The following is a 72,089-nucleotide window of genomic DNA, read 5'->3' as shown; positions in this document are numbered from 1 at the left end:
TATTCAGTAATAGATGAATCTCCTTTTCTAACATGTTGAATTTGATATCTTAGAGTTGTAATCCTAGATTCATACTCTTCAACAAAGGATGAAGAAAGAAAATTCCAAATCTCATGAGCAGTGTTTAATCCAAGAACATCAGCAGATATAGATCGACTGAAAGTAGATTTAAGACAAGATTTGACATAACTATCAGTCTTTCGCCATAAGAAAAACTTAGGATTAGGTATCTCTCTTCCTCCTTCAACTATAGTTGGAGATGGAGCAGTAATAGAACCATCAACATAGCCAAATAGATCCGCTCCTATCAAAATCGAAACAAATTGATCTTTCCAAATCAAATAATTCGTGCTATCTAGTTTTTCAGATACATAATTTGATAGATGAGAGATCGATGAACTCGAATTTGATGGAATAAGAGGTGTTGAAGAAGATGAAGCCATGATTGAGTTTTAGAGAGAGAAAATTACAGTAGAGAGAGAGAGAAGAGAGATGAAGAAGAAAGCTAATTTGATTCCCGCTCTGATACCATGAAAGATGAAGAAAAGAGAATTTCTCATTAGGTTTAAAAGATACAAGTGTTTGAGTATTTATAATCTCTTAACCTATGAAAGAGAAAACTAAACAGAAATTAACAAACTTTAACTACTTCTTAACAAACTATTATTTCATAACTATTTGTTTAACAGAATTCTTCTATCAGCACCCACCACTTCTATCAATACCACCATACTTAGCTTTTGTAATCTTTAGAAGTTAACACCTTGAATACACCACCATCTCATAATCTAACACACCATAATGAACTTGAACAAGGATAACTTACAATGAGTTTAATATGATTTCATTATCCATTAAACAAGAGGATTTTCAAAAAAAAAATATTACAGAAAGAAAAAGAGGTTTTGGAGAATATACAAAGACAAACTCTAAAAACATTAAGAAGAAGGGTAACAATTGAAGAGAGTAACTACAAAAATAAAGAGAGGGAGCTAAAGAGAGAGAATGAGAAAAACGAAGAGGGCAATTGGTGAAAACCGTCATTAACTTATAGTTGTTTCTTTTCTACCACACTCACTTAGGCTATTGTACCGAACACATCCCATTATGGCGGCCTCGTCAAGAATTCCGTCTAACGAGGCGATCTTGGTGGAGGGGCAAAAGTAGTAGAGTGCAAAAAGACACATCATTAACATCCGACAAAGTCACCACTTGGTTGTCTAATTGGTTGATAGTGTTGACATAAACTCCAAAATCTTAGAGGTCTCATGTTCGATCCACGAAGTTTTGACATAGTCTTTAAACTCTTATCACATTTTGATGATGTATCAATGCCTTGTAACGACTAAAATAAATCGTAGTCGATTTCTCAAAAAAAAGAAAGAAGGTGAAAAAATGAGTGTCGGAAGTTGATTATCTTTTAAGGGTCAAAATAAAAGGGCGGAGCTTTGGGAAATAGAATTATTTTCATGAATAGAAAATTTTGAAGACAATATGTGAATTTTGACGAATTTCCTGGGGTGCAAAATTTGAAAAAGAAACAAGTCATCATCTTCATCTCTTACCACCAACTTCGGCTACCACTATTTTTTTTTTTCTTATTTCCTTCCACAACCTCCATTTTATACTTTTGAGGTGGAGAGAGATACGAGGTTGAGGTGGAGAAAGATGTGAGATGGAGGTGAAATGGGTGAGATGAGGTGGCTTAATATTTTTTAATTAATTTTATTATGCAAATATATTTATAAGAAGGGTAGTTATAACATCTTTATTAAAGTCAATTGACAAAGTTGAAAAAATGTAGCCAAATTTGAATTTACGAAAAATAGGGGGCAAAAAAGGAAGCTGATCACAAAGTAATGGGCCAAAAAGAAATAACTATCTTTTCATTCTCTCTACTCCTCCTCTTCTTCTCTTCTCTATCTACTACTCTTTTCTCTTATCTCTCTATCTAATCCGACGAAGGAGAGGGTCCCCCGAACAAGTTCATTACACTTCGTCTGAAAAACTAGAGAGAAAAAGAGGGAGGAAAAGAGATAAATAATGGTGGTGGAAGATGACAGACACAAATTATATCTCCTTAAAAACTAGAAAATAAATTTGCTAAAATATTCTTATTTTTCCAAAGATATGCCTAAATAAAATTAACAAAAAAAAAATCTCCTAAAATATTGAATTTTTACAAGAATACCCTTAAGTTAATGTCCATATAGTAAAAATTAACTTCCACATAACAAACTTATAGATATGCAGTAAACAAGGCAGGTCTTTGGGGAGAGCCGATAAGACCGCAAGTTCAACCGTGAACCCTAGTTTTTAACCGCATCCTTCTCTTTGTTTATAAATCCACAAAAAAGGGCGCCACAAACTTCTATCGGATTCTGAAACGTACGAAAAAAAAAACCCTAGCTATCTCCTTCTCTCTTTAGCAACTTAAAGGTACACTTTCCAAAACCCTAGTTCTCAAACTCTCTCTCTCTCTACCGATTTTCGCCTCTTTCTGTTCTGTTTTCTTGATTCTCTGTTTTCCGTACTTTAAGTACGTAAGATCTGTTCTCGTTCCAGGTTTTAGGTTTAAGGTTTATCTGTTTTGGTTAAGTTTTATGCGGATTTTGATTGTTTTTGCTTGATATTTGTTAGGGTTTTGATGTTTGGTTTGTTGATTTTCAGATGGACAGGTACCAGAGAGTTGAGAAACCTAGACCTGATACACCAATTAATGTGAATGAGATTAGAATAACTACTCAAGGAAGAATGAGGAATTACATTACTTATGCTACTACTCTTCTGCAGGTTTGCTTCGATATCCGATTCCGATTTTGCCTTCTTACGCTTATTGACCTAATATACTTATACATGTGTGTGTGTGTATTGAGTTATTGATAAGTGGATACACATTAAACCACATACCCTTTGTTAAATTTGTGGTAGTCGATCTCAAAACGAATTGACAATGAGGGAAGAAGACCTAGACTTCTTATTCTTGATTACTAGATCGCCCTTTTCTCATGTGGGACTATAATTTATATCTGATGTCGTAATGGTGGAAGAGACTTCCCCAAGAGTTTCTGGAGTAGATTAAGTTGATTGCAATAAGAGATATAATTTGACAAGGTGTTATAGGTCATATCGTGTAAGGTTCCTAGTAAATATTGTGCTATTGTACCCAATATTCTTTTTATAGCAAAAAATGGCGAACTTTTATTTTCTTCACAATATTGTAGTTTATCTTCTAGCAATAAATTTGCAAGATAATTATGGAGTGATGGAATAGTTTTTCCCCATCACTCACTCGCTATCCGTTGGTTAGTTTAATTGAATAATCAATTCCGAAATCTCTCTCAATTTTTCTAGTTGTGTTTAGGATTATAGAAGAAATTAAACGGCGAGTGTTTTCTACCTCTCCTTTATGCGAACAATTCCATGATCACCACCAACTTATAGTCAGTAACCATTGTCACAGCAATATCAATACATTGGATCATGACAGATAATATCACTACAATAACACTGCTACCAAGTAATTTCTTATCGATAAATTGTCTTTATGTTTCACTTGGACCAAAATTACGGATGCCAGGGCCACTATATTTATTACACGTTCATTATGTTTGCACCGCCATCCCATTACTGTGTAATCTTTAGAAGCTTCTAGAAAATAAGATCCCACAAAATCATTCTACATACCTCCTTGAAGCAAGTTTTTATCCTATGGTTATTGTTTGTTGGTTAGTTTGAGTTTTACTGCTTGGTGTTTTTTTGTCATTTTTTTTGTTTAATTTGCCTAATTTCTAACTTACTGTGTAGGAGAAAGAATCAAATGAAATTGTTCTTAAAGCCATGGGAAGAGCCATCAACAAGACTGTGATGATTGCTGAATTAATTAAGGTGATTTTCTAGAGAACTATGTTCATGATTAGTGATTACTAATCTAGGCTTTCTTTTGGTTGTTTGACATTTTCTTTTTGTTTTTTTATTAATTTATTGTAATCTGAGTAGCTGTATCTCATCTTTATATTTATATATGGGTGCGTTTATTATATTTCAGAGAAGGATTGCTGATCTTCATCAGAACACCGAAATTGGATCTACAGATATTACTGATATGTGGGAGCCACTAGAAGAAGGCCTTCTTCCGTAAGAATCAGAAATGATTTGTCTTCACTACTTGTGTGTTATTGAATATTGGTAAATATATAGTGGACTAACAACATTTGTCTTGTTGCAGCCTTGAAACTACCCGTCATGTCTCAATGATCACAATTACATTGTCCAAGAAGGAGCTGGATACATCCTCCACAGGGTAAATAAGAATTTGACCTTCCATTCAATGTGCATCTGGTCACCTTGCTTCAGTAAAAGTTTATTGGGAAAATCAAGTTAGTAATAATGATCATGATAAGAGTTGGTGTTAGGTTAACACCCTGAAAAATGTTTTAGTTTCATATTGCCTTAGGTAAATGACTCGGTACTCGTTCATAGTGACATGTTTTTTTAGTTAAGGGCTTCTTCATGTCATAAATTGTTTGAGGTTGCAGGGACTAGAGTTACAGCAAAAAAAGTGACTCCTTGTTCCCCCATCACGCAATTAAAAATTGATTTCAGAATTTGTACAAGCTGTAGTTTTATTTTTGCAGTATATTTCTGTATGCTAGCTTCAGAATCTTTCACCGTTAAAGATTCTTACGTTGCCCCATCAAGAAATTAAAATTTGATTTTTTAGAATTTGTACAAGTTGTAGTGCTGTACTTTTTTTTTTGCAGTATATTTCTGTGTGCTAGCTTCAGAACTTTCACCGTTAAAGATTCTTGGGTTGCAATAATAGTTTCAATGGTTCATATCTAAATATGGACGTAATTAGTAACTTGTAATTGCTTTGGATAATTTACTTCTGGCAATGCAGATATCAGGCACCTATTCCAGCTGATCAAGTGAAGCCCTGGACTGAATTTGATTATGATGGAGGTAAGGAGACAGTGTTAGGCTGATTTTTCACAAACTTACATTATTTCTACTTGTATTAGTCCCTTCACATCTGTATTTTTGTGAAATTCAGAGGGATCTCCTGGAATGCGAGGTGGTAGAGGACGTGGTGGTCGAGGAAGGGGCAGAGGACGAGGTAGTACTATATACTTCTTTGTATTTGCAGACGTTGATTAAATTTCCTTAATTAAAAGAGTACACATCTCAATTGATGGATAAGCAAAACAAGAAACTTCGAAACTATTTTTGTAATTACTTTCAGTGAACTTTCTCTCTTTTGAGTAGCTCAAAGTTTCCTTGATTAATCTGTATGTTAAAACCAATCAAACTACTGTTGTAAACGAAATCCTCATGTTATACTATCTTGCTTTCAATAACTAGTAAGTTATAAGCTTGTTGAAAGTTTGGTGCGGTTAGTATTCATCGAAAGTAGTCATTTTATTGGGCCCCCTACCTGACAAGAGCAATAAATTTTTAACTGGAGTCTTCTTTTTATGTACCATTGATGTTTTTTTGTTGAAACGTAGCATAGATCTGAATGGCATGCTAATATTTCTTTCGTAGTAATATAATGTTCCGCAAATAATCATTTGGACTCTATTTCTCTCCTAGTTAAGTATGTTTGTGCCCGTCAGGACTCTTTCTAGTCTCCCAATCTTACCTCATGTATTTGCATGCAGGAAATTTCAATGGAGGTAATTTCAATGGAGGTGGTGAGTTTAATGGTGATGGAGGTTGGGATGGTGGCCGTGGTTTTGGTGGCAGAGGTAGAGGCCGTGGAAGGGGCCGCAATTTCCGTGGACGAGGAAGAGGATATGGTGGTGGAGATGTGCAACAGGATTTCGTTACATACAATGACTATGGTGATGCACCTCCTCCCCAAGCGCGTGGTGAGCTCACTATTCCCATAGATTTACTATTTAAATAAAATTCTTCTCTTTGCTTGTCAACAATTTTAAGAAATAATAATGCTTAATTTACTTTGTTTGGCAGGGCGTGGACGTGGTAGGGGACGAGGACGTGGTCGTGGTCGGGACTTTAGGTCAGACGGCCCACAGGTTCAGCCAGCAGCCGCTGCTTGAGGGCTGCCTCTATGGAGGTTGTCTTAAGGTACAAAATAGTCTGGCTGAGGAAACAAATTTTAGATGCCTGCTCTTCTCTGCTTTGCTTTGCTTTGCTTGTTATCTTTCTTACGAAAGAATTGAACTTAACTTATACATCTCCTATGGCATCTTAAGTTGGTTTTTAGGGTTGAGTAAGGCCGCATCGTTCATGCGCAGAAACTGTCTTATTCATTATTAGATTAGGGTAGTATAGGTCAAATTGTTTCAGTTTTTGTTTGGGGAAAAATATATATATGGTTTTCTTAAATACCCGGCAAAATTGTACAATTCAGCCGATATGTTTTTTTTTTTGTTGGAGTAATAGAGCAGTACATTCTTTTGTTATTCTGATCCTAGTTTTTTTTTTTTTTGCTTAAAATGCCCTAATTGATGATTATGTGAAATTGTTTAATTATGTTCTTGGCTGCCGTAGGAAATTTTATAAATTTTGATTGTCTTGACTTGGTCAGTGACTAACCCTAGTCTTCCAATGACTATTTCATGCCTTGACCTTAAGTTGGGAAATGTTTCAATTCAACATTGTTACAACCTAATACAAAAAAGACATAATCACATGTGACCAAGTTTCTTTTGCCCTATGAGTTTCAGAATATGGCCTGACTTTGGTTGATCCTGGTCAGGGCACCCCATCAAATTCATATCTGGTGCCAATTCTTTATAAGGCCGCTGATCCACCGAAATAAGTTCGTGGTGAATATTTTTGAAGCGAAGATGTGAAATTTAGAAAATTATCCGGATAAATTTTAAAGAGAAATTTTCTTTTTCTTTAACTCCGTCTGCCATCACCATTTTTCTCTTATCTCTTTCTTCCTCCTCTTTTCTCTCTCTCTTTTACAAATTCTCTCTCTTAGTAACTTTCTCCTCTTGTCTCACACACAAACACTCTCTCTCTCTTTAATTGTCTATATATCTGAGGGTTTTGTGGCTGGGGCGACAACAAAATGATTCGTGGTCGGTCCCAAAGACTTTTCCTCACTGACACTTCCGCGAATTGTTTCGTGGTCAGGACGACCACAAAGCATTTCGTGGAAGTGTCGGCCCCGAAGATTGAGAGTCTCAGCGAGACAGAGAGGGAGCGAGATACAGTGAGAATGAGAGTGAGAGAACAAGAGAGGGGCAATTAGAGCGAGAGAGAAAGGGTAATGAGGGAGACACAACGAGGGAAAGAGAGAGAGAGATGGTTAGTGGTGGCCAGCGGGCCGTGTCGTGGCGGCACGGCCCGTTTGACAGCCGTGGCGTGTTAGACACGCCACAGCCAGGCACGACTTTGAGTCGTGCCGTGCCGTGTCGTGCCTAGACGACAAAGTCTTGGCACAGAAACGCCCCATGGCAACGACCCAACCGTTGCCGTTTCGTTTCCGTGGCGGTCCCAGTTGTTTCCGTGCCGGGTTGTGGCCAATGGGCCAGTTGTTGCCAAACTTAACAAAAGAAAACACTAAATAATTTTCAAGTCAAACGTTGTGATCTTTGTCTAAACTTTAGAATCTATGTTTATTTTATTACTTTATAATTTTATTAACTATTAATTTTATCAATTGACAACTACTTTCAACAAAATAATAGTAATATTTTGTAAATTAAGTACCTGTTTCTAATGGGTTAGCGTGTCGTAGCGGGTTAGGAACGTCACGGGCCGTGGTGTGTCGTGTTTCCGTTCATAACGTGCCGTGGTTGACGGGTCTAGGAGCTTAAAATCCCAGACCCGCCACGGCCCGCTTGACACGTGACGGGTCGGCACGACACGGCACGCGACGTTCCGTGTCGTGTCGTGTTGCCTTATAAACGGGTTGTGCTGGTCCGTTTCCGTACCAACACGACCCGTTGGCCACCACTAGAGATGGTGGCCGGATTTGGTGATAGGAAAAAGAGAGATGAGAGGGAAGGATTTGAAAAAACTTAGACTGGCATGACAGTTTACTGACAACCCTTGCCGGTATGGAGAAGAAATGGAGAACAAAATTTTATTCCCCATAATTAGAAAATATATTGATCAACTAAAAATGACTAATTTTTTTATAAAGTCTTTGCACTCTGGATAATTTTCTTATTTTTCAATATCTGCGGCCCTTAATAAAAGGGCCTAATTATTTTAACAATATTTAATTTCATGTAAACAATAATATAAAATAAAAACAACAATAATAATTCATTTACGGTGCGTTTGGTTGCAGGATTCCTATTAAAAGTGGGATTTGGTAGGAATCATGAATCCTTGGTCAATTTGGCTACCAAGAATCATAGGATTCTTGAATCCTTGGTCAATTTGACTACCAAGAATCATAGGATTCTTGAATCCTAAGGATTCCTAATCCCTAAATTTGTATTGGACCAAAATCCCACCCTACCCCCTGGAATTTGTTAGGATTTTGGATTAATTTATCCAAATTTCAATCAACAAAAAAATATTTCCTTCAACAAAATAATTATTTTAAAAATATATTTTTTTTTCAAAAATAATTTTTTTTTCCAAAAAATAATTTTTTCTCTAAATAATTTTTTTTTCCGGAAATCATTTTTTTTTTCCAAAAATCAGATTTTCTCCCGAAAATCATTTTTCTTCTAAATATTATTTTTTTCCCAAAAATCAGTTTTCCCCGAATTTTTTTTCTTCAAAAAATTGTTTTTCTCTTAAATCCGTTTTCAAAATTTGATATTTTCTCGAATGAAACGATATTTGAAAAAACGAGTTTCGAGAACAAAGTTTATTCAAATTTTTTTCTAAAGAAGCGTTTAAAAATACTCAAATAATAATAAATCATAGGAATCTTATTAGTTGCCAAACAAACCAAAAAATATTAATTGGAGTCATGAATCCGTGGAATCATAAATTCCAAGGACTCATGAATCAGCAGATTCATGATTCCGTCATCCAAACACACCATTAGGGTTTTTATAAAGACGATAATTTGATGAAACAATTTTTTTCCAAATGACAATTTTACTAAAATTGTGGATTTTGTTAAATTTTGTGGTTCTTCCTCATCATCTATTATCTCCGAATACTAATTCCGAGTTTCAAACTACTACTAACATTATTTTTCTCTTTTTCGGATTTCCACCTCTCAGATCTCTCTCCCCGTCTGTTGTAAACCTTGGTTTTAGCCAAGAGAGAGTGGTTGAAGATGGTGGTCGGACGAGAGAAGTTGGAAGGATAAGGAAGAAAATTCGTCCAAAATTGTTCACCCAAATCAGTATCCAAGAAAATTTTCTTGTTCCCCCAAATGGTGGCCTTCTGTAAGCCTTCGGATCGCACAAAGTGAATTGGTAAAAATTGAAGGGGACTGCTGCGAAGCATACCTGATTACAACAGAAGCTGCGAGTTCATTCGGGTTGTTTGTTTAAAATCCTACTTTAACGGGCGCAGAAGTTTATAACATAAGAAGATTATGGCCAAAAGGGTCAACTTTCTATGAAGAGGTAAACACAAGTATAGAACAAGAAAAAAGAACACCTTCACAAATGTATAGAAAAATAGCAAAGGAAAATGTTACCTACATATAGTGATAATATATCACATCCTCTTTTAATCTTCTCATGAATCTTATATTATATGAAAGAAATATAAACACATATAATTTACTGCCATAACAACACGATAACGCTCGTCAAAATCGTTCCTAGGAACAACTGCGTCTTATATAGCCTTCCGCTCGAGGAAGCATTGCTTGGATCTATTTTTCTACCTGGTGATGGTAATGGAGATTTCTTAGGAACTGGAATCGGGTCACAGGTTCCAAAACTCGCATTTGCCTGTTCATAACAAACGAATGATCATTTTTTACATATTAATCGAAATTAGATTTCAAAATAAGGCTGAAACTACTATTATACCCCTAACCGAAACAAGTAAAACTCAGAGATTTAGGTTCAGACTAGTCAGACTCAAACGAGTCAGACAAAAAATGAGCCCCATTTGAGATACGAAGATGCAATTTTATACGTCTAGATCCCCATCCTGAGTCCCGACCCTCTTTTAATTTTTACCCCACCCTATTTAATACCTCATATAGTTTGGTAGAATGGAGCTTAATTTGTATGGTTTTCTCTAAAAAACTTAAACTAAAGAAAGATTTCGTAGCTTACCTTGCAATAGGCAATGTTGCTGCAGCCACAAATTGGCCCATTTGCTACATCTACAGCTTCTGAAGCTCCTCCGCCGTCACTTCTCTGTAATCCACGACATAATTAAGTGTTTCACTATTGTTCTTTGATTCAATCTGATCTTTTATTCTTCGATAAATAGAGTTTCGGAATAGTAGTAGGACGAAAATACCTTATAAAAATCAACAGCAATGAAGTTTGGCCACCTTTTACCAGCAGCTTCATAACATGTTTTCGTCATGCTAATCAATGGAGCTGAATTATTAGCACAGGATTGCTCTAGAGATGGGTTATCAGGGAAAAAGTTCTCTAGGACAAGTGAAACTGTCTTTGTATTCATGGGTGGTGATTCGGCCCGATTAGGACAGGAGCCCTCTTTCAGCCCACCATCTCCATCTGCAATTTCAAAATCCACCATTAAAACTCAGTGACTCGACCTATATGATATTCTAATTATTTTCCTATAGAATTTCTAAATAAAGAGGAAATCAAACTCACATTGATTTTCCGCTACGTATGTCCACTCGTATGCTATTCCCTCGGAAGCCTCTTTTGCGGATTTAGATGTAAAGACTAATAAACGTTGATTCTTCTCAACCATATCATCTATTGTCGGCCAATCTCCGCCATTCTTAGGCATGCGAGACAGTGGAAACCAGTATTTCCTAAGACCAGCAGCATTGAAGACATTAGTTAGGCCTTGAGGTGATGAAACATAATCTTCAATGAAGATGGTTATAATCTCTGATGGATTAGCATCAAGAAATACTTGAATCTCTTTAAGCACATTTATAGCTGGTTGCTGCAAGTTGATAAAGTAAATGAATGTTTATCTATTAGTTAAGAGACAAGATCAAATAGGAAGTAAAATCGACGTGAAGTGCTAATAATAATCATATTTGGCATAGAAGAACTTACAAATGCAGTGAAGTTGTAGCATTTTCCTCCAAAGGAGTGACATAACCAGATATCATTGTTGAAGTCATACATATCAAGCATTAGACCTCTAACACCATTCTGCAACACAAACAGAGCTACTTAAATGAAAGATCATTTTGACTTCTCTCTTACGAGATTCTTAATTCAGTTTTTTTCTTTTCCTTTTGCTAGACCTGTGTGGAAATGTTCTTTTTACGAGGATATTTTCAGAAAATGCTGACCAAATCAGTGATTAAATCATTTCCATGTCTGCCTTATAGGCTAATGTAAGCGCAAACAGTAGGATATTTCTGTAGTACATGTTTTTAGACTCTCATAGAGATCATCTAAGACATTAATAAGTTATTTTTCTTTAAATATGTTTTCGAAAACTTTATGCTCATTATTAATTGTTAGTAAAGACGAAGGGAAACATAAAAGGTTCATAACCTAAAGCTTGCTTAAAAGAACATGACATCAGAAAGAAGACGTCCTTGTAGAAACATTAGCACATAGATCGTCTCGAACTAGAGGTGTAAGAAGAGTGTTCAAAAGAACCAATGTCTGCAATTGTTGAAGTTTCTCAATAAGGAAAACAATTTACATGTTACGCCACTTGATTCCTCTTAGGGAGAGAGCCTGCCAGTCTTTACCACAGCCCCACCAAAAAGTGTAAACTAGTCCCTAGTTTGGCACAACAAACATTCAATCATTTTGGTAGGTAAGAAGAACCACCTTCATTACAAGCTAAGCTTTCTTTCTATACTGTGACCAATCTAATCCTACCATTTCTAAAAATTGTGCAGTCATAAGTATTCTATAGATGTACTTCGAGATCCACACAAAAAATTTCAAATTAGTCAACTAGAAAAAACGTGAGTGACAGACATTGCGACGCATATGCCATCTTTGACACAATTTTTCTCGATATACAAGCGAGCGAAAAGACATCAAACTAAAGCTTTCAATGTTTTGGAGAACGGGTGATTAGTAAGGCCAATGATGCTAGATCAACTCTAACAATCTCATCATTTCCTCCACATGCGTGCTTAATCTCAAGAAAATTTGAATTCTCCAAATTATCAGCCAGCTAGGAAGTCTAAGTGGGAGTTGATCTAGATCCATTGTTAGTAAATTGTGATTAATTACTGATTAAATGATTTGCTTTTATTAGGGTGTCAAGAAAATTGGGTTAACTTTCAATACCATTCTCTTTAGCTCTTACCCAAAATGAACCAAAGTTTAATGGCTCTGTTTCTTTTCCAAGAAAGGCAAATTGAACTCCCCATTTCACCTTTTAAAGACAAAAGTGTCCTTGTTCCTTTTCCAACAAAGGCAACAAAAAGTAGAAATTACATGTTTCTAAACCAAAGGATATAATCGTCTTTTCAATTAAAAGACGGTTAGAATCCAGAAATCACCGGCTCTCTTCACAGTTCCGATCAAAACTAACAATTTTCCGGTCAAATCACGGTTTAGAGAGAGAAATAGAGAATCAAAACTTACATTGAGTTGATCAGTAATTGTATCTTGTTGATTTGACGGAGCAATAATCGCAGATCCAGTCGCTGATTTTTGCCCCAAAAGAGCAAACGAATTGTGAGTCGTCAGCCATGAATACCGATTGAATGGCAATCCTTTCGCCTAAATCAGAAATCAGAAAGTCAAACCTAGAAATTCTTCACAAATCACAATCTCTGTTTTAAATCTCAAGTTTTCTATACCTTAGATGAAGGATTTGTAGGTTGGATTCGAGTACATCTTGATCCAGAATTTCCATTTGAAGCACAAGAATCACAATGTAATCCTTGATCGCAGTTATTATCTGAAGAACAAGTTTCTCCAACCTAATAAATAGATTCAGAGAGATTTATTTCATTTTAGAGAGAGAAAACGCATGATAGATAGAGAAATAAATAGAGAGAGAAAGAGAGAGAAAGAAACCTTGAGAGCGGAAGAAGAGATGAAGAAATGAGATTCAAATAACAGAACCGCAATGGCTAAATACCAGATGAAATTTGTTTTTTGTACCTGAAAAATGAATAATATCAAATAATAATCATAATCAAAAACTTGAAACGGAAACATTTAAGAAGTAATCAAAGAAGAAAGTTGTTATTCATGCCTTCATCTCGATAGGGTTTTGATTTAGAGAGAGAAAGAAGAAATTCAAAGAGAGAGAGGTTTTTGAGTTGTTTTTTCTGACTTTCTATCTCTAGGGTTCTATTGGTTTTGAAAATTAAATGTTTCTCTCTCGCTAACTAAAGCTTTTGAACAAGGAATATAAAAGGAGGCAGGTAAAATAGAGGAAGACGACGACGACGACTGGTTCTTTAAAAACCGATACATGAATTAGGTAAGGAATATAACGGCATCTAGTTTTCGCGCCCCCCGTTACTTTATGTTGCTAATTTAGAAAATCACGGGCTACTATTTTCCTATTTCAAATAATTTTTTAGAACAACACCAAAATAGATACTAAGAAAAAACTATTTTTTTTCGGAGAAAGTGAATATTTTCAAATGGATTGTTTTAATCTAGTAATTGTATCTTAAAATTACCAAAGACGTAAGAACCAATGGTATTGTATTAGAAATATCAATCTATAAGCATATATTTATGTATTTAAAAAAACTGCGATCGTTTCTACTGTTTTGTAAATTGTTTGGATTTTACGTCTTGTTTTGCATTAAAAAGATGAGGTTCAATTATTTGGTGGGTAACATGGCATTTATTATCTGTTTAGTTTAGGAATTTTAGAATATTACAGAAAAAAGTTACTCCAGTATAATAAGATTACTTGATCAATTAATATCTTATAAATTTAACTCTGCAAAAATCCGTTCCCCATTGTAAATATTATAATCTTTAAATATTTTCGGTGTGAAACTTTTTTTTTTCTTATTGACAAAGTTGTTGACAAATAGTTTTTTTTGGTATTCTAAGATATCTTTATGTGTCTGTTGAGAAAAAAGAACAATTCATAATTGTTTTCAAACTATATACATCTAGATACAATCTTCAAATAGAACCAACTTGATTCCAATGACTATTCTACAGTTGAACTTTACCACGAAAGTATGAACCGTTTTTGACGTCTCATTCAAACAATCTCATTCAGACAAAGATTTCTCATCTTACCCAACTATATTCAAAAAGTTATTGAGGTTTTTCAGTTTAAAGAGTTATTTAACCTTTTTTTTTTCGAGAAATCGACTACGATATATGTTAGTCATTACAAGGTATTGATACATCTTCGAGATGTGATAAGCAACATAACCGCCCAAGTAAAGTCAATAATTAAAGCGGCCTAGAGCCCAACAAAAAAGAGTCTAAAGCCCGAAAAACTTATTTTTATTTATACCTTTAATAATCCATATTCAACAATTCCACTTTCTCTAAAAATCCAACGTGAGACCTCTAAGATTTTGGAATTTATGTCAACAATTTCAACCACTTGGACAACCAAGTGTTGACTGAAAGTTAACTGAATTAATGACATCCATAGCCTACCTATAGAAAAGACGGTAGGCATTCGTCTGACGCACCTTTAAAAGTTCCTTTAGGGGATTCTTAGTAGGGAAGTATTAGAGGCACAACCAGTTTTACGATTGGCCCATATGGTAAGAAGCACAACAGGCAAAATTATATTCTTACAAAAAAAAAAGGTGGCCAATAAGCGGACAGCCTTTTTTCTTATATGGACAACTATTTTCGGGTCCGTTGCGAGTAAACTATGTTTGACTTAGTTGACTTTGATTTAATAAGGGAACAACTCCATAAAAATACTAATAATTAGTAACTTGTGGACTACTAACAAAAATAATAGTTAAAGATTGAAAACCTAAACTGTCTTCTTCTTCATCTTCTCCCTTCTTCTTAGTCTTATTCTTCTTTCTTCACTTCTACTAAAAGTAAACTGTAGTTTCTACCATTTTTTTATCAAACCCTAGATAGATGAAGAAGACAAAATCTCTTCTTAGTCTTAATCTTCTTTCTTCACTTCTACTAAAAGTAAACTGTAGTTTCTACCATTTTTTTTATCAAACCCTAGATGGATGAAGAAGACAAAATCCCTCAATCTGCACCTGAAGAAGTTTTTCCGGGCGTTTCTATAATAGGCATTAATGACATTGATGAGGTAAAACAAAACATAACTTGCGACGAAAATCTGGCAAAATCGGACAATTTTCCAGATTTTCGTAGCAACTTAGCTTCTGTTATGCCATATTTTCGCAGAAAACCGACGAAAATATTGCACAACAGAAGCTAAGTTGCGACGAAAATCTGGCAAGTTTTCTGATTATGCCAGATTTTCGTCGCAAGTGATGTTCTGTTATGCCATATTTTTGCACAACCCGAATTACCAGATTCATCTTCTTCTTCACCATCGTTTTCAGAGTCGGACCCAACAGATCCATCTTCGTCTTCCACATCTTCTCTGATTTTCTCTGCCATCAGTACCATCTTCTTCTTCATGGTTGGTTTTAGAGTTTTAGGGTTCTAACCTTTGTCTTTGGGAAGATTCACAACAACTCCCCTGCCTTTGTTTGATGCCATAACCACCAATGCTTCTCCAAGGAAATGCTTCTCCAAGGAATTTCTTTCTCTAGAAATTTGGGTGATGATGAAGAACAAGTAATTGAAGAGATGAAGACTAAACTAACTTAGGTTTCATGGAGAAAGAGGGAGGTCATCAAATAATACATCTGATTCTAAGAGGACTTGAGTGAAAATAATAGAGAGTTGTCCCCTTAGAAACTGATGTCCATATAAAAATTTAATTTTTTTGCGTTTCCACACAAGATAGTTGTCCATATAAGAAAAACGAATGTCCGCGTATTGGCTACCAAAAAAAAATGTGCATCATTTGTAAACAAGCCTCCTCTCCTCCAAAATTTGGTCAACCTCACAACCTCACAACCTCACAACCAACCAACCTCACAACCTCACAACCTCACAACCAACCTCAACAAAAAAAAAACCAACCTCACAACCAAACCTTCAATTTTTGGCAGATAACCACGGTGACCACCACCCTCTTCTTCCTCTCTCTCGTATCTTCTTGTGTGGGCTTAAGACTTGATCGAATACTTTGGACCAACACATTTCTTCTTCTGTGGGCTTCACCAAAGTGTTGGTAAAAAACTTTGGACCAAGTCAAAGATGATTGGTGTGTGTCAATCATAGGGCGCAACTCTCTCTCATTTCTTCTTATGTGGGCTTAACAAAAGATTTGGTCAAACTCTTGGGACCAAGTCAAAGAGGATTGGGGTGTGTCAATAGTATAGTCCATTGTGCCCCTAACACTTAGCTTGCCTGGGAAACCTAGCTTCCCACCCTTTGAAGTGCATTTATAAGCTCCCCCACTCACTAGAAAGAGGGTGAAAGGCCCACTACTTTTTCATCCCTTTTTTTGAGCATCATAGGAAATTTAGTAGGGTGTTCCTTAAGGACACCACCCATTTTGTCCAACTTTCTATTTCTATTCTTAAAAGACATTTTTACATAGTAATTTTTACTATTTGTTCTTCTCATATCTCTTTCTCTCTTCCATTTCATTCTCTTCTTTCAACTTTCAACCTTCTTAGGTTGAAAAAAGAACAAAAAGTACGATAGAGGAGAGGAAAATTAGTGGGGGAGAAAAAGTTACATGAGATGAACAAATAAAATTTGTGGTCAAATCGATCAGTTGAACACAATTGGGAGCCAAATCATATTGTCGAGCACTTATGAAGACTTGATTACCAGTTGATCACAAATTGGAAGTCAATACATAATTAAACTTTAAATTTAAGAGGTAACATGAGAGAGATTTGTTACGGCACTCTAGATTCTTTGGACAAAACTCATGTGACAAAAATGAACATCCTCACCCACATTGCGGTAGAAAATAGAGATAAAGGAGGTCACGTGACTTCTAGAGTTGCTCAAGTTCAATAGAATATAATCTCAACCCGAGGGATTTTTTTCTCTCTTTATGTGGAAGTTGACAATTCTATTTAGACATGTGCATTTTTTCATCTACAAACTACCCCGTGTCTGCCTTAATGGTCTAAATCTAGAGAATAGGCTATAATCTTGTTTTAACTAAATTGTATGAATAATTTTTCTTCGGTTATAATGTTCTTTTTTTTTGTAAATGTTAGCATACTCTAAAGGGTGTGACTCTGTGTCTCAAACCTTTGATTTATTGGGTGAGAACCAACTTGATAACCACTCCAACCAGAAGTTGTTGACGATTTTGATTATAATTAGACATAATTTTAAATTGTTTTATCTTAATTATTAAAAGTCTGTAACCGGTCAATAAATAATATAAACTTGTATTTTCTTATATTATTTGTTTTTTTAGTTGAAATTAGTAATATTTAGACTATATTTATCACTCTACAAATTCTATAAAAGTTAAGTTGGATATTATAAAACAAGTGTAATTGAATTAGATTCACAAACATGATTGAAAATAGAAGGTAAAGAGATGAAGTCAAAAAATTCGAAGACAACTATCCTTGAAACTTTAGGGTCTAGTTATTGACACCCATGAGCTCAATGGTTCAAAGATTAAGTACACTCATGGGACCTCAAATGTCTAGCTAAACCCCTCTAGGAAGGGATCGAAATTTGTTTAAGTGACAACCCTCACTCCTTTCGTTTACCTAGACCGGTGCGAGCAATGACATTATGACACTAGTAACTGCCGAATGATACTCCTCAAGCTAAAGATTTGAAATTCAAAATGTTTATTTTCTGAGCAATGGAGCACATCATCAACACCCAGACCAGTAAAGGAGCAACCGAAAAAAAATGATAGTACCCATTTTATTTTACTCTTATATAAAGTAAATCAAATTTATGTAAAATTAACCCAAAAGAGAAAAAAATGTTAACATCATTAGGAATCATAAACACCCACTACTAGTAGTATACCACTTAAATGAAGTAAATGCGATGACCTGAAAGATTTTTTTTTTTAAACAGTAAGATTCGAATTGTAGTCCGTATTTTGATTCATCTGCGGCAACGGGTGATTTTGGAGCAGCCTCTAGAGTAAGGTTGAGCTGGACCTTCAGATCTGAAACAATTATTTGTATAATAAGATCTTCCTGATCTTGGTGGACATGGTACTCTATTTGCTGATAATGCTCCATATGATATGTAATAATGCATTGTATTCCATACCAGCTTCCTCCTCCTCCCACCACCACTACTACTAAACCCTTCTTCTGCTGCCTCCACCCCTATCTCGCCGTCGTCTAACGGAAGATATGACATATTTGGCGTTGGCCATTCGATAACGGAGCTCATTAGCTGCTGGGTCGGCCTCGTGTTCTCGTCGGCACCAATGGTGGTGGTGGTGCAACCCAAGATGGAGAAGAGAGAGAAGAAGGAGAGGTAAAGAAGCTTTAATGAAGATGATGACATACTAGTATATTTAGACAAATTATAGTGTTTGGGTTTTTTTGTTTTGACTTGAAAATGAGAAGAGACAAGCTAGTATAGATGTCTTAAAAAGGAAAGATGCATTTGTTTCTCTGTTTTAATGGAATTTCAGAGAGAAAAGATAGAGAGAGAAATGAGAGAGAGTGAGGAGAGGAAAGTGAATCTAGAGTGGATGGAAGAGAGAAAATCAATCACATGGGGGGATGGTCGGTAGATTTGGGGTAGGGATTACTCAAATTAATTGGCTTAGCTGGTCACTGGCTAGTGTGGTTTATAATAAAGAAAGAATGGCGTCGATCGGCGTGATTCAAATGAGTTTCATTGATTGCTGTGATCTTTGGAGGTTCCATTCCATGAACTAACACCATTACCCTCCTCCTCCTCCTCTCCCGTGACCCACCTCCCTTGTCCCAACTCACTTCCCCCACTCTTTAAATAAAGAGAGAGGTTTAATCATCCCCATTGGCCCTCATAACTAGGGTATGGGTTTCTAGCGTGTTGACACCCAATCCGCATACTGGAGCATTACAAGTTCGATTTTCAAAGAACTGAAAGTTTATGATTTACATAAATAAGGCGGTATTAGGAATAAATGGACTCTCATGCCCCATAAGATGGTCTATTTATGACTCTTACGGTCCAAGGTGTTTGCGAGATGACAGTTACCGAGCTTATTTAATTCTTAGTACTGTAATATATTTATGATGTATACATGTCATGTAATTATGTAATGATTCTTGAGCCCATATAAAAATACCAGAACTCCAAGATTCTTTAGATAGTATTGATACATCATAAAAAAATGTAACTTTGATTTGATTTAATGAGTATTTATAAGTTCATCTAAAAAGACAATTTTTTATGGCAACAATCTTCTAGGTTGAAGAAAGAGAAAAAAAAACTGAGGTGCAGTAAAGAAAGATGAATTGGAGGAAGAGAAAGTGAAGTGGAAGAGAAAAAGATATATATGAAAGGGATAAATAAAAAAATTATAATCATAAAGCCATAAAGATAGAAAGGGAAAGTTTGAAAAAAATTGTGGCCAGATCGAACTGTTGGATACAATTGGTGGCTAAATCGAACTGTCAGACACTAACAGGACCAAAACAAGTTAATCACAAATTAGGAGTCATCAATAAAATGTACTCCCTCCGTCCCATTTTGTTTGTAGTTTTGGGGAATCCAACTTATTAAGGAATGTTATTTATTGTTGACAAATATAAAGACTTTTCTTAAACTACCCTCATTTAATATAGAGTATTTCATTAAATACAACATTGGTAGAAGCGTAGAACCAATTAAAACATTTGAATGGTATTCAAACTAAAGGGTAGTCTTGGAAGTTTAGTCATTTTAATAGTTAAACGAATGCTATAAAAGGAAAGTGACCAAACATTTTGGGACATCCATAAAAAGAATATCAACCAAACAAAATGGGACGGAGGGAGTATTTATTTTTGTTTGATACAAGACTTCACACATGTAAAAGGCTTCCTACAAAAGCTGTAATCTCCCAACGGTATTGATATTCAATCTTCTTAGAAGTCATCTTCCCTTTCATATCGTTGAAAAATGAAAAAAAAAATCGGTCTTCGATTTTGGGACGAAGAAATCTTCTCCCACTGCAGTAACTTCAAAACCGCTTCACACTTCTCGTTTTGCACCAAAGCTTGCGGAAACACTCTCTTCACTCCAATTATTGATACTCTCCATGTTGTTTATATTACTAAGTATCCAGAGTTTCACAGTAACTGTCTTTCTTGACTATTGCTGATGCAGGCACACCCAAGCTAGGCCCGCCTTCCATGGGCCTCATGGCCAGATCGACATCTTAGGCCCGTCGGCCACACCATTAGGGTTCAATGAAGAGTCCCAGTTTAATAAGATTCGTATTGAATCTAGGTTTAGGAAGTTGCATTATTTCAGTATTTTCATTATTTAGGAAAGTCCAGTTTGAGTCTATCTAGTAAAGTCTAATATCCTATAAAAGGAGGTCAAATCTGTCTTTATTATTCATGTTGAAGAGAAAAACCCTTTTGAAGTTAATCAAGTTTTCAGTTTAATTCAGTTATTTACAGTTCTTTTATCGTTCTTCGCTTTACTTTTATTATCTTCTTAATTCCGCTGCGCCTGCATCATGTGGTATTAAGAGCCACCAAAGTTTTAAGCTAATGATTCTAGAATTTTTTTTTCAGACCAGTTAAATCGGTATCAATCATATTCTATTCCTCAAGAAGATTATAATCAATCAGATTATACTCATCAAGGGACAACGAATCGATGCTTCTGCACATCATGTCTGTATGCGAATAGAGATTCGTACGATTATCACTGGAATCGGGAAAAAAACCGTATGAGAAAACCCATCACAACCTCCGTCTTATTATACACCACCACCACCACCACCGTATTCAACGCCACCGCCACCACCACTGTATTCAACACCACCACAACCACCGTATTCAACACCACTACCACCGCCGTATTCAACACCACCACCGCAATCTTTTTTTTTTTTCAGAAACACTTCAATCGAACTATTATACACCACAACCTTCCCCTTGCCAATACCAACCGTCACCACCACCAGTGTTTTATACACCATCACCCCCATCTTCTTATTATTCTACATCTAAGCAAGTTACTACAACTTTCGATGAAGAATGGGAGAACATTGACAAAGGCCTCTTCCTCGTGCCACAGTTGGAACAATCCATCAACAACAACACAGTTCAACAACTTTCAGAGCTCAACAACAAATTTAACTGTATGCTACATATGAGTGACGACGAGATTCTATCGCTAAAGTCCGGTTTAGATAAGATTCTACATCTGTGCGACGACATCAAAATAATAAGGGTTAATTCCGTTTTGGCCCCCCAATTTGTGACTAACTGGTCGTTTTGGCCCCCAATTGTGTCCGGCAGTTGGTTTTGGCCCCCAATTGTGTTCGACAGTTCGTTTTGGCCCCCAATATTTACTAAAGATACCCATTTTACCCTTTCAGTAAATTTTTTTCTCAATTTTCAATATTTTTCTTTATCTCTCCCTTATTACCCTCAAACAAAAGTCGGCATCGTCCCTTTTCTCTTCATTCATCTCTTTCCCCCTCTCTCTCTCTAAAATCATCTCTCTTTCTACTGGTAATGCTTAAAGACCAGAAGACATCGAAGTTTTTTTGAGCAAATAAGACATCGAAGTTGTAATAGTAGTTGTTGTGGTTGTTGTTGTCTTTAGGCTTGGACAAGTTTTCAGTAATGGGTGAAGATTGGGATATACAGGCAGTGGAAAGAGGTCTCTATCAGATCTATATAAATCTTCAAAAAATGTTCTTGAAGAATTTGAACAGCTTTGTAAACCTTTTTTCCCTAATTCTCATAACAAATCAATCTTTTTCCTAAAACTTTACCAACACCAACAAGGGTGTCTCCAGTTCTTAGTGGTGGATTACAATTTCAGCAAAAACGATTACAAAATTACCAACAAAAACAGATCAAACAAGTTAAATCTCATCGTCCTCTTACTCGTTCAATCATTTCTCCTACTACTACAGTACTACTACACAATCTCAAATATCTCGACCTAAAAAAGGTAAGATTTTTTAACCAAATTTCCAAATACCCAAGTCATTTAATCTCTCTGATTTTCAAATTCTAAGATACCCAGGTTTTCAATCTATCATTGAAGTTCCGTTTTCATTTGTTTCATCAATTCCGTTTTCATTTGTTTCATCATTGTAACTGTATTTTTATTGAGATGCATTTCCTCTAGCTCCCGAAAAAGACTGATGGTGTGTTTGGATGACGGAATCATGAATCCGCGGATTCACGAGTCCTTGGGATTCATGATTCCACGGATTCATGAATCCTAGTAATATTTTTTGGCTTGTTTGGCAACTAAGAATCCTATGGTTTATTATTATTTGAGTATTTTTAAACGTCTTTAGAAAAAATATGATTTTTGAAAAAAATAATGATTTTGAAAAAAAATAATGATTTTGTAGAAGGAAATACTTTTTTGTTGATGTTAAGTTTGAAATTTAGGTTTATTAATCCAAAATCCTAGCAAATCCTAGGGGGTAGGGTGGAATTTTGGTCCAATACAAATTTTGGAATTAGGAATCCTTAGGATTCAAGAGTTCTAGGCTTCTTGGTAGCCAAACAGACCAAGGATTCATGATTCCTACCAAATTCCACTTTTAATAGGAATCCTACTTAGGAATCCTGCAACCAAACACACCATGAAGTAAATTTAGAAATTTAATACATACCCATGTTTGAATATGGACATAAACCCATTAAAGATTATCCTTGTCTAAGGTGAGTTTTCTCTCTCTAGGGTTTTTGTCCATTTTTAATACTTATCCGCTCCTTGATCTGGATTATCCATTTTCTAATACTTCTCTTTTACAGGTTTGAAATACCTACTAAAGACTGAACCAAAAGTACACATTCTATAGTAAATTAGAGCTTCATCTAGATTTGACCGATTAAATACTTTAAATCCTCCACTAAATAACCTAACGAACAAAAAAGAAGAAGAAAAAGAAGGTGGTGATGGTGGATGAAGATGAGAGGGAAGAAGATGACTGACGTTGGAGAGAGGGGAGAGATATAAGCCGTAAGTTGAGGAGAGAGAGAGAAAAATAATTAAGAAAGAAAAGGTAAAAAGAAAATTAAACAATAAAAGTATTACAGAAATGCCACAAGGGTAAAATGGGTATGTTTCACAAATATTGGGGGCCAAAACGAATTGCCGGACACAATTGGGGGCCAAAATGGCCAGTTAGTCACAAATTGGGGGCTAAAACAGAATTAACCCAAACAATAATACGTCAACCATCTTCTTCGCCTATTTTATCATTCCAGCAGGAAAAAGAAGAAGAAAAAGCCGAAGATACGTCCACTGAAGCAAATTCAGATGATATTATAGAGGAACACGATGAAAATCGCAACCCTAGTTCTGATCATTCTTCTACTTCGACATCCAACCCTACTACTTCAATCGGACCTAATTATGATCTGAAGGAAGCTCAATCACAATGGGAAAAACCTGTTTGTGGAGAGAATAGAGTCGAATCTCCTGTAATGGGGGAGAATATTGAAAGAGAACCCGAAGAAGAAAAAGAAGATTACGAAGAAGTTGAATACGAAGAAGTTATTCATACCCAAGCAGCCCCTTCTCAAACCGATTTGCTCTTGAAAAACTACACAGTTATTAAGGAGAAGTTTCAGTCCAAAACGAAGGCCATCAACATGGATCCTAACAACCCTCATCTTTTCGCCAACCATACTCAAGCCAACATCAAACTCAACAATTTCGCTGAAGTTGTTGCTGATTCAAACAGAGCAATTGAGTTGGATCCTTCAATGGCTAAGGCATACTTGCGTAAAGGGATTGCATGTTTTAAGCTAGAGGAGTATCAAACAACAAAAGTAGCACTTCGAACAGAATGTGATGGGCAAATTGCAGAGGAAACACACCTTTTGTCGCAAAACTTGACGCCTACACCAGCTGTATCTAGTTCATCAGATGCAGCACCAGTAAACATGAGGGGCTCTGAGGTAAGCACTGAGTCGGCAGTATCACCTAAACCCAAAGTTAGGCAGGATTACTACCTGAAGCCAGAGGACGTGGCAGTGACGATATTTGGTAAGGGAATACCAACCAATAATGTCGTAGCATTGAGATCCCTGGTCCTCTTCAATCTCATTCGCCTAATCAGTTCTCTCTTGGCTTGGTTAATGATAACATGGACCATTCCTTCCAAAACCAAGACTTCATATTGGAATTTGTTAACTCATCTCATGGTGGTGGAAGCAGCAAGAGAGAAGAGATAAAAGCTATCTGTTCGAGCTTCTACGATGGAAATTCAATTGGTTTTCAAGGGTTTTATCAAAACCAACCCACAATGCTTCATGGACTAATGCGAATGGGAACTTCTTCTTCTACAATGGGAAGCAATGGGAGCTCTAGTAATGGTTACGACGAACAGGGACGGAACCAGGAACAAAAGTCAAGAGGGGCCGATATTAAACCATATTTATTAATATTTATGGACATGTATGATAAAATTGACGATTTAAATTTTAAAGCACAATTGAATTCACAACTTGTTGGTCCTAGGAAGTGCAGTCGCACTAATGAACTAAAATAAATAACTTTTTGTTATATTTCGTTTGTCCTTTCAAAAAAAATTTAAAACAAAATTTTGCGTCTAAATTTTTTATTTGAACCAAAAAAACATAATCGAAATATGAAAAAAATCGTTTCTTTATATGAATTGTCATTTATTTTAGAATTGATTCATTAGACAAAATTGATTAATTAATTTGTGTCTAATAAAGTACTACACTAAAAAGAAAAATTACAAGAAAAAAGACAAACAACAAATAATTTTTTTTTTTTTTTGACCCAACAAAAATTGTTTTTGTTGAGTTTGAATCAAAAACCTTTAAAAGATGAAAAACATGGAGCCTCTGCGGATTTGAACTTGAGTACCTCACACACACAACACTCCTCATTACCATCTCGCCCATAGTTATAGATGTATAATTGTTGACTTGAAAATTACTTATTCGAAGCACCGAGGGAGCCATTTTAAATGGATTTGCAGCCAACCAAGGTGGCCATGGCCCCTTTTGCCCTGGCTGTAGATCCGTCCCTGACAACGAATCATACTTTGGTAGTAGAATTTCCATGGCTAAGAATTCGTCGGGTAGTGATAATGTCGGTGGAATGGGGTCGATGACGGATCTTGGACTTTGTTAAGGTTGTTTCTGACATGAACTCCAAGGGGTATGGCTGGCCGTTACCGGAATCCGTTCATGATAATGGGGCAGGTGCTGGTTCATTCACAATGAGGAATGATGAGAGTGTGGTTTTGGTTGTAGATATGAAGGAGATTTATTTGGAAAACGATATCTGGCAAGGACTTATTAAAAACTATGTGGTAGGAATCCTTAGTGAATACAAAATCGACCCTGAGCTTCCATACACAGATTTGTCCACTTTAGTTCGTCGACAACATGATATGTTAACTCGGGGATTTCATAGGTTGACATATTATGATAGAATTATTTTCTATAAACTTCATGAAGATGAACGTGGGAAGGTAGATTTTGAGTGTCATATCAATACTACACGTTTCAACCTCGAAATCATAATTGAAGTTGGTTACATTTATACTTTGGCTCTTAATGACGAATTTTGGGAAGATGGCGAGATGAATGTTCTTGACTCCCTATAGTTAATTTTGCAAGAATCAGTGGCATATGAGATTAGGAATGAAGTTGGTGGTTTCTTGCAATTTGGTATCCTTCACATTCTTTGCAAAATTCGTTCGAAGTGGGAATTAAGGATCGACATGACGAAATTCATCGTATGCAGGTGCATCCAATTGTTTTCTTCATCAAATTGGTACGGGAAGAACCTCGTGAGAGAAGGGGAGGCTGATGCAGGCACACCCTGGCCAGCCCCGCCTTCCATGTGCCTCACGGCTAGATCGGCATCTTAGGCCCGTCGGCCACACCATTAGGGTTTTAGGAAGAGTCCCAGTTTAGTAAGATTCGTATTGAATCTAGGTTTAGGAAGTTGCATTATTTCAGTATTTTCATTATTTAGAAAAGGCCAGTTTGAGTCTATATAGGACAGTCTAATATCCTATAATAGGAGGTCCAGTCTGTCTTTATTATTCATGTTGAAGAGAAAAACCCCTTAGAAGTTAATCAAGTCTACAGTTTTATTCAATTATTTACAGTTTTTTTTATCGTTCTTCGCTTTACTTTTATTATCTTCTTTGATTCCGCTGCACCTGCATCAATTTCTCTACATCATAAGACCCAAATTTTCGTCAACTTGTAAAAGCGTAAGACCACGTGTATAACTACTCGGACTCAATGGTTGGGCAGTTGATCAAGAATAAAAGAAGGGGTTGAGATGTGTCTAAAAGTTTCAGTTTGAACATAAAATGCTAGTATTTGGTGTTTTGATGGCACCAAGGGTATTTTTGGAAGAAGTTGAAATTTTTTTGGCCCTTGGGGATCAAATTTAACTGTGGGACACCTAAAAGGGCTAAAATGGCAAGTTGATTACAAATTAAGGGCCAAAACAGAATTAACCCATTTAATTTTTAAAAAACTAGGGTATGACCAACTTATTGATTGTGTTAGTAGATGAACACAAACTGCAATCATACAAAAAAATAGGTCTCGATCAAATTCTCCTAAATTTGTCTCTAAAGAATAACGTACAAAGTTAATGCCTTTACATTAACATGACCAACACAAATTTAAGAAGGGAATAGTGGGTAATTATCTTAAGAATTTGCTTAACAATATAAGTGAGGAGTAATATCTTGAGAAGTAGTTAAATTAGCAAAAGAAAATCCAGTGATGAAAATTTAAAAATGAATATTTGACGGACGAGATTTGTAATGAAAGTTATGACATGGCATGAAAACCTACGTTATTTGTTATATAGATATTTGATACTGGGCAACTAAGTTAAGCGTAGTTACTACTCATGAAAGGGATCAAACATCACGTAGTTCTAATTATATTAATCTTTTTTTACGTCACCAAATATACATGACTTGTCATAACTCGACAACTAATCTCCATCTTTCGTCTATTCAATTTTGGCTATTTCGAATTGAAATTGTCTAATGGGTTCCTGCTACCAACTACACACGAAATAACAACAGTATTATCATCAAGAATTCCTCCACGATGATTCTTTCTAAATTTTTCAAACTCAATCTGGAAGGAAGTTCGAGCATAAGTGTCGAATGAATTATATAATGCAGGCTCAACTATAGTCTCACAAACTCCCTTGGCTCTTTTTTTTTTGAGTCTTTTCCTTTCTTTACTGTTTTCCAACTCCGGTTAAGTCTCCTTATTTAACTTCAATCTCAAGTTTTTGAGCTGAAATCGATCGCATTTCTTGTGATAACCTAGTTGGTATGGCCGTTATACCCACGTTGTTGCTTTGGCATTGTAATTCAATCACCAATTAGAACGAAACCAGTATCTCCAATATTCACTACTTTTAAACACTACAAATAAAACATGTTAAAAACATGAATCATCTAAATTATGAAATATCTAAGGGGCGAGCGTTTGGACATGCCGCTATTTGCACGTTTATGAAATGATACGAACTCGATACGACTATGTTTGTTTGATACAAACTATTGTTTGTTTGATACAAACTATTGTTTGTTTGATACAATTGTTATTAATTTGATACAAAAAGTTGTTAATTCGACCCATATTTGGTTTAGGAGAAACTTGTGTTACATTGATACAAACTAAATACAAACATGTATTTCTTGACCATCAAACCAACTTCTTTTGACTTAAACATGTGTTCAATTTTTTTTTGGACAAACTGGTGTTACATTGGTACAAAATACTTGTTTTGTTAGATACAAACTTGTCTGTTTGATACTCGTTGTTGTTTGTTTGATACACACTGTTCCTTGTTCAATATATTTCCGAAGAAAAACGTGTGAGAAACAAAAAGAATCTTGATGATGGATCTCACAGTCGAGTCTTACATTTTTGTTATTATGATCACAATTTAGTTGTCTATGAAACAGCTCTGTTTTGCTAATTAAATTTAGTTCATGTGTTATTGGGATTAGAACTTCCAAATTTCAGTTGTTTGTGGAGCTGATTTGAACTGGGCATGTTTCTTTTGCTAGAATTATTTGAGTATCCCTTCTTAATTTTATGTGCAGCAACAGCTACAGAGTTGCAAAAGCAAGCTGAGCGACCTTACACTAAAGCTAGCAAGGTTGGTTCCCCTTCTGTTTTGTTGTCCACATTTACGTAAACTTATTTTCATGTCGCAAATGAGAAGTTTGATACATGTGCTTCATATGTAACTAATTTGATTTTTGTATATGATATTCCGTGCATACTTTTCATGTATGTGAGGGCTTGAGCAGTTTCGTAATTCTCGGAAATAATAAATGGACTAGGGTAACAAAAGCTAAACGTGGAGATGTATGGGCTAGACACCCATACAGAGTTCCTAACAGAATAACTTGAACAAACTTTTTGTCACTTCTTGGTTTATGTTTTGGATAATTTCTTGTCTTATGAACAACATCCTCATGCAACTATTTATAAAGTGAGACTCCTAAGACTACATCTTCTCAATTTAGTAAGCAATTCATGCAACTATTTATAAAGTGAGACTCCTTAGACTCTACATATTCTCAATTTGGTAAGCAACTCAAAGGGCTCTCTAAACCATTAACTATGACTCTTTAGATTTGTAACATAAGACTTTCTAAACTAGTACATAATGACTCATAATTCTAATAACTCTACACTCTCATAATTCTCCATGAATCAAATCCGTAACTATCCATAATTCAAATGAGTATTTCTAATAATAATCAATAAGTTAAGGTAAACACAACTTATTGGGGATGGTTTTTCCGTTAGGTGTTGGCCTGAAAGCTTATGTTTGGATACAATGTAGGGAAGCACAACTTAGCCCAATACATGCATGTTGAAATTGACGAGATAATAATTAAGATATCATATTGTGAAGCACTTAAGCTTGAACAGGCTACTACTACGAGTTGCCAACAATTAGAAATTCTCGTTTTCGGCTTCCTCGAGGTAGAGTTCGTTAAATTCCTTGTTGGGTAAGTTCTGACCCGCACGAAAGGCGCAACGATCTGGGCATTGTGAGAGAGGCTCGGTAAAATAGACATGTATGTGAAGATGCGGACTACCTGCACCTGGACAGAAAGACCCTATGAATTAGCTTTCCGTGATAATGGTCTGTAAAGATGACAAATAATTTCTTTTCAACGACGACAATCTCTAACGAGAAACAACTACGCGGAAATTAAAATTTCTATCAATATGTTCTCCATGCAGATAACCAGATGCACAAACATACCAAAGTTAAGGTTTACATTTAACATACAAAGACCTCCCTTTCTCAAGTGCTTTACACTACATTACATTTGTGAACATGTAAAGTCATATCTGCTTGTAAAGGCCATGGTTTTTCTTGAAGTGCTCTACACTATATTGCACTAATAATATCAGTCACCACGCGTGATTTTTTCGAAAAGATGTTGGGGCTTGACTCTATTTTCCAGAGACGGTTGATCTTCATTTCGTCGCTTTGTGTCTCAAATGAAAAGAAATCGTTAAGGAGGCCTTGCGGTCCATACTTGCTACATCAGTAGCTGTAAGTTTCCCCTTCAATAATCTGACAACGAGAGCATTGTTTCGGTTTTGTTGTAGTTTCTGTCAAGGCCATACTAGGAAAAAAAGATGTCATCTGTCAGCAAACTACAGGAAGACAATGAAAAATGGACATTTCAGTGGAGGCCATAATGGGAATCAGAGATGTTGTGCTTCAGAAAACTACACCAAGACAATGAAAAATTGAGGCACTTGTTATTTAATTTCACTAAAAATTGCTCTTGTCGTAAGAATGTTGAGGCGTGAACTAACCGCTAGATGCAGTTAAAATGGAACTCGGTTTCATGCGGTTTAAGAAGCAAGATGTAGAGTACCTGTTTATTATCCTTCACTTCTTGTACAATTATGCCATGGGATTTTGATTGGTTCTGGGATGAAAAATATTGATCTTGTAGCCCCTCATGTCATGTATGTTGGGAATCTTGAGCTTCTTCTCATATTTTGATGAAAATGTTTATTTTAAGTAATGAAAGATGACAATTGACACGGGTTCTTGATGACGGGAGGTCACGGGAGAATGTTGAGATACTTTTTGGCCTAATGAGTGAAATAGGATAATCATGAATGCCAATGTTATAGAGGAATTCAATCTATCTCCAAGTATTTTGGCCTAATGTAAAGACCTCACAAATTTGGCTTCTCTGAACTCCAAGAAAAGACCAAATACATAGCAGTATATCACTGTGTGTTAGTTAGTGGCAGAATCACAGCCGAGCCCGTAATGTGACCTTAATTTATTAATGCTTTCTTCTTCAATAACGACTTGAGATTGAACAAGTGATTTTGTTCGTTGAGCGATGATGTTAGGAATTGAAAAACCAAGTGTTCCAAGTTTATGAGACATCTTGTTAGAATATATAAAGGGTAGGTAAAGATAAGAAGACCTAAGAAGATTTGAGCTCACAAAGTCAGGAGGCAAGTATATAGTTGAGGTGCCTATAGAGTAAGTGGTTAGAGAGTCAGTTAAGAAAAGTTGCTTATAACAAGCTTTGGTAACAAAACTGAATAACTCTACCTCTCTCTAACAGAATGTGAAGACGAGCTCTCGTCTTTATAATAGATGAGTAATGTCTTCGTTTCAAAGTTAATGTGGTTATGGTCTTATGGATCTTATTTAGCTTTGGGCTTTTACTAGTACTTTTGCGTAAGAAACTAAAGATACTACCTAAATCATATTTTATACCGCCAACTTGAAAGTATGCTTTAAAATAAGAACCCAAAAAATTCATACTCATTGTGGTGAAACCCACTTTTTGAAGTTAATGGAGGAATATCCCATTTCCCAATATCCACAAAGTAGAGAAATAAACAAAGATTTGTACAGAAAAATGTGAAGTTTCAGACATCCCTACTTTATATCTATCTCTACTCTATCAATATTCAAACAGTGAAGATTCTTCTAGCTTTTGTATTTTCTTTGACTTTGTCTTCTTGTTTTCTAAAGCAAATGTCTGTTCTTGTCTCTTGGGTGAATCAACTTATAGGAAACCACCCAAAACAAGCTAGTAAGTCTATATTTAGGTGTTAAGTTTAATTTATATAGCTATGTTTCTTTGACTCGCATCTAAAGTGCTATGTTATAGGATCATTAGTTCATGATGGTCACCTTTTGATAACCACAGGACCGAGTATAAAGTATTAAAAATTGGTTGGCTCAAGATCAACATAATTGAGTCGAGGTATAATATTATACTGATTCTTTAACCGAACAAATACATAAACTACTTGAATAGAAGATATAAGGATCCGTACGTCTATGGTAAAAGTAATTCATGTTTGTAAATAATCTTTTTTTGTGCCGAGGGTAGGTTGATAACCCACAACAAAAGGCATTCTAGGTTTTATTGCCGAGATTAGATTCAATATTGGAAAGTAAAGAACTAATCTTTAGAAGTAATGAATGTGAGGGGTGGGTCCTTATATGCATGGAATGATGAAAATGAAAAGGAAGAAGGTTAGATGTGTTTGATCTTACACTAAATAGTCCCTTAGATTGAGGAGTTTGCAACCTTCAAATGTGGGTGGGACCTTTTTAGCTTTCTTTAGTCTTGTTTTTGGTGGAAAACATAAAAAGAAGAGAAGAGAAGGAAGAAAAATAGAGTGATGAACATGTGATCCAACAGCTATATGTTACCCTTAACAATCAACTAAAAAAAATATACAAATCACCAACAACCCTTCTCTTTAATCTCTCCACTTTGATGACATTTTGGGTAGAAAATGAAATAATATACACTTTTAGTGGATAATGGTTTAGTAAAACTTGATCCATCATCATCATCAACCCATCAACAAAATATGAGGATAGAATTATATGTAGTCCTTATTTCATTTGTGAAGCATTTACTCACATCTTTAAGAGAAATGCTATTTGGCCCAAAAAAAGAGGTAGAGCACAAGCCCAAGCGTTTTTCTCTCTACATGGCCGGATTAATGGGAGACGGCCACCTAAGCTTTCGGCATGTAGTTGACCCCATTTTTGGACCAAATAGTATTTCCCCATCTTTAATTTGATGTGTTTCTTATTCTAAATATGGAAGGGGTGTAATTTAACATAGAGTAGATGGAGAAAGAAAATAAGAGAGAGAAAGAAATAAAAAAAAAGGTTTATAGAGAAAAGCCATCCCTTTGTTCTCTTCTTTTAATGTGTTTCTAAAGTTTGTTAAAAATGAGTTTACTTTCTTGCGTGATAGGAGGACATCATGAATTATTCCACCAAAGTTAGGTTATGGTCTTATGGATCTTATTTTGTTTTGGGCTTTTACTAGTACTTTTTTCATGCACATATTATTGATTATTGATCACTCTGTTATTAAGTAAAGTGTTCCTTTATATTAATCAAATTGGTTAGATTTTCAAGGGTTTTCTTAGTTACGAAGTGCAGTTTGAGTTCTTTCTGTGATTCGATTAATTCACATGAACAATAGTTTAAGATCAAAATGGTCAAACTAATATTATAAGCTTTGTAGTTAGCGTGGGTTAACATTTTTAGCTTTAGAGGTTGGCTTAGAACCCGACGGTACCCAATATGTATTCATAAACAATAGCGGCAAAACCATTTGAAAAGTTGTTGTACAACAAGCCTTTGCATGGGATCAGACTCTCGTTCTTATTTTTCTTAAGCTCTAGCTCTCGCCTCAAGTAGGATGTCCTTGACTCGTGGAATTGACATCGAATGGATCGATCTACCTTGTATCGCGATCCGATCCATGAGTTAATATTAGGTGGATTGGGCGATTTCAACGGGATCCCTTGGAGAAATATGAAATGGGAGATGATAGAGTGCCCAGCTCGGTGCCCATTAAAATGGCCAGCTGACGTGAATTCACTAAAAGACAAAGTTTTTTCAAAGTTTGAATACGTGGGGACCGCTTTTATTTCTAAATGAAGAAATTTTGGCATTTTAGTGGGCATTCTAGCTGGGCACTCTATCATTTCCCATATGAAAGGGAGATGCTAGAGTGTCCAACTCGGTGCTCACTAAAACGTGGGGTGTTCTTAAAACATCCTTTATATATTTTTCTACACTAATTGAAAACATGGGTAGCTAATTAAAAATGAGATTTGGAGATTTGATTTCATGTGGGTGTTTCTTGAAATTGCTTATATAGTTTATTATCTTCTCACTCATGAATTAGATTAGTTGACTACTTAGTACTACTAAACAAAGCAAAAGCAAGTGGATAGCAGCATGATGCAATCAGATCTAGAGAACACCAACATTATCTTGAGCTACCAAACAGTACTTAACTATTTGTTCTCAAACAGGACAACTAAATCTTAGCTTAATTCATAGTTAATACTGAAAATAATCAAAGAAAAGTACATTAGTGGAAGGCAAGCTCTTACTACAAAGATCTAGAGACAAAAACATCTTCACCAGGCAATATAGTAGCACAATATTTAAACAAGATAAAACTATCAACTATGTATATTACTAAATGGTTTCCTTTTGGAAATGGTAACATTTGAACAATAAAAAAAATACATGTTACGACTTAACCTAAGTGAATTTCGCAGTCCCTCCAGATTGGCCCTCTAAACCTTCTTCTTTTATATTACTTCCTTCGTGTTTGTTTTCAGTTGGCTCCTTAAATCTGTAGTTTCCATTTGGTCCCTTTAATATGTCGTTTCCAGTTTACTATCTTTTTTCATTTGGCCCCCATGAATGTGATATGGTATTCCCACTTCACTCTTTGTTCCCATTTATTGGGTCGCCGTATGAGAAACACAACCACGTGTCATTTATCCATTGCCCATTGGCCCCTTTCCAGATCAAACTCACCGACCTGACTTTCGACACCACATTCACCCGTCTGGCTCTCTAGCTCAACAATTCCCACTCTTGGTTCCCAGTTTGTATTTCCGACGGTGGGGTATTTGAAGAAACCGTCGGAAGTAGCAGCGCGACGGTTCCATTTCTATTGCCACAATCGTCGACAAAAGTATTTCCGACACCCTTTTAGCCGACGCTTTGTCGTCGTCGGGAGTAACTATTGCCGACGGTATGGTTCTGTCAGCATTAACCTTAATTTTTGTAGTTTTTCGTCTTGTTCAAGATCTAGGGAAATAATTGGACAACGTTCCACCATTTTTTTTCTTTTCTCTAAGGTAACCACCATTTTTCTTCCACCCATCATGCTCCTTTCTGCAACATCATTCTGGAATCCGTTTTGTTGTCTTTAGCCCTACCTTCTTCTTCTCTTCACCATCTGTCGACGGGCAAATGTTGAACTACTAAACTTCTTGAAATTGGGAAATTTTTCCCACTCAAGATAGAGAATGAGTTCAAGGAAGACGGGAACTGTGAAAAATCAACTTGCACGTAGAAACTAAATTAAGTATCCCCTAAGATGTATTATATCCTTCTGGAGTACTATTTGCAACTCACTCTTAGTAAGCAGACCATAAGACTTCCCACATATACCAAAACTTCTCCTTCCAACAAACTGAAATGCCTCGCACAAAACCTCGATTAATTTCACGTGTATCAGATATTTTGAAGTGATATCGCAACATAAAAATAACAAATTCATTTCCACCAATGTCATATATGTAATAAATATGACAACTAACTTGAGAAAGTAATTGAAATCAAATAAGATTTTATCTAAGATGAAATCACAACCATTGGATAAAAAATGCATGAAATTTCATAACATGCCGTCAGCAATTGCCTCTGAAAAGAGCGTTGTCGGACGTAATGATGAGCTGATCCGTCGCCCTGAAACATTGACTGGCACTGTGACACACGGAATGGTAGAATTAGAATGAAAAAGATAACGGTGACCATCACTGGACTGGAAAATGGAAAATAGGTCATCTCGGTATTTCTCCTAACTCAGGGAGCCACGTGAGAAACTATTCATACTTAAGGAGACAATCACAAAAAATACAAAACATAACGGTCAGGGTTCAAATTGTGAGAATAGTCTCACATGAGAGAATGGGTAACTAGCAACCAAAAATATAAAGTATAGGTCTTATCCACTCATTGCCAATTGGTTTTCAGTTGGATGACCACAACCTTAACATGGTATCAGAGCTAGGCCCACACGTGATAGGCTTAAAAGTCACACGTGATCCACGTCACCCGTAAAGAAAAAAAAACACACGTGTCAGGCTCAAAGAACGTCACACGTGAGGGGGCATGTGAGAATAGCTCCACATGAGAGAATGGGTAACTAGCAACCAAAAATATAAAGTATAGGTCCTCTCCACTCATTGCTAATTGATTTTGAGTTGAATGACCACAAACTTAACACAAATGTCATGAATAATCAACAAAGGGTCAATATTGTCATATAGTACCAGAAAGACAAATGTATAGTTGTCTGTAATTGTCCTTGTTCATTATGTGAGTGTGCTATTTCGTCGTGACCCATACTTAAATTAATTAGCGTACTAGTTTCAACTGTGAATATATGCAAAAGATTTCCACCCTTCAAATCCACAAGTGTAGAGAGAGTGAGAGAGAATGAAGAGAGAGTGAGAGAGAGGAGTGGAAGAAGTTGTGGTTCTGGCCGTGCAGGTGGGTGGTGGTGGTGGTGGAAGAGTGGAGAAAGGGTTAGAAGAAGAGACAAAAGAGAGTGAGAAAGAGACAGAACAAAGATTGAACCCTTTCTTCAGATTGTCCTTTCGCATTCAAAAAGTTTCTTTAATAAATTAAAAAAGCACTAGTGTTATATATCAAATTGAATTGTATATATACATATATAGAATTGGTTTTAATGAGTCAGTATTTGGTCTGTTCAATTTCTTGAGAAGACCATTAATTTGTATTGTAGAAGACAATCTTGGCGGTGGTCATGTGAGTCCTGACTGACCACTTTACCAGTCACTCTAGGTAATGGGTTCCTCTCCCTCTCTCTCTGTTCTTTAGATATGTTCGGGAAAGAATCTTCTCTGACACAATGAAAACTATCACAAAAAACTAAAAAAAAAAATGGAAGAGTCTTAAAAACATGAGATTATCTTCTCTATTACTCTCCCATAATGTCGACGTAAAAATTCAATTCGGAACACAACTCTTTGAACTGCATGCTAGAAAAATTATGCGCCAGGATACCACTAAGTTGTTCATGGGAGGGGCCAAACAAATACTACGTAGGGAGATGCTAGAGTGACTGAGAGGATGATTTAGAAGATGACATAATGACGTGGAATTCACTAAAAGACAAGGTTTGTTCAAAGTTTGACAACGGTGGGGATCGCTTTTCTTTTCAAGTGAGGAATCTGGAAATATGTCATCCTCTAAGTACCAAATTCTAAGTCACTCTATCATGGGAATCATGAATTTCAAGGACTCATGAGTCCGCGGATTCATGATTCCGTCATCCGGATTCATGATTCCGTCATCCAGATTCATGATTCCGTCATCCAAACACACCATAAATCAATTCAAATTTCTTCTTTCATTAGGGAAAGAACATTATAACCTTTATATTAGCCGAATATCTTTTTAGTGGTTGAGGTATACATGTTAGAAATTAGCCAAATAAATTCTTAGTTTGAAAGTACAAAATTATTATTTCATTTTGTCTTAACAAAAAAAAAAAATTATTTTTAGGCAATAGACTAGCTCTCCCCCTAAAATCTCAATACTTCAAAAATATTCTAAAAACCTATGAATAAATAGAAAGATGGTAGAAGAGACTACAAAGGTAGATCTACTCAGAGTCTCAGACCTAAATAAGAATCAATTGTCCAACGAGAGTGAAAAAGTTTCTCAAGAGAGAGAAAGAGAATTGACTCGAAAAATAGAGACGGTTGATTTTGTGTAAGTCTGGCGTAGGACTTGACTATATTCTAACATTACTCTTAACAACAGTGATCTTATGTCCGACCCATTTCTCGACCGAACTATGGACTGGTTACGTTGTTTGACGAAATTTACAAGGAGAAAATTAAACACTTCTCTCTCTAAATTTTGTCCAATTTCGACACTCGTTCGAGTATAGCCAGGTCCAGTATAGTGTCATTTTTATTGTTCTTATTTTTGGAGGTTAAAGATCATGCCACATGGCACTTTTAGGATAGGATATATAGAATATTTAAGCAATGATGAGGAATTATGAGTTAAGTAAAGATTTCTCTTTCAAGAGAAAAAAAAGTAAAGATTTCTCTTTATTTGAGTGAAAGATGAAAAGAGGATGATGAGCCTTTCACCTTTGAAGAGGTGAAAATAATAAATTGTATGAATACAATAGATTCCTCCTCAGTCTTCATCATTGACTTTATCCATTCATGGAATCTGTTAGGTGCAAATCTCATGAGCCAATCATCACTCAAGTCAAACTCCATTGACTATCTCAGGAGGTGAAATACTAATAATCTTTATTGGATTAATATAATTAAGATAATTACCTTATAATTAGTGATTGTAGTTATTGGGTAAATTACAAAGTTAGTTACCAATTAAAAAGAGTGAAAAACAGGAAAAAGACAATGCCATCCCACTCCCCAACTTGTGGTGATTGATATTCATTCACTAAAACTATGGAATCTATACTAAGCACAAGTTCAGTGAGAGAGAGACCATGGTCTTTAAGAGTGACCAATATCAAAATGACAATGTTCTACTAATGGGCAAAGCAATGATAAAGAACAATTTTGTTTTTATTACTAAGGTATATGTTATTCACCAACATACAAATTGCGAAACATTGTAAACAACAGTTGCAAAATACCTGTTGTTATTATGGTAGTACTTTTTTTTTTTTCTCTCATTGTCTAAATCTGATTCTTCTGAGTTTGAATTGCCTCAATTAAATACTCTAAATCAATCCGCATACGAACCAAACATCAGGATGTAGACAAAAACAAAGAATCTAAAATCTGACTAGAGTCAATTAAGATTTCGAGCTGGATTTCATATAGAACTTAAAAAAGAAAGAACAAAAAACTACGTAATTCGACAAACTACTTTGTTTTGAACTTCAACTCTACCTTGTTAGGCTCTACTCTTAACTTAGAAGCCGATAAATTTAAAATATTTCGATCCAAAGATGTAAGGGCATTCAAAAATCAAGATGTATAGACTGTTAGGTCTGTAACTTTTTTTTATAAATCACAAAAAATCAACGTCAGTTTGTAAACGTTACGTGAGAATTCATCAGAATTTGGAGTAAGCTAAAAATCTAACAATCACATTTCTAGGACGTAAGCGGGTGTTCGAGACATACCAACTATGCTAGGGCACTCCAAAAATCTTCAAGCTAATTAAGTAGAGGATAAAAACTAGAAACATAAAACAACTACTACTACAAAATCATCACTAAAATCCGGGCCAACAGACTCATATCTGTCTAATCCCTAAAACCAAAACTCCTCAAATCCCGGCTGACTATAGGCCGATTAGTCTTCTTAACACTACATACAAAATCATCATTAGAATCCTGGCCAACAGACTCAAAATTACTCTGGCTGATATCATATCCCCGTTCCAAACTGCTTATGTTTCGGGTCGGCAAATCATTGACAATATCATGATTAGCCAGGAGTTAATTCATTCCTTCAAAAAGATCAAAGGCGCGAAGCTTTTGATCGGATTGAATGGCACTATCTGGAGCAAATTATGCTCCTGATGGGCTTCACTCCTGGCTGGACCAGGCTTATTCGTACGTGTCTCAACTCTAGTTCCATGGCCGTTCTGATCAATGGGCGTCCCGGGTGCACTTTTAATGTTAGCAGGGGGATTAGTCAGGGAGACCCGCTTTCGCCTTTCCTTTTCGCTATTGCTATGGAAGGTCTAAGCCGCCTCCTTGACAGGCATAACAGTCCTCACCCCTTCATTGGCTTCCCGGTCCCTAATTCGGATCTCAGTATCAATCATCTTCTCTTTGCAGACGACTGTATTATCTTTGGTCAAAATTCTCTTGACAACATTCACAACCTCAAGCGGATTCTTAAAGAATTTAGTGATGCTTCGGGTCAGATGATTAATTACTCCAAATCCAACATTTTCTTTTCCAAGAACTCGCATCCGAAATTCAAACGTATGATTATCCGTGAACTTAAAGTTCATCAATCCTCGACTGGTGACAAATATCTCGGCACGAATCTGTTCATTGGTAAAAACAAAAAATCTATCTTTCAACCCCTTCTCAACCAAATCAAAAACTAGCTCGCCAAGTGGCAATCTAATCTTCTCTCTCAAGCTGGTCGCTCAGTAGTCATTTCTACTATCGCAGCGGCCGTTCCCCGATACCAAATGCAGTGCTTTGCTATCCCAAAAGGCATATGTAACAGCATTGAGTCCCTCCAAAGGACTTTCTGGTGGGGAAAATCCAAAACTTTCCATATTATCAACTGGTCGGCTATTTACAAGCCAAAGAAACTAGGTGGTCTGGGGTTGCGCCTCCCTCATCTTGATAATCAGGCCTTTCTCAGTAAAATTATCTGGCGTATTATTAATAACCCGAAGGCTATTTGGGTTCGTGTGCTCAAAAGCAAATACTTTCCTAAAACCCATCGGCCCACCCCCCCCAAAACCACCCACTCTTGGCCTTGAAAATCTATTATTAAGAATTACTCTAATATGAATAGTCTTATTTTCTGGAACATTAATACAGGGGCTAATATTAACGTTTGGAGTGACTATTGGATCCCAAACCACCCCCCACCCATAACTAATCATACGGGGTCCAACATTAAATGGGTTGCACAACTTATTACTAACAACACTTGGAATTTTCAGATATTGCAGCAATGTTTTAACGATGATATATGCAGTGCTATTCTCAGCATCAACCTCCACAATAATCAGGAAGATAAACCGATATGGACATTAACCAAATCAGGTAATTTCTCGATAAAATCAATGTATTATTATTTAAGAACGGAAAGCATGAATGTGACGCAGGACCATATCCAATGGGGATTTATTTGGAACTTGAATACTATACCACGTGTGAAGATTTTCCTATGGAAATGCTGTACTAATAGCTTACCTGTCAAAGCGAAAATTGGCAAATTCATTGGAGACCAATTCTCTTGTATTAATTGCGATGAAAACGAAACATTAGATCATGTGATGCTGCACTGCACGTTTGCTAAAGCAATTTGGTTCAATTATGATGTGAGAACTGATCAGATTAGCTCGACTAATCAATGGATATCACAATGGAAAACTCTAAATGAGGATACTACCAACCAATATGCCAAAATACTATGGTTCATTTGGAAAGCTAGATGTGAAAATAGTTTTAACACGAATAAACAGAATCCTCGACAAATCATAGACCGAATTAATAATGTGTCTATCACTCCTCTCAAGATTGAGACGGTTATCACTAACAAATGCAGGAAATCTACTAAGGAACAAAAATGGAGACATCCATCGACACCATATTTAAAGTTGAATGTTGACGCCTCGTTTACAAAAGCTACAGAACCGGCCGGAATAGGATGTATTATCAGAGATGAAGAGTCGAAATTCATTATAGCAGCAGCGAATTCGGTGCGAAGCCAAAACGCGGAAGAATGTGAAGGATTAGCTATCCTATCTAGTATGCAATGGGCATTACAATTAAAGATTACTCATGCTCATATAGAAAGTGATAACCAAGCACTGATCAAATTCATCAACGGTCATAATATTGGTCTACACTGGCAATCGTTAAAGATGATACAACAAATTCAATCCCTTATAAATAATTTCGAAGGAATCATGTTCACCTATGTGTCTAGGGATTGCAATGCTCCAGCTGATGCGATTGCGAAATGGGGAAGAAGAAAGGAAAGAATGGAATTCTGTACCTTCTTTTGTGTCAGCTTTACTCTAGTTGTTTTGTGTGTTAGTAGTACTCTTGTTTGTGTCGGCATTTCTTTAGCCGTTTGTGTGCTTGTAGTACTCTTGTTCGTTTTTAATGCAATGTTTATCATCAAAAAAAAAAAAACTACTACTACTAGAAATGGTCACGGGTTCGTCTTGAACTTATATACTCTTATATATTGATATAGACATCCAGACACATATTCTTTCTTCTTCTTTCTCTCTCTAACTACAAACCCCAAGGAGAACAATTTTCTTCTTTTAAACTATTCTTCTCTTCCTCCTAAACCCCCAAACCCTCATCACATCTACACTTTCTCTCTCTCTAAAAACAAATACATCAAAATCCCCACTACCCTCTCTACAAATCTCATAACCTTCTTCTTTGCTCTCATTCTGTCTGTTCCTCTGAATCTTTCTGCCTGTCTTTCACTCTCACTCTTCCTATCTGAAACCTTCTCTTCTCTTCCCTTCTCTTCCTACCCACAGCTTTAAACCTTCTCCTTCTTATCTTCTACCTACCCATCTCTCTCTAGGTAATATTAACTTTTTCTCTCTAAAAAATGGCATTAATGCTACAACATAACTCATGTGAAGGTATTTTACTCTCACTAGACTCCCATAAATCAGTTCCAGCTCCTTTCCTTACCAAAACTTATCAACTAGTTGATGATCCTATCACCGATCATATTGTTTCTTGGGGTGAAGATGATTCCACCTTTGTTGTTTGGCGTCCACCAGACTTTGCTCGCGATCTCCTCCCCAACTACTTCAAGCACAACAATTTCTCCAGTTTTGTTCGCCAACTTAATACTTACGTACGTATTAACATATTTTTTTCTCTAACTTTCATACAACAAAATTACAATAGTTATACAACAAGATTTTGTTTTTATTAGCACGTTTTTCCCAGTTGTTGAATCTGTTGTATAGTTTGTTGTATCAATAATTTTATTCATTGTTCTTCTAGTAACGAACTAAATCTCTTTTTTCTCTCTATAGGGATTTAGGAAGATTGTCCCGGATAGATGGGAGTTTGCAAATGAATTTTTCAAGAAGGGAGAAAAGGATTTGTTATGTGAGATTCATAGAAGAAAAACTTCTCAACCACAAGTATCCATTAACCACCACCACCATTCTCTGATTGATGGAGGGGTGGGAGAACCCGGTTTCTACCCATTTTCAAGTCAACTTAGTATATCCCCTTCGGGTTCGGACGAGCAAGTTGATTGGTGTGACTCCCCGCCACCCTTAACATCTCCATGTGGCGGTAGCGGTGGTGGTTTAATTAGTGTCGGTTGCAATAACAATTCATCGGTGATCGCCTTATCAGAAGATAACGAAAGACTTCGAAGAAGTAACTCGATGCTAGTATCTGAATTAGCACATATGAAGAAGCTATACAATGATATAATCTATTTTGTGCAGAATCATGTGAGACCAGTTACTCCTAGCAACTCTTATCCATCTTCTTTAGTAGTTTGTAACCCTCCACCATCTTCAATAAACCCTAGTTCCAATCCAACAAACCCATCATTAGTTCATCACAAACCCATAAATATGAACAATCAACAACAAAAGCTTCTCAAAGTTCCTTTTGGCTCTAACAATTCTATACCTATGCATGAAGATCAAAACAACAAGAACAGTATTAGCAACAAAACAAAGCTATTTGGGGTGTCATTACTTCATTCCAAGAAGAGGCTACATCCAGAGCCAATATCTCCTCATTCATCATGTATGGAAATGAATAACAAGTCAAGATTAGTTGTGGGTAAGGATGATTTAGGTTTGAACCTTATGCCTTCATCTTATTAGTTCTCTATGTCTCTCTCATCCTTAATGGTCTAGAGTACTTTTCCTTTGCTTGTTAGAATGTTTTTTTTTCCAGTTATTGGGTCTAATGAAAGACACAGTAGATGATAAATGAGTGTGCTAGCTCTAGTGTGTGTGCCTGGTTGTTAGTGTATATAGGTAGCTACTAATATCTTAATTTCCTTGCTCCCCACCAAGCCATGAATAATGAAGTTGGGTTTTTCATTTATTAATCAAGAATTAAGAACAATATTAGAACAAAATTTAGTTTTCATTCATTTGAACATGTCTTATTTCTACTTTTGGCATCTCTTTCTCTCTTTTTTTTTTTTTTCTATACCAATGTATATAGGTCTTATTTCTAAAAAGAAAGTCTGAGGAAATAATGGACAAAAAAATGTAACCATAAAAAGAAGGTAATTAAACACTGTCGAGTATTAGATGAAACCCTAATGATTATTAATAGTCACAATTTTTTTTTTATTGATACTCATTATTGCTGTTCTTTTAAAAAGGTAGCAATCCTCATTAGAACAAGTTAGGTAAAACTATCATTATCTTCCATGAGAGAGAGAGAGAGAGAGAGAGAGAGAGAGAGAGAGAGAGAGAGAGAGAGAGAGAGAGAGAGAGAGGAGAGAGAGAGAGAGAGAGAGAGAGAGAGAGAGAGAGAGAGAGAGAGAGAGAGAGAGAGAGAGAGAGAGAGAGAGAGAGAGAGAGAGAGAGAGAGAGAGAGAGAGAGAGAGAGAGAGAGAGAGAGAATGTGACTAATTAATTACTCATTACGACAAGTTAGATAAAACTATCGTTGTATGAAAAAAATGTTAAGGAACAAGAAAAATCAGGCAGACTCTGGGCCGAAATCTCATGTGACTTACCATAATTTATGCCTTTGGTTATTTTGATCCACTGAAGTGTGAATCACGACAAGCCACATAGAATTTCTGCCTACAGTGTACGTAGTTTTTCTTGTTCCGAAAAACGAAACTCCAGCCGTCGTAATAGGAGATTTTCTGACGAAAAAAAGACATGTAACAAAGTTTTTCCTAACAATATCGGCGTATTTTTTCCAACGGCAATGGAGTATTAACCCGTCGTTGTTACTAACTACTTACGACGAAATCTTAATTAATCGGTCGCAACATAGTTATTTTCGATGGGTTTTCGTAATCCGTAGGAAATAAACGTGTTTCTGCTGTTTTCTCCACCGCGTCGGAAATAGTTCGTCACAAATAGCCCAGATTTTTGTAGTGTCCCTAGCATTATACTCATTATATTCCATAAGAGGGAGAATGTGTGTAATTAATTACTCATAGCTTTGAAATGTCTCTATCAAGCATCTTATTTCTATCTCCATCATCAAGAAAAATCTGCCTTTTGGTACTTAAAGTATATATTAGATCAAATTATGATCATCAAACCTCCTTAAAACCCATGAGTTTTATGATATCCCATATTCCCTTGATCTTTCTTGTTACTTTCATCACTTATCCCAAAATCCCATCTTTCTTCTCTTCAATTAACTCCACTATAATATGTAGAGAGAGAAAGAAAGACTCATTTTGAAGGTTAGTTAAACACCACTCATCACCTTTATTCACATCTTTTAATAAAATTTGATTCTCTTTATACATCTTATACCCCTAGCTTTATATGTAAAGCTTGACCATGTATGTTTCCATTGACTGTTAGTCTGTTAGAAATGTGTATAAGGATAGAGATCAATGCCAAGAATAAAGTTAGAAAAAGGAGATTAATTGGAGTAGATTCTCAAAGTTTTAGACAGGGAAATAAAGAAACAAAGAAGAAAGAGTACGTAAGAAGAGAAAAAGAAACTCTAAAGTAAACTTATATTTATATACTATGTTCGTGCAATAATTCATCATGAAACCTAATATAAAAAAAAAGAGAGAAACCCTAATTATGAGTTTGGATGACAACTTTGATACCCTGAGCTAATCTGTTGTCTTTTTTCTTTAAGAGGGTCACGTGATTTTGTGAGTTTGCTCAGAATCATCATCATAAGAAGTAGTCCTTGGAGTAGAAGAAAGAAAAAAAACAATAAGAAGAATCTAGCTTTTTTAAAAAAAAACATTGTTCGAGGGAGCAAATAGATAAGTAGGGGTCGGACACAAGAAAGAGATACTTTTTTTTATGAGAAAGAAAGAAAAAAAGAAAAAGAAAGAGATACTTAGGAACTGCTATTTGTTTAGTACACAGAGTGACAGAGGACATTGTAGAGTGAGCTACACACAATGATATGTAAAGATAGTTCGAGTTGGATTGAACAAATATTGTACAAATCAAGATACTGCTGCATTCATGGCTTTGAACTAGAATTATCGTAAGGACACAATTTTCAGTTTTATTATTTTCTAGCCAGTCGATGTTATCTAACAATCAAAACGGAAATGCTTGGTAACCCAGCAGTTGGGCCCAGCTGCTTGACCAGTACAAGTGGAAGGGGTACTTTGTATGCTACTTAATTGCTCTAGGTTTGATCTAGACCGTTCAAAATGAACAGTCCAGATTAGATCCCATTTTTTATTACTTCTTAGAATACCTAGCAGTCTAAACACAAATTGTCAATCGTTCCATCTTCATCTATTTTACTCCCTCCGTCCCAAATTAAGAGTCCACTATTCCTTTTTGGGATGTCCCAAATTAAGAGTCTCATTCCTAATATATCATATAATATCATATAAAATCCCTTACTTTTCCATGAATACCCTTTCTTTAATATTTCCATACATGGTGCATACATGGTGCATTAATTAAGCTAATTAAGGCATTTGACACTTTCCAATACAAAAATTGATTTTTCCAATCAACAAATTCTTTCTTTTATATTAACATAGTTACTTTACATGACTAATGGTCAAATTTGATTGATAATCCTTGAATTACTCTAACAAAAGTTATCAAATAAATAAGGGTAAATTTGGAAGAAGAAAAACTATGAAAATAAGTTGGATTACCAATACGGGACTCTTAATTTGGGACGGAGGGAGTACCTTCTTCTTCTTTTGCCTCCAACGAATCCTTTTAGGGTTTTGAAGAATTGTCTATTTTCTAGAACTTCTATGCAACTAGAAACTACAATGGATGAAGGTTCTTCTTCTTCTCTAAAAGAAGCTTTTGTAGGTTGTGAAGGTGAGATCATTAAAATCCTTGAAACAATGATTGTGTTTATTTCATTACACTATTTTCACTTGAAGTTCATATGTAAAGAGGGTTGTATTTGAATTAATTAGTTAAATGATTTAACATGAACTTAATATTAATTAAAAAGATCAATGAAATAGGTTTTCCAGTATGTAGTTTAACCACTTTTATTGGTGTAAATCCTCATTCTTTTCTTTCATTCTAATTCAGATTTCATACAATGTAAATTATAGTTTTCATAATATGTTGTATCCATTATTCTTTCAACAACAAAAAAATGTTGTATGCATTATTTAAATAACTTTTGCTATTTTCATTTCATTCTTTGACTTTGTCTATAGTAACAATTTTAGCCCTCATTAATTAATTCGTGTATATGTGGATGCGTAGGTTTAATGGAAGTGCTTGCTAGCAATGATGGTGTGTCCAATCCTTGTCTATCAACCGAAAACAATCAACAAATCGTACAACCTGAATTAGGTACGAAATTTCGCAACGATGAAGATATATTCGAACTCTTCAAAAGATATGCATACAGTAAGGGGTTCGCTGTTAAGAAAAGAACAAGAGTCGAAGATGAAGACAGAAATGATCGTTACGTAACATTTACATGTTGTCGAGAAGGTCATAGAATTTCGTCCGTAAGCACAACTTTAAATCCGAAGGAAAATTCTGAAAAGGTTGCAATGTTAAAATCGCCGCGAAGTTTGGGTTAGATGGATTTTGGGTGATTTCGAAAGTCATTTTAGACCACAACCATGAGATTAGTCCTTCCAAATCTCGTTTGTTTCGCTCCAACAGAGAAATTAGTAAATGAGTTCAAAGGCAACTCGACTTATCAGATCAGGCCGGAATTCGTCCAACCAAGACGTATCAAAAATTGGTTATTGAAGCAGGCGGTTATTCTAATCTACCATTTACTGAAAAAGATTGCAGGAATTACCTAGACCACTCAAGAAAATTACGACTAGGTGAAGGAGATGCCATTGCAGTCGAACGATACTTTTAAAAATGTTGGAACAAAACAATGGATTCTTCTTTAAAATGGACTTAAACGATGAAGATCGGTTAAGAAATATATTTTGGACATACGGATGGTGTAGAAAAGCTTATAAAGAGTTTGGTGATGCTATCACATTTGACACGACATATTTGACAAACAAGTACGAAATGCCGTTTGCCCCTTTTGTTGGAGTTAATCATCATGGTCAATCAATACTTCTTGGATTTGGTTTGATTTCAAGTGAAAATATTGAGTCGTTTGTTTGGCTCTTTAAGACATGGCTTGAGTGCATGGATAATGTTGCTCCAGGAGGCATTATGACCGATCAAGACGCCGCCATGAAAAATGCAATTGGACAAGTATTCCCTAACACTAGGCATCGATGGTGTTTATGGCACATTATGAAGAAATTGCCGTTCAAGTTAGGTAGCTACACCCACTATCGTTCAATAACTTATGTTTTACAAGGTTTGGTGTGTGAAACACAACGTCCATCAGAATTTGAATATCAATGGGGTGACATGATTGAGAAATATGAGTTGCATAATTGTGATTGGTTAAGTGAATTGTATAAAGAGAGACATCGATGGGTACCATGCTATGCAAAACGTACATTTTGGGCTGGAATGTCTAGCACACAGCGCAGTGAGGGGGTCAATGCTTTCTTTGATGGATATGTTAGTTCAAAAACTACATTAAAACAATTTGTAGAACAATGTGAGAATGCTTTGAAGAAGAAAATAGAAAATGAGACTTCGGCAAATTTTAAGTCTTTCTCACAGACGATCCCATGTACCACTAGATTCATGATGGAGAAACAAATTCAAGGTGCCTATACTATATCAAAGTTTCAAGAGTTTCAATCCGAGTTAACTGGACAATTATATTGTCGTTTGATTTCAGTACGTGAGACAGACATAGGAGTGGAGTACGACATACAAGAGGATGCTATGGTAGGGGAGCGTACCAAGATGGTGACTTTTACAGTTTTGCTGATGAGGTACGAATCTATTGTTGAGTGTACTTGTCACTTGTTTGAGTTCAAAGGGATACTTTGTAAACATGCCCTTTTTGTGTTACTCCAAAATAACATCACAATGTTACCAACAATTACATCCTCCGAAGGTGGAGGAAGGATGTGAGAAGATGTTACACAAAAATGACAGTTGGTTACAATGGACAAACTGAGACTACGGAACAAGTGCGATATAATTTGTTGCCTCGCAAACTTAACGAAGTGGCTGATTTGGCGTCAGAAAATGAAGATTATTTTCTTGAAACTTCTCAATGGGCGGACAATCAGATTAAGATGTATTCGATGTGTAAGCCAAGTGATGCAAGTGGTTTGAAGAAGACAACTGAAGAAAATGGTGCAAATGATCACATACTTGACCAGAAAGTAACTTCTAGGAAAGGACGTAAACGAGAAAATAGATTGAAGCCGACGATACGAAAGAGTAAGAAAAAAGTAACGTCTACTACTATTACTACCGGAACTCTTTAAATCTACTACTAGAACTATTTTAAATTTGTTATTATGTTTTGAGAGGTTTCATCTTTTTGTTTTAAAATATTTTGGTGACATATCATCTTTAATTATTGCTAAATGATTTTGTGTTTTTATTTGTCTAACAATTTGATGGTGTGGTGATTGCAAAAGTTAAGTAGTTTATATAATTTTTAATGCAGATGGCATTGTAGAGTACGGTTTTTTTTGTTGAAGGGTTGTAGAATACTGTTGATATTTTAAACAAGAACAAACACTTTCTTAGAAGAGAACACCCAACTTAGTGATGGGTACAATTTAAACAGGAAAGAGACAGGGGCGTGGGTGAGGAGGTGCCAGAGGTGCGACCGCACCGGGCCTCCTCACCCCTAGGAGGCCTTATTTGGTAATGATAAACTATGAGAGGTCATATATTAAGGAATGTGAAACTAAAACAAGTTACAAACGTTGTCAACCTGGTAGAAAGTGCGTTGAATACACGAAACACCCGGGTTCAAAGCTACATGCTGTTGGGCCAGGTACTAGACTAACTTAGTGTATAGGCAACTCTTTGCACACTCCATGCTGTTGAGCCAGGTACTAGACTAACTTAGTGTATAGGCAACTCTTCCACATCAAAGCTACTATAACAATGGATAGACATTCCAATTTTAACAGAAAAAAAAAATTTTGATAGACATCCCTCTTATAACAATCAAGGGGTATTGCACATATCAAGATGATCTCTCTTATGAAAGTTAGGTTCTAACCAACTTAATAAATCTTAACTTTGAACAATTTTGAAATTTGGGTTTTAACCAACTTAATAAATCTTAAATTTAAACAATTTTAGTTAGTGGTTAGAAACACTTCCAATCCATTGAAGAGTTTAAACAGACAATTATTGCACACAAATTTTTCTTGATATTTTATAGATTTATTATTTTTATTTTTGAAATATATATATATATATATATATATATATATATATGTTTCTTTGTTTATTTGTATGTATTAATGCTAAGAATATATATATATATATTTTTTATATTTATATCTTTTTGAATCCCATATTTATTTTGTTATGTGAATCCTTCTCGAAATTCTTATTTTTTTTTCAATTAAACTATTCCGACTCTTTCAACAAAAAAAAAAAATTAAACTATTCCGACTGTCCATTGTAGTAGTCTAGCAAGAAATTGTATTTTTGATACATAATTGCGTTACAAATTTTTGAAGTTTTTTAAAAATAAATTAGTTATAAAAATAATATGTTTATGCATAATACCTTTTTGTATAATGTCGTTAAACATATTATGGTCAAACTCATAATTTAAATGTCATTTGTTTCTATTTTTTCATATTATTTTGTTAAGGGCCCCGATCAAAATTTCGCACCGGACTCCCAAAATCTCAGCCACGCCACTGGAAAGAGAACTCATAACTTTGACAATAGATTAATCAGAGAGTGAAGTACGAAAAAGAGAGGGAACGGGAACACCTAACTTAGTAAATGTAAACAAAAAAAGGAAAAAGTAAGTAAGAGTACAAGAAGTAATAAAAAATGGGATCTAATTTGGACCTTTCATTTTGAACGGTCTAGATCAAACCTAGAGCAATTAAGTAGCATACAAAGTACCCCCTTCCACCTGTACTGGTCAAACAGCTGGGCCCAACTGCTGGGTTACCAAGCATAGGGCGAATTGGAGTCCGACTTTGGTCCATCTTGATGACGTGGCACCTCACGTCATCAAGTCAGACTATTCACGTGATTTTGTGTTTAAGAAAATAGAGATATTCAACTTAGGTCCTTCAAGAGTTTGAGTAATTGACGAGTGATGCCCCTATGTTATTATACCCATAAAAAACCGTTCAAACCATTCAATGACCAAGATCTTTTCTTGACTAGGGCAATATATTTGAGGGTCTCCTTTTGCTTTGGTTCTTTGTTTTTTTTTTTTTGCCATGGTTCTTTGTTTACTATTCCCTGTTATTGAAAGGGTTCTTTGTTTACTTAACTACCAAAAAATAGAGGGTCTCTTTTGCCCTTGTTTAAGTAATCTATAGCTCCAATTTCTTTTCGAGATGATTTTCTACATTTTTTCTCGTTGTCTAGACGATTTTTTTATTAAACTCAACCGATATAACCGATATAATTGGGGTTGATTTGTGTATCCAAGTTATGTGTTCACATATTTGGGCATATAGAGAGAAAATATATCAAATTCCAGATATAGTAAATTTATTTATTTTAGTCATTCTTATATCTGACTTCTAGTGGAATTTCGAAATAGCTCACCGAACTACTGTTAATTTACTTTTATTTCTATTGATCTCAAAAATTGCTAACAATTCATGTACATAAATACATGGATAATGAACATCCAATTTAGACTTAAACATCTACTATCTTATACATATTAAAAATAATCGATACTTGGTGACAATTTAATAAGTGTAACGGTAAGTCAACTTAATTCTACTATATTGCCCACTAAATCGAACCAAACTAAAATGAATGAACATCAATTTGAACCAACTAATTATTCAATAAGAAAACTTGTATATCCAAATGTCAAGTAAAATAATGAAAGACCTTTTATAAAAAGAAAACTAAAATAATGAAAATGAATTGAACCAAGTAATAAATTGAATCGACTGTCTCCATCTAAATATTCTAAAACTTAAAGAATAAATTGAACCGAAGTCTTACCCTCTAATGCATTAAAGCTAGAATCTAAAGACAAATCCACATAATATAATTTTAGGCAACTCTTATTCTTCCCTCAATTGAGACTTTGACGTACTACCATCAGCCATTGCTTCACTTGAAATATAATAATTGTAGTCAGGACGATAAACTCCCATCAACAACTCCATATTAGACTGCACATATAACAACAAACAAAATTGTTACGAGATTTAATTATCATGGTGAAGTAAGAAATATATAGAAAAGCGGTAGAAATTACCACTTGTTGATTATTTGGTGTGGAGTTACAACCAAAATTCATAATACTTTATTGAGTAGGAATCGGGTCAAATATCTGAACCGCATCACATGTGAACACGGGATCACATATAACAATAAATAATATCATTACGGGATTTAATTATCATGATGAACTAAGAAATATATAAAAAAGCGATAGAAATTACCACTTGTTGATCATTTGGTCTATAGGTACATCCAGTATTCGTAGGGGCATCACGTCAAGAAAAGATCCTGATCATTGAATGGTTTGAACGGTTTTTGATGGGTATAATAACATAGGGGCATCACGTCAATTACTCAAACTCTTGAAGGACCTAAGTTGAATATCTCTATTTTCTTAAACACAAAATCACGTGAATAGTCTGACTTGATGACGTGAGGTGCCACGTCATCAAGACGGACCAAAGTCGGACTCCAATTCGCCCTCAATAGACTTTTTGTCTAACAATATGGAAAACATCTCCAATGGGACACTCAAACGCCATACACTTAGAATTTTAGAGTTGATGTTAGAAAAAATTATCCAATGGAACGCTCTATTAGACACTCCATGATGATGCGATAACATTTATGACAGACACTCTAAAATATATTGTATTTTGAGTTTCTCTAAGTTTCACTCTAAAAATCATTTTACTTTTTAATGAGGTTTCTAGTACTGAATTTAACAGTGACATGTGTATTAAATAAAATCATTTTAGAGATCTTTATTAGAAAAATTATGTGTCACTATTTTGACACTTGAGAATAATAATCTTAATTGATATTTCACAAATAAGATTTTTAGAGTTTTTCTTGAGTGTTATGCTCTAAATTTTCAGCACTTTAAGGGCTCTCTTACCACATAACCAATGATGATTAGAGTTGGAAAAATTAGGGTCTCATAAAGTGGGAAGGACATCTCTATCAAATAAGCGAGGTTTGTTGATTTTTGTTTTTTTAACATTGGACTTCTAATAGTCATGACATTTAATTACATGATAGTGATGCATCGTGATGAATATGGTATGGTACATTACAAATTGAGTGAGCACTCCGAAAATTAGGAAGTCACATGTCCGGTTTCCAGCGAAAATAGAATCCGTCGTTTATTGACTTGTGTTAAAGAAAATAAATTGAGTAAAGGTAAGAATTGGTTTTCATGCTCCTAACATAGTCTTAAGAGTCTTTATTTGACCTTTAGGGTCTAATATGTCTTTAATGGTAGTAGTTATTGGTTTTACTCAATTCATGTTATTCATGATGTATTGAATGTAATGAATCTTATATAGTCTATATACATCTAAAAGAAACCCATCTCTAAGACATATTGTGTCCGAAAAACCATATATATAAGAGCAACTCCAACCTCAACCTGTCTTAGGCCTTAAAAATCACCTTTTCACCCAAAATTTTCAGCCTTAGCTCAGCTCCAAGAATTCAACTCCAACCTTAGCCTCTCTTGAGGTCGTAAATATGTGCATGTGGGAAACGTGTATGTGAATTTTTTGTGGGTGTGCGAAGAATGTGTGTGATTTTGTGTATGTAAGAAATACTTGTTTGAACTATTTCCGAAATAATATTTTTTTTAAGTTGGAAAGTTATTCGAGAACCGACACGTTGGATTTTAAAAAATGTGTGGATTTTTGTTAGATTTTTTTTTAAATTAATGTGTGAGTTTTTGTTAGATTAAAAAACAATTAAAATTAATCAATTTTTTTTTTTAAGTTAATATGGAGAAGATCCTAACCGTGGGAAAAATCCAACGGCTAGGATCAACTCCAACATGACCTTTGGGGACCTCTCCAACGGTCAGTTGGGGCCTTCAACCGACCCTTGATTAAGGATCTGCTGAGGTTGGACCTGGGGGCTTGGGTTGGAAATTTAAATTTACAGTCCCATGCGCCCCAGGTTAGAGATGCTCTAAAAACCTTTAAGATCATTTTAAGGGGCACAAAACTCATCTAGTTTTGTATTAACTTTATTTACTGTCTTAGTTAAATATAACAAATTTTAATGATCAACGACTTATTATGAGATTTGGTTACTAACTTCATGGACTCACTTTCAACAAAAAAAACTTCATGGACTTAAGTAGAAACGTCTTTTCACTTCCGGTAAACTTAGTTAAATTTTGTTGTTATTTTAGTCTTTGCATAACTTTATGATAGTTATGAGGTTAAGTGATGCAGGAGCACCTGGGTCGGACCCGTTTTTCACGGGCCTCTCGGCCATATAGGCCAGTCGGACATAACATTAGGTTTTAGGAAGAGTTCCAGTTTGGTAAGATTCGTATTGAGTCTAGATTTAGGAAGTTGCATTATTTAAGTATTTCTATTATTTAGGAAAACCCAGTTTCAGTCTATCTAGGAAAGTTTAATATCCTATAAAAGGAAGTCCAGTCTGTCTTTATTTTTCATGTTGAAGAGAAAAACCAATCAAGTTTAATAAAGTTTTCAGTTATTCAGAGTTATTCGATCGTTCTATATTGGTTCTTCGTTTAGTTTTATTATCTTCTTTAAATTCCACTGCGGCTACATCATTAAGCGTGTGGGCTTTAACAAAGACTTAGCTCTGACTCTTCAGACCAAGTCAAATAAAAATGGAGTTTGCTTATGGTAAAATCCATTATGCCCCTTGTACTTTCTCTTACCATATCACTAGTGACTAGTAGCACAACAACGTTTTTTCTTTTGCATAGAAATGCAAACGAATTGGGTTGTTTGTAGGGGTGGGAAACGGTCAGGTCGGGCTTGCCTGCGGGCTAATTTCATCAGTCTCGGGTGGTCCGGGCTCCACAACACAATGCCCGGTTGAATTTTCAGTCAGGGCCGGTCAAAACCTAAAATTATCTTGCCCAAAGCCCACCTGAGACCGGGGTTTTCCTTCGAGTACCCGGGTACCGGTCTGGGTCGGTCCGGGTATAACCGAATTTAGGGTTACAAATTAAGGCAAAATTGGGGGTCAAATTAGGGCAAAATTGAGGGCCAAAATTAGGGCAAATTGGGGGCCAAAATTAGGACAAATTAGGGGCCAAAATTAGGACGAAATTAGAGGTAAAATTGTGGGCCAAAATTAGGGCAAAATTGAGGGTCAAATTAGGCCAAAATTGGGGATAGTTCTACATGAAACAAGATGATGAGAAGAAACAACATGAAACAAATCTTAAAAATATACAACATGAAATAAATCTTAAGAAGAAAAAATAGATCTTAAAAAACCAGATCTTCATCATCAATTCGTTCTTCTTTAACTTTGTTTTTGTTCAACTTTTTTCTTCTTCATTCAACTTCGTTCTTGTTCAACTTCGTTCTTCTTCATTCTTCTGCAAGTTCGTTCTTTATGTTCGTTTGTCTTTAAGTTCATTTTTCTTTCTCTACAACTATGAGAGGGTACAATGAGACGAGAGAGAGAAATGAGACGAGAGAGAGAAATGCAACGAGAGAGAGAGATGAGATCACGAGACAAAGAGAGAGAAAGGAGTCGAGAGAGAAAAAGGAGCTGAGATAGGACACACAAAGAGGAGTCGAGGGAGAGAGATGAGACAGAGAGAGGGGAGATGCGTTTTGGAGATGAGAGAGAGGCACTTAGGGTTAATAAGGTTGTCTTCAAAAGAAACCTATTTATACCCACGGATAAAACCCTTAATCTAACGATTGGTGATGTTACTATTGTCTTAATCTAAGGGTTCTTAAGAAATCGGTCCGGGCTTGGTAATTGACAACCGATCAGAGCTTCAAAACCGAGACCGGCCCGACAACTCTAATCGGTCGGTCCGAGTTTGACCCGAGCGTATTTGGGCGGTCTCGGGTGTCTCCGGACTCGGGCAGTTCGCGGTCAACGGGCATTTTTCCCAGCCCAGTTGTTTGTATACGGTGAAGCCCATTAAAAACTGCTTCAGCAAGGCCCAAAATCATAAAGTATGATGGAAAGCCCAAGGGTCTTCCTAGATATGTATTGTCGAATCAATGTTCAGAAGAGAAGGTACACCCATCTTCTTACAGTGAAGTTTACTTTTTCAATAAGTACCCCCTTCTTCCTTTCATTTACTCATGAATTTCGAACTTTTAAAGCCCTGTCCCCCATCTCAACCTATACAATTTCTTGACAAAATTTCTCCAAAATCTCAACAAAATCATGATAACATGGAAAACACAAGATCAGGTACTCTTGAACTACTTTTTTTCTTCTCTAGTTACTAATTTTGAGCTCATCTTTGAACCCCTTTAACTATTCTTTGTTCTTAAAATGGGTTTTTGTATTCCTCTTTAATTTGACTATTATTGGTAACCTAAACAAAATCTCTCTATCTTTTTTTAAAAAGATGGATGTATAGTATCAATCAGATCGGCTACGCTTTTCCTCTCACTTCATAATCATAAAGATTATGTTTGGTTTTCCATTCCTTATCAGGTTACCTTTATCTTGTGTCTTTGTAGGAATCATTAACCATAATGACATACTCTCTCACCACGAGTAAGTCTTACTGATAATTTTTTTTGTAAATTATTTGGTAGTATTTTTTGTATATACTTCATTTCAGAGAATTGTAATGAATTTTTTTATGAAAGGCCCAAATACAAAAAAAAACCAATCGGGATTATTAACCCACCTAAAATCCAATAATCAACTAATATCTCAAATCAAACCCAAATACACATCCCTATCCTCAATCCCTTGCCAACTCGTATCTCTAAGACCTAATTTTTTTTTCTAATCCCTCTTTTGCCCTCCTATATATATATCCAACAACTCCCTCCCTCTATAAACCGGAAATTTTCTCTCTCCCAAATATCTCTCTTCCAGAATCTGTTCTTACTTTCTCTTTCTACCTAAACCGAAACACAAACCCAAACCCTCTTTTCTCTCTCGAACCTCACCGACCATATTCAATCTATTCCACCTTTATCTCTCTACAGTCATCATCTTCTTCAATCATCATCTTCATTCATCTCCATATTCAATCTTTTGCACCTTTCTCTCTCTTAAAAAACCGAAATCGAGACACAAATCCTTTTCACGTTTTCGTGGTTCATTCATCACCTTCTTCGCCTAAACTTCAGTCATCATCTTCTCTGTAGATTGTGCTTCATAAACTTCAGTCATCATCTTCTTCGCCTATAAAACTTGAATCATCATCTTCTTCGCCTATAAAACTTGAATCATCCTCTTCGCCTATAAAATCAGTTAACTGTTTATGATTTGTATTTTATGAGATTTTATGCTTTTGTTCATCCTTATTTTGTGATAATTAGTTTCTGGTTTGTACGTACAGTATTTTATTTGTCCGTACAGTTTAGGATTTTTGCTCTCAACTTCTGTTTTTATAATTTCATTGTTGAGATTTTGAGAACATTTTGTTAAATGTTAACATAACTTTATTATGTGTTAACTCATTTGTTGCAATGCTATTGAATGATCACTATGACTAACATTTTATAAAATGATCAGACATTTGCGTCGTGGACCATATGATTTTACCACATATTTCTGGTTTGTACGTACAGTTTTTTATTTGTCCGTACAGTTTATTTGTTTTTTCTCTCAAGTTTTCCTGTTTGTATAACAAAACTTTACAGCTTGTGTTAACATTGTTTAGATTTTGAGAACATTTTGTTAAATGTTAACAGTAGTTTATTATGTGTTAACACATTTGTTGCAATGCTATAGAATGATCATTGTGACCAACATTTTATAAAATGATCAGACATTGCTTCGTGGACCATATGATTTTAGCACATATTCGAAACATTGAGTAAAATCTTTTCTATCATTCTCACAGAAACCCAAACATTTTTGAAAATGGTAAAACATTCTCCCAGTTCATTTGACATTCCCCGAAGTGTGTGAACTTTCCGCTAAATGATACGACATTCCCCCAGTTGATATTAACATTTGTTAACCTGTTAAGACATTTTACGATATTTTCATAACATTTTATTCGATTTTGCAGTATGAAAACTGATAGGTCACTTTCTACATCTCAAAACAATGATAAAAAGTTAGTATGTGAATCATGGGGCGACATATTTACTGAGATTGGACAAATATTTCCCGGTAGTGTCAAAACTTTTCAACACGCTCTTGGTCGATATACCATTGCGACAAAGAATAACTACAAATATATCAAGAATGAACCAGGTCGTGTGACTGCAGTTTGCTTTAAACCTAGATGCAATTGGAGAGTCCATGCAGTTGCACCATTGGGATGTAAACCTGTGTTTCAGTTGAAAGAGTACGAACCGAAACATGATTGTTTCGATGTTGTTCTCAAACCTGCGGATCCCAAGTTGTCTAGTAAAATTGTTGGCAGCCTCATTGATCAAGACATCAGAAAACACCCAGATTGGAGTACGGTTGAAGTTAAAGAGAAGTTCCAAGACGATTACGGTGTTGAGTTAAGCTATTACTTTTCTTACGGTGGTAAGAAGGTTGCGATGGACAAAGTATTTGGGCAGGAGGGTGATTCCTATGTAAAGTTGAAGTGGTACGTAGATGCTTTGGCGACTACTAATCCTAATAGCAGGATTGATTTGCAAATCGAACCCACTACTAATAGATTTGTTCGAGTTTTTATTGCCCTTCACGCATCTATCCCTGGCTTTCAACACTGTCGCCCTGTGATCTATATTGATGGAACATTCGCAAAAACTCATTTTAATGGCTGCATCTTAGCTGCTGTTACCAAGGATGGAAACGACGGTATGTTTTCATTTGCATATCTTACGTTAACATTCTAATTTTCCTGCTAACACTTCACAACATTTTAGGAACATTTACTACAATGTTGCGACACTCGGTACAATGCTGCAGCATCGATATATTTCAACCTGCATTCGCCATTTCTGTGTAGACATTTCTGCACATGCTTATGCAATATTGCTTTATGCATCAAGAAAACTAATTTTGTATTTCTTTCTTTTTTTGTTAGGTCTTTTCCCCATTGCTTACGCAGTTGTGGATATTGAGAATGATCATACTTGGGATTGGTTTCTACAAAATTTGAAATTAGTGGTAGTTCCGATAAAACGTTACACCTTTATTTCGGATAGACATGGTGGAATTCTAAAGGCGTGAAGAATGTTTTCCCACCGCTCATCACTCATTCTGTGCTTGGCACTTACGATGTAATCTGAACTTGAGAATACGTAACGGGGCGCGTCAGTCACATTATTTTCAGAGTCTTATGTTTACGGCGGCACGGGCATTACCCGAGAGTGAGTATCATGCAACCATTGAACAAATGGTTGAGATAGGTGGAACCAATGTCGAGAGGTTTTTCCAATCCCTTAATCCGGAATCATGGGCCGATTCTCTTTTCTCATGGGATAGGTATTTTGTTTACTCAATTATTTTCACTTGAAATGTTGAAACACCATTAACCCTGTTATCGACACACTTTAAGCTTACACAGCATTCCACACAACGTTCCAACATTTAGGAAACTGTTGTACCACCATATGCTATGTTGTCTACATTCCACTAATTTTTGTTTACAATCATGTAAATGTTTCCATGCATTAGGTCAACTAAATTTTCCTTTGACATTTTAATCATATCTTCCGTTATCCACATTCTTTCTAGTGTTTTGTCATTCTGTTACATGTTACAACATCTCATGGAATGTTAAAACACAGTACGTTCTATTAAAAGCATTCTATTAAAAACATTCTATTAAATGTTGTGACATTCTATTAAATGTTGTGTCATTCATTTTAATGTTTTACGTTTTTATTCCAGGTATATATGACGCCATCAATTCTCAACTGTCTGAGAGCTTCAACAACATTATAAAGAAAGCCCGCGTCCTCCCTATTACAGCATTGTTGGATGCCATAAGACGGAAGATTATGAACAAGATGAGAAAGCATAGAGACGCCGTTATTGGATAGAATACATTTCTTTGCCCATCTATTAACTTGGAACATCAAACGAAATACCAAGTTGCGGAGACGTGGAGATACGTTCAAGCAGCCCCACTTATTTATGAAATATATTCGACTCCACGCCATTCCGTAAATCTTGGTACTCTCACATGCTCTTGTCGGTGTTCGCAAGTAGATTCGCTTCCGTGTCAACACGCAATGTTATGCTTCAACAAGACTCCTAGTGATAGTACTTGTTTTTATGATCCCGTCTGGACGGTGGAGGCTTACAGAAACACATACCAACATTGTGTTTACCCCGTTCCAAATTTTGACGAACCCTATACTTTTGATCCATTAACCAAGACTCTTCCTCCACTATAAAAGGGCACCCGGCAGACCACGTAGAACACGGTTGCAGAGTTCCGGAGATGTTACGAGGAGAAAAAGAATCTGTCGTATGTGCAACCAACCCGCTTATCACAACAGTGCGACATGTCGAACCTAACTATAGTTCACATTTTACTAAATGCTTTAACATTCAACGATATGTCTCAACGTATAAGAGACTGTCGCTACATTATCTTGAATGTCTTAGTAAATATTTTTTTGTCTCAGTAAATATTCTTAAATGCCTTAGTAAATATTTTTTTGTCTAGTCAATATATTTACCGTTCAAAACATTCTACTAAATGTTTAGTGAATGAATCCTTACATGGCTAGCTCTTATTTACTATGTGTCAACAGTATGCAGTATGTTGTAAACATTCTTAATAATGAATGAACATTATTGCGTATTTTACTAACATTTCCACCAATGCGGACAATAGTGCAGAGACTGTGTGTTCCTTCCTGAAACAAACTCTTTGTCGTCTATGCATGTCACATATGTTTAAGAAGAAAAATAATATATTCAAATTTACTACATATTGTTTCCACATAAATATTTTATTCCAAATCATTGTCAGTACTTAACATCACAAAATAATTTACAAACCATTTTTGTTTGTAATCTAATCAAGAATGAAGTCGTTGGGGGTTTAGTGATATGAACATAACCCGTTACCTGAAAAACAACTTCATTTTTTTATTAAAACATCCTTTCCAAAAAACTTTTGTGGGGGCAACCACACTTTCAATCACGGGCCATCCTCCAATACATCGTATTCTGCTTCAATATCTTGTGGGTGAGCTTTGCCCTCTTCCTTTGTGCCAATGAAACCCAATCTGGTTTTTGTGTTTGTTCCTTGTGTTCGATTGTCATGCAGTCCTCCACAAGTTCTTCAATTTTCAAAATAACGAAGAGACCACAATCTGGTTGTTCACGCCACAAAGGAAATGTTAAAGCATAAAAAATAATGTTTTCACAGTCATAGACAATACTGGAACATAATGTGAAATGAGACCACATTACTAATAATGACGTGACTTTTTGTCAAAAGAGTGAAAACATGAGAGGGTACTGATAGAACATTTCGTGGAATGTTGGAACAATTTCAAACTAGTTAAAACATTCATCACAATGTTGGAACAAATAAAGAGTCAAAACACTCACTTTTCTCCCTGTGTAGGGAATGTTGGCTCCCCAAGAACATTTGTGTACTTTTGTTGGGTCCCAAACATGGTGAATCCTACCTCTTCCATGGCATCCTCCACGTATGCTGCATACTCTTTGGCATTTTCCAAACACTCCTTTGCCATCTTCATATCAAAGGACATTAAATCGTAATGGGTCCAACGATGCAGAAATACATTATAGATCAACAGTGTCCAGTGTCCCCCCTTGAGCTGTCTTCCGTTGTTGGTTGACAAATGGGTGCACACACATATAGTATTTCTGGTTTCCCCACATTATTCCTCAATGTTCGATTGAAGATTTGTTCGATGGAGGCTTGGTTTACGTCACCCTTTATCATTGTCTGTTCCATAAACACAAAGTTATCAAAATGTTCACTCATATAAAAGATGATATGAAAACACGCGAATCACTTAACTTACTTATATTTTCGGTGGCAAGCATATTACACATTTTTCTTTCAATTTCGGGTGACTAGTGAGGAATGAGGTTGCCCAGTTAATGATTTGTGAATCGTAATCCAGATTCATCATTAACATATCCAGTTGTTTCCCACAAATGTCGTTTATTCCGTCGCTGAACCACACTTTTGTAATACAAATATTGGAAAAAAACATTGTCACCGCTACTAATGTTACGACATTTGAAGGAATGCTGGGACATTACAGTAACCTAATCAAAATGGTAAAACACAAACGCTAATGTTCCAACATTGTCAGCAGTGCATCAACATTACAGTAACCTACTCGTACCTTTTGTTTCTTTCCCTGAAGAATTCTTCCAACAAACCCTGTTCGTGTTCCTTTACATATTTCCAGACAGGGTTTTTTTCCAGTTTCCAAGTTTTTGCAATTTTGAAGTCTGCTCTTCTGACCTTTGTGCTCCCAACTCCACAATCTTTTCTACATTAATTGTTTTCTTTTGGAGTTGCTTTGTCTTTTCGGTCATCGTTCGGGTTCTTGGCTGAGTTTTTACCCTTTTAACCAAAGAGTTTGGTTTGTTTTTATCTTTCTGTTCACCAACTACAGCCATTTGAACCTTTGGCTTCTCAACAAAATCGTCTTCGGAAGAACTTTCATCCTCGACGATCTCATAATTTTCATATACTTTTGCCACATCGCAAACTTCTGAAAAGAAAGCTGTAGGCCATGTCAGCTCAAAGTCAAGTTTTTCCATCTCTTTTTGACCTACATTCAAAACACTCGGAAATTGCTTTTCACCTGTTCCCATCACCACACGTTTAATTAGTCAACATTCGATACAAAAGCGAAACTAACATAAATAATTCTCCAATTCTTGATCAATATATATAAACGTTATCATGAATGTTCTAACATTTTACGTATTTATGTGGGGAAGAACACTTATTTGTTTGTTTCTTATTTATTACTTAGACGACCACTGTACTGTCGTTCGTGGTAAAAGACATTCTTCAAATGTCGTGGTAAAAGACATCGTGGGAGTACGATAGAACTCTTTTACTTACCGTTTATCAAAAAACTTGTAACGATGGCGGAACAATTTATGTTCATACCAATCATCTGACAAGTAAGTAAGAACTTCAGAGAAGATAGAATGATTCTACACAAGTTAATACGTTCTTTAAAAAAAACAAGAAATAAAACCAACGTAAATCTAAAAAAACAATATTCATTTTCTTTATCAATGTTAACTGCAACTAAAACATTATGTTAAATGTTGGAGCATTTTGGTATTTGCTTCAACATTTTCAACTTCTTTTCAAGCAAAGACAAGAATGTGAACAGAAATAATAAATTTCGTGAGCATTTACTCACTTGACCCAGCTATTTGGCTCTATGTCTGCTCCTGGTTTTGCACTTCCCCTGAAGATTGACCCTTTACAAACTCAGAAATTGCCTTCTTACCCTTGTTGTCTATTTTCGCTTCTCCAGTTTGGGCTTCGGCATTATTTTCTTATTCGTTGCGGGCTTCGACATTTTCTTGTTCCGGAGTTCTTTGTGCTGCTTCCTCCTCTACCATTCTTTCATTTCTTACCTCATTTCCACCCTCTAATTCCTCTCCAGCATCATCCACCTGCTGCCTCACCTCCTCTCCACCCTCTACCTCCTGGCGACCCTCCACCTCCTGTCCACCCTCTAGATCAACTGCACCAATCACCTCCTGTGCACCATCTACTTCCTGGCCACCCTCCACCTCCTGTGCACCATCTACTTCCTGGCCACCCTCCACCTCCTGTCCACCTGGTAGATCAACTGCACCAATCAGCTCCAGTGCACCATCTACTTCCTGGCCACCCTCCACCTCCTGTCCACCATTTAAATCAACTCCACCAATCACCTCCTCTCGACCCTCCACCTCCCCTCCGACACCAAAATCAAATTCTAAACCATCATTCTTTTCTTCAATCTCTTTCTTCATCCTCTCCAATTCCTCTCTTAATTCTTCTCTCTCTCTCTTAACGGACTCACTCTTCACTCAACCTCTCTACTTCCTCCTTCATTCTCTAACTCTCTTCCTTCAATTTTTCATTTTCATCTAAAAGATGAAATTGTTCATCAACATTCATCTCAACCACCACCCTCACTGTACTTTAACAACTCTTCCTCTTCAACAGTCTTTGCCTCCAACTCCAGCTTCACCTACAAGGATGGACACATATAGTTATTATCTCAACACTCCCCAAAATATGCATATATCAAAGTATATGTTCAAACATTCATGAAAATGCTCCAACATTTCCAACATTGTCACACAGACATCTGCAATGTTGGAACGTTTATGAAAATGATAGAACATTATTGTAAATGTTAAAACATATTACCTGTTCCTCTTCAATGCTTGCCAATTCTGCTTCCAGTCCTGTACTGAAGAATGGCTCGATCATCCATTGTGCGATTCTTGGACTTACCCCTACTTCCTGGACCAGATCCTCATGGATCCCGGTATGCATGCAATACCAGTACTGCAAAGAAATTAAACACAATTGGTCAGAACTGATGTTAATGGTTTTTGTATCATCACAAGGAATGGCCAAACATTTTATAAGAAATTATGAAACATTTAAGTTCATGATCAGGATTACTTACGAGAAGCAAAGTGAGGCAGCCTGAAGCTTTGCTCGGGTCTTCCCAGTGCTTGTTAATTCTCTCCATCATGAAGGAGTGAATAACTCTAGGCCATGAAACTCTTTTTATCATTCTCTCCGTTTGGAGATTGTGATAAAAACTTCCGACAACCGAGGAGCCGGCAGCTGAAGCGAACAAAAATGTGGCTGCCATGTACATAATCCAAAGTTTCAAGAACTCAATGGCTGGAGCCTTTGTCCTTGCAGCCACACTCAAAGCCCTTTCGATGCTGGGGCCGCCAAAAGATGGTGACTTGCCCTCTACAATACAGTCTGAGAAATACTTGACAAGAAACTGCTCCTTTGAGGCATCGATGGTGACATTGGCTGGGAAAGCTTCATACACTTGTCCTTCCATCGGGATTCCCAACAGCAGAGCAACATCTCCGAGAGTGAACTCAATCATCTTCCCTCCGATGTTGAAGGCTTGGCTTTCTTTGTCGAAGCACTTCAGCAGATCAAATATGACCTTATTAGGCTTGTCAGTGACATTCTCTTTTCTGAAACTTCCACTGGTCAGTGCCTTAAAGAAGGACCCGAATGGGGAAGCCAACACCATTTGCTTTTGGTCCTCAGTCATGTCCAAAACATTGTTCCGCGCCACCTTGTGAACTGCTTTTAAATTACATTTGTAATTTAAAGGATTTTTCTTCTTCTGTTCCCTTGCCTCTGTACGTGGAGCCTCCACCCCCGGCTCTCTCGATTTGGATGTATACGATCGATGCTTCACACACACAGTAATAGATATGTTAGATCATTCACCAAAATGTTTCAGACAATAAATGCTGCAACACTATAAATAATGACAGATCATTTTGTAATGTGTCCAGACAATAAGCTGAGGCCAATGGTTTACATAACTTTTCACAGAACCCAAGCAATAAGGGTAGGAATAAGTGAAGCAACATTTTACAGAATGACAACACACTAACAAATATGCCAAACCATTATACGAAATGAGAGACCACAAACAATAATTAGAGGACATTTTCACAGATGTGTATAGAATATCATACCTTTGCCTGTGATGGAGTCATAATTTTTTTGCCTTTTTTGTTAGGCCCAACGGTGGTTGGCTCTTCACTAGCCCTCTTTCTAAGGCTAGCTCTTTGTGGAGCCTGTAGTCTAGTTGCAGATGCATCTCCTTTTTTGTTTGCATTTGCTTTCACCATCTTTGTTAATTTTTCTGCAAAAATTGATATGTTTGTATTAGACCCCCACATGTTTGAAACAAACCAAAAATGTTTGTACACAACCCAAATGTTACATCATATCAAGTTTCAGGGGGTAAAAACCCAAAATGTCTCAACATAACCCCAATTTCTTTAACACAACCCAAAATTTTAAAACAAACCATTCATTTCATCAACAAAGACAAACACCCAAAAATCGAAAACAAAGTACTAAATGTCTCTACAGAAACCTAATTTTCTGATCACAACCCAAAATGTTACAACAAACCTAACCTAAAAACTTGATGAAGAACCATAAACACCAAAATTACCTTCTGTGAAGATGCATGCTTCCGAAATCACAAACAAAATCCATAAATGTTTATCACAAACAAAAATGTCGACAACAATCACGAAGAACGACAACTTAAGAGCAAGTTAAACCCCAAAAATCAAGATCAAAGTACTAAATCTGAAAGACGAAACCCTAATTTTTTGAAAACAGCCCAAAATGTTCAAACAACCCTAAAACTTGACCAACAACAGAGAGAGGAAGAAGATTTAGAGGAAGAACAGAGACGTACATGTGTGTTAAACTCAGACGAACAGAAATTAGGGTTTGATGATGCTCGAACAAGAGAGAGAAACACCGGATTTGTTGAAAGATACCGAAATAGAGAGAGATGAGAAGATCAAGTTGCTTTTGAAGGTTTAATAGAGAGAGATAGTAGCTGGTAACGTTTTGATTCTAAGAGTAAATAGCCGAAATGGTTTCGTTTGATCAAGATAGAGAGAGAGAGAGAGGCACTAAAACATTTTGAATGAAGAGAGATAGAGAGGGTTTTAGTGTCTAATCAAGGTTGTAGAGAGAGAGAGGGCGTTTTGAGGGAGAGGAGTCTAATCACTCAGACTAGAGAGAGAAAGAGAGAGGCATGTGTTTGGCTGACGCAATGACAGAGAGGAAGGACGTTTGGGCGAGAAATGGGTGAGGGACATAAGAGGTAAGTATTTCTTTTGGGGGGATAGGAAGGTAACATCATTTTTTGGGTTTTTTTGAGATATTATTCCCTATTGGGTTGGATTTCGTATTTGGGCTCCTTTTTTGGGCCTTAGATTTTTCCTATCAATTGTAATTGATGAGGTAGCATCCATTACAATTTTCTATAGACTATATTAATGGGAGATAACATCCATTACAATGTTACGATTATTAACAGTCCATCAATCTTTTTATTCTACTTCTTTACCATCTTCTTCTACTTCTTTGTCATCTTCTTATACTTTTCATCATTTTCAAATTGTAGTAAAAATAGACAAAATGGGAAGATTTAACGACAGTATTTACTTTAGTTGTCGAGATCCAGATCATAAATTGGTTGAATGCCCTAACAAAAAAATGTGTTCGCGATGTGGAGAAGATGCAATGGTTAAAGGTGAATAAAAATAATGAAACTCATTGCAAGAATTTTTTCAATTGCTCGTCATGTTGCAAATATTTTAAGTGAGATGAGAGCGAGACGTCAGGAACAATTGGGACTAATGAAAATCGATTGATTAACGTGGCAGTGAAGGATGACGAAATTGCTTAGGTCGGGCATATGTCTGAAAATTTGATCCAAATAGCTGAGGAAAAAAGATTTAGAGATCACAACTACTGTTATAAAGATTGTTTTGTCGATGAAGAAAAATAATTTGTGAAGTCTCTTAATGCATCTCCAATGAAAAATATTCGAATGTAGTAGGACCTTTTACTTGTTGCACTTTTTAATTCTGTTTGAACTCGTTGTATGTATGTGGCTATTCCAAGACGTAAATTTATGTTCTTCCATGATTGTCACAAACTTAGATGATATTGTATGACAAGACTATGAGAGTCTAGACTCAAACTGCAGGAGTTTAGACTCAAGACTGCAAGAGTGTAGACTCAGACTGCAGGAGTCTAGACTCAGACTGCATGAGTCTAGACTCAAGACAACAGGAGTCGAGACTCAGACTGCCTCGATGAGTCTTTCGATTAGTCTACACTCACAGTGTGGACAAGTGACCATATCCATAAGCAGTTTAAACATTCAAATTAATATTACTAAATTGTAATAGATATCAAAGTAAAATAAGTCAAAGTATTCAATAGTTGCAAATAAAAAAATACAAATTCATTCGCCATGTATCGAGAAATCGAGACATACTATCGAAATTGTAGTACTTTAACTCCAAAAGATTTGATCAAAGAAGTTTCGTTAAGTGTTCAACCTGCAAATAAGTTCAACAAACTTGTGTCATACATCTACAAACACGCAACTAGGGTGGCAAGAAACTTAATAGGAAAAGATATCTTGTTTTTACACTTACATCGATAAAGAGGAAGGGTCTAGCAAAAAAGAGCGAACTGCTTCATTCGAACGACAAGTCTTCCGACTATGTCCCAATTCATAACATCTGCTGCAGGTCTTCCTTTGCCTTGGTAGAGACTCCCGACGTGACTTACTTCTTGCTATATTTGGTCTACCTCCTCGACACGTCTTGTATTTAGAGGTCTAATAAATGAATCATCTCGAACGTTTGGACATGACCAACTCGATTGAGATGTGACGACGTACAAAGATTCGGCATAAGCTTTGTACACTGTTTTAAGATAGTGATATTTGTTGCAAAAACTGTAATAATCTAAGACCTTATGTTTACAAACCGTGATAGTATATATGGTAGTTGCTTTAGATCAAACACCCGATAACTGCAAGTATTATTCTTTATATCAATCATTTCACTTGTACTACCGAAGTTTACCTGGAACTGAGTGAAACTTATCGGTATAACAAAAAATAGAGATGACTCTTACATCCATGTTGTTATCTTGTCCGCTGCCCATTGGGTAAGAATTGTATCTCTTCTACTAGTTTGTTGTCGTCAAAACCTGAAGGAGATGTCCTTCGACCAAAGATACAATGCAGACAATTTGTCGGATGGGAGAATTGATGAAGAAGATCATCAAGTTCGGACGATTTAGGGATCTTAGTGTTTAGCTAGAAACCAACTACGGTCGTCGAGTTACTAAGTAATTCGCGACTAACTTCGACCGGATCCTATATCGAGTTACACCAAAGAATGACAATTTGATCGGATGATATGACTAGAGGGATAAAACATATAGACATGGGTAAGACACATAAATATGTCCAAAAGGCCTAAAAGAAATTTAGGCAAAGATAATACAAAAGGTCTGAATAAAGGAGTTTTGGTCGGGGCAAACTAAAGGAGTTTTGATGCCCAAAAAGGGGTCGGCCTTGATAGGCCGGGAGGCCTTATAGGGCCGGCCAGATCTGCCCTTTATGGCATGCTTTGGCCGACCATGAGTTAGGGTAACAAGATATAAAAGCTAGTTTCCATTTTTGTGAAAACCTTAAACCTTATTCAAAAGGAACTTTTAGTAAACCTAATAAGGGTTGGACTCTAACTTAGGGTTATATATAATGTCTCTTAGGACTTGAATAAAGTGTGGAAAAATTATCAAGAAGCTTTCTTACTCTACAACATCAAGTAGAGAAAGAAAGAGAAATAATTCCCAAACTATCTATCTAGTCTAAAGAAAAAGTGTTCTACATTAAACCATCATTGGTGTTCTAGCTAGCAACATGGTGGGAGATCAAGTTGATTATTCAGGTGTCTTGAGTAGAGGAACAACAATTGGAGCTCTTGGTCTTCACATTACTCTTAGTTTATTATTAGCTTATGCATGAGATCTTAGGGATACTAGTGTTAGACATACTAGATGTCTGAGGTTCTGCTACCAACACTAGGAGACACCGTAACCCAACAAAACCACTGTTGCATGGTTGCTCTAATGTATTCATTGACATGTGTGATAGGAAGTTCCCTTGTTTCACGCATCAAACCATTAAAACTTTCAGTTAGGTTTGATATCATACCGTCTCTTACTCCCATAAGCACAGGCCCATCTCTCAACTCCAGCGTCACGCAAGTATCGACCAACGCTAGGAAAAGCAAGATTCAACTCAAGAAATAACCGTTCAAACTCTGAAAGTTTGTATCATTTGGTTGCTCTAAAACATAACGAAAGGAAATCATCTTACGTAAACTTTGCCTTCAAATTATCACTAAGGTGGTAAATGCATGCACCGTGGGTTACATTAGGAAATATAATTCGAACTCCTTTCAAAACACTCTTATGTCGATTATAAACAATGACTAAGCTGTTAACATCAACAATAACTCGACATAAATGAGATAGAAACCAAGGCCAAGACCCATAATTTTTCGAATCACCAATGCCGAATGAAATTAGGTAAATGTTATTGCTGCCATCAAGACAAGTAGCAACAAATAGAGTACCAAGATACTTAGCTTTCAGAAAGGTCTCGTCAATCACAATTAAAGCCACGTATGCAACAACCAAGTTCCATAAAATTTGAAGTAATTTGAGTTACCTTTCTCAATGTGACATATGGTACCTGGATTACTCTGACACAACTCATCTTATTAGTAGCATACGCTTCATCAGGAGCCTCCCCTTACCAACACAATCGCACGTTTTTTGACCGCCAAACAACATCATAACTAATAGTTATGCTCATATCATTTTGTATGTCCTTCATGATGTCTTTTGGTTTGTGTTTTCGTTTCACTCCTACAAACTTGTACCTTATCAACTCCCAATAACTCGAGAAGTTGTTTGTCTATGCACACGGTGGAGGTTGCCAATCTTGCTGCAAGTATAAGTGTCATCACACTTAGACACCCTAATGAAAATAAATTCGCCGATTTTAGTTTCCCGTTAACTCCACTTGCAACCTTCAACTGCACAAGCTATTGCTATAAACTCTTCGTAGATTTCTTTACATTAAACTCGATTTTTTCACTGAGAGCCCATAAACTCAACCTATCTTTTAATACACTCCTGCATTTAAATACCTCATGCAGTTTGACACCCGAGTCTTTCTTTCCCGAACCCGACCCTTCGTCTTCATAGATGTTACACATAGGTTGAAAATTACTCGAAAGTTGTGGTAGATCATGTAAAGGAGGAACAATTATAAGCACATCAACATCTTCCGTAAGAAAGTCTTTTTTTTATAACAAAACTATGTCTGGGGATAAAGTATGAGGGAGATACAAACTCTTTTAACGACTCCTTACCTTTATCCTGCTCGCAACCAACTCTACCAAATGAGTTTCCATTACTTACTGCAACATCATCAGTCAGTCGATCCACTCCCTACATCCAAATTAACTTCATCATAGTATTCTTAAATCATAAAACAACTCAAATCGAGCAAATAATCTTATTCTACAGAATAAGGGTCAGGTATGAACTTTTATGCCTATTTTTCCTTTATACAGGAACAACTCAAATCTACCATATAATCTTCTTTATCGACATAATAATGATCATGTCTAAACTCTTCGGCATGTTCTTCTCTACCTAACTTAACACTTTCTCGGATAATAAGTTCTTCCATAACTATTTTGTTTGGTGACGTAGCCGGATAACTAGTGTGGGGAATATTGAAATCTATCGGACACACATCTTCTCCTTGAGGAACTTCCTTTAGGATTAGGTATTCATTTTCTACAATTGGAGAGTGTGAACCACCTTCCACAGTAACATACAATGGAATACACTTGGAGAAATTACCTTTGACAAGTGCCCGGAAAAATTTGAAGTCACGTTCAACTTGAATTTCCATAGGTGAAGTACTTTGAGCTGTCCCCGGAATCATAAAACTCAATTTTGTCAAACTAGTAAAATAATGACTAATCTGGACATGAGTTAAAAAGTAGACTACAACTTTACAAGAGAGTGAAGCTAGGCACTTCCACTTTACACGAAAACCAAACCACGAGCAAGAGCCCCCTTAAGATACCGGAGAATGCGCTTAACAACACTAAAATAAATCGTAGTCGGTGAATGCATAAACTGACAAACCTGATTAACTGAATAGGTTATATCAAAATGAATCAGAGACAATTACTGAAGCGCCCCAACGAGGGATCGATATAAGGTTGGATCATCAAACTTATCACCATTAAAGGAAGACATTTTCTTACCACAAGGACTCGGAGTGGAAACGGGTTTAGAATGAAGAAGATCAATTTGAGATCATAAGCCAGCATTGAACCTGTTCTGAGTGGAAACAAGTCCTTTAGAAGACCGAGTAATTTCCATACCAAAGAAATTATGTAAGTCACCCAAATCGGTCTTCGAAAACTGAGCATTAAGAGAACTTATAAGACAGGAAATTATCAAATCATCTGACCTAATAATCAGAATATCATCAACAAGCAACAAAAGTACTGTAATAGAAGATGTAGCCTGGAAAAAGAATGGAGAATCAAACCGCAAGGGGACAAAGCCTAATTCCTGAAGAAATATAGTAAAGCGAGTGAACCATGCCCGAGGAGCCTATTTAAAGCAACATAAAGCCTTATCTAACTTGCAAACATGGTTAGAAAATATGGAATTGATAAAGAGGGGGTTGCTCTATATGAATTTCCTTGTCAAGAAGCCCATGGAGAAAGGTATTCTTGACGTCTAATTGCTTAATACGTCAACCAGAAGAAACCGCAACACTTAATACCAAACGAATAGTGACATGCTCGACGATAGGAGAAGATGTCTCATCAAAATCAACACCATAATAACCCTTAGCAACTAGACGAGTCTTATACCGACCGATAGTACCATCCGATTTGGATTTAACGCGATAGACACATTTACACCCCACAAGATTCAGAGATGGGTGTCGAGGAACCAATACCCAAGTAATATTCTTCGATAAGGCATTACACTATTCAGCCATAGCTAGTTGCCATTTGACATCCTTCGAGGCAAGA

At 36.0% G+C, this 72,089-nt stretch overlaps 4 protein-coding genes and 1 pseudogene across 8 annotated transcripts; 4 read left to right on the top strand and 1 right to left on the bottom strand.

Moving 5' to 3' along the window:
* The first annotated feature begins 2,235 nt into the window (after positions 1–2,235).
* Positions 2,236–6,434, top strand: LOC147564966 (uncharacterized). 2 transcript variants are annotated; one of them, XM_086651356.1, is made up of 9 exons: positions 2,236–2,439; positions 2,671–2,793; positions 3,808–3,888; positions 4,049–4,137; positions 4,229–4,303; positions 4,904–4,965; positions 5,057–5,119; positions 5,664–5,873; positions 5,977–6,434. In XM_086651356.1, exons 2-9 carry the CDS (start codon positions 2,671–2,673, stop codon positions 6,063–6,065), a joined length of 792 nt encoding a protein of 263 aa, XP_086507482.1. In that variant the 5' UTR covers positions 2,236–2,439; the 3' UTR covers positions 6,066–6,434. The 2 variants fall into 2 exon arrangements, with proteins under 2 accessions (XP_086507482.1, XP_086507483.1); XM_086651357.1 differs by having other exon boundaries at positions 2,384–2,539.
* Positions 6,435–9,539: 3,105 nt separating this feature from the next.
* LOC147564965 (PI-PLC X domain-containing protein At5g67130-like) lies at positions 9,540–13,650 on the bottom strand. Its single transcript, XM_086651355.1, has 9 exons — positions 13,252–13,650; positions 13,071–13,157; positions 12,851–12,973; positions 12,633–12,770; positions 11,127–11,225; positions 10,707–11,010; positions 10,381–10,604; positions 10,191–10,274; positions 9,540–9,857 (listed from the first exon to the last, which is right to left on the bottom strand). The coding sequence occupies exons 1-9, from the start codon at positions 13,255–13,257 to the stop codon at positions 9,684–9,686; spliced, it is 1,239 nt and encodes a 412-aa protein (XP_086507481.1). The 5' UTR covers positions 13,258–13,650; the 3' UTR covers positions 9,540–9,683.
* Positions 13,651–41,274: 27,624 nt separating this feature from the next.
* On the top strand, positions 41,275–43,182 carry LOC147564964 (heat stress transcription factor B-4-like). The gene is made up of 2 exons (XM_086651354.1): positions 41,275–41,899; positions 42,084–43,182. Exons 1-2 carry the CDS (start codon positions 41,645–41,647, stop codon positions 42,897–42,899), a joined length of 1,071 nt encoding a protein of 356 aa, XP_086507480.1. The 5' UTR covers positions 41,275–41,644; the 3' UTR covers positions 42,900–43,182.
* A 3,920-nt stretch (positions 43,183–47,102) lies between these two features.
* Positions 47,103–48,203, top strand: LOC147564963 (protein FAR1-RELATED SEQUENCE 5 pseudogene; annotated as a pseudogene).
* Positions 48,204–55,469: 7,266 nt separating this feature from the next.
* Positions 55,470–60,192, top strand: LOC147564962 (uncharacterized). 4 transcript variants are annotated; one of them, XR_015229157.1, is made up of 5 exons: positions 55,470–55,685; positions 55,961–55,997; positions 57,475–58,223; positions 58,453–58,853; positions 59,262–60,192. XR_015229157.1 is itself a non-coding variant. In XM_086651353.1 (4 exons), the coding sequence occupies exons 1-4, from the start codon at positions 55,574–55,576 to the stop codon at positions 58,596–58,598; spliced, it is 1,044 nt and encodes a 347-aa protein (XP_086507479.1). In that variant the 5' UTR covers positions 55,498–55,573; the 3' UTR covers positions 58,599–58,903. The 4 variants fall into 4 exon arrangements, 1 of the variants encoding a protein (XP_086507479.1); XM_086651353.1 differs by lacking the exon at positions 59,262–60,192 and having other exon boundaries at positions 55,498–55,685; positions 58,453–58,903; XR_015229161.1 differs by lacking the exon at positions 55,961–55,997 and having other exon boundaries at positions 55,502–55,760.
* Positions 60,193–72,089: the final 11,897 nt, after the last annotated feature.

The sequence above is a fragment of the Eschscholzia californica genome, unplaced genomic scaffold (genome assembly GCF_041429995.1).
Source record: "Eschscholzia californica isolate CP2 unplaced genomic scaffold, dmEscCali1.0.p SCAF_1, whole genome shotgun sequence".
Classification (NCBI taxonomy): Eukaryota; Viridiplantae; Streptophyta; class Magnoliopsida; order Ranunculales; family Papaveraceae; genus Eschscholzia; species Eschscholzia californica.
Note: the sequence above shows the minus strand (reverse complement) of the source record. Positions and strands in the feature narration are given on the sequence as shown.

What these genes read in the sequence shown, in the direction of transcription:
- LOC147564966 (XM_086651356.1), top strand. Translation starts at nt 2,671, where the DNA reads ATGGACAGGTACCAGAGAGTTGAGAAACCTAGACCTGATACACCAATT. An exon ending in ATGCTACTACTCTTCTGCAG is followed by an intron (nt 2,794 to 3,807) that starts GTTTGCTTCGAT and finishes CTTACTGTGTAG; the next exon opens with GAGAAAGAATCAAATGAAAT. An exon ending in CTAGAAGAAGGCCTTCTTCC is followed by an intron (nt 4,138 to 4,228) that starts GTAAGAATCAGA and finishes GTCTTGTTGCAG; the next exon opens with CCTTGAAACTACCCGTCATG.
- LOC147564965 (XM_086651355.1), bottom strand. An exon ending in TCTCTTCTTCCGCTCTCAAG is followed by an intron (nt 12,974 to 13,070) that starts GTTTCTTTCTCT and finishes TCTATTTATTAG; the next exon opens with GTTGGAGAAACTTGTTCTTC. An exon ending in TTGCTGTTGATTTTTATAAG is followed by an intron (nt 10,275 to 10,380) that starts GTATTTTCGTCC and finishes CGTGGATTACAG; the next exon opens with AGAAGTGACGGCGGAGGAGC.
- LOC147564964 (XM_086651354.1), top strand. Translation starts at nt 41,645, where the DNA reads ATGGCATTAATGCTACAACATAACTCATGTGAAGGTATTTTACTCTCA. An exon ending in TTCGCCAACTTAATACTTAC is followed by an intron (nt 41,900 to 42,083) that starts GTACGTATTAAC and finishes TTCTCTCTATAG; the next exon opens with GGATTTAGGAAGATTGTCCC.
- LOC147564962 (XM_086651353.1), top strand. Translation starts at nt 55,574, where the DNA reads ATGAATTTCGAACTTTTAAAGCCCTGTCCCCCATCTCAACCTATACAA. An exon ending in CATGGAAAACACAAGATCAG is followed by an intron (nt 55,686 to 55,960) that starts GTACTCTTGAAC and finishes GTGTCTTTGTAG; the next exon opens with GAATCATTAACCATAATGAC. An exon ending in GACATACTCTCTCACCACGA is followed by an intron (nt 55,998 to 57,474) that starts GTAAGTCTTACT and finishes TCGATTTTGCAG; the next exon opens with TATGAAAACTGATAGGTCAC.